Genomic DNA, 72,089 nt, shown 5'->3' with positions numbered 1-72,089 from the left:
TCTTTATTGTTCTTATTGCTTATTACTCAGTTTCTCTTTTTTCCCCGGCTGGAGGTTGGTCTGTCCAGGGAGCTATGCTGTTCTGGCCCAGGGTTGTCTGTGGAAGTACCGCATACCACTTAGCTCACCTTGTGGTCCATGTCTTCCCAAGCCGTCTGGGCATGGGTGTCTGGCGGCCCAGGGGCCCTCGTGGTTTCTCCATTTGATGTGAAGTGGAGATTCTCTGCACCAGCTAGAGGTGTGGAGGGGTCAAAGTTTTGCCTCTTCTTGGTGATTTTGCCTACAAGGTGTGTCTCCAGCATCTCTCCAAGATTTCACTATAGGAGACACAATTTCTGCTTCCTCCCTCTAGCTGCCATCTTGGAATCCTTTATGTTAGCTAGTTTTTAAAGTGAGTCTGCTTTTAAAATTATTCTTTACAGCCTCCCATGTTCTTTGGGCTCATTTTTCTATTCTATGCCAGCTTTTGAAGATGGTTGTCTACCATCTATCGATCATCAGACTTTTCTTATACTCCCTTAAGTTTATAGCTTTCCCTGTAAGAATCTCTTAGTCATCTCACAGATTTTAATATGTTGTGTTTTCAAGATCATAGAGCTAAAAATGGTTTCTATTTCCACTGGTTTCTTCTGTATCACATGTGTTATTTAGAAATATATTTCTAATCTTCAAACAGAGATTTTTCCAGTTGTCATTGTTATTAATTGGTATTTTAATTATATTTTGGCATGAGAAAGTACATCCCTATGATTTAATTCCTTGAAGTTTGTTTTATATCCCAGAAAGTGGTTTGTTTTTGAAACTATTCCATGTAAACTTGGAAAAAAATGTATATTCGGTAGATGTTAGGTTAGTGTTCTAGATAAGTCAGTTTAGTCAACTTAACTTGGTTATTCCATTTACTGCTGAGAGAGTATATTAAAATCTCCAACATGTGCATTGGTCTATTTTTCCTTTCAGTTATGCCAATTTTTGATCTTTATATTTTGAAGTTATGTTACTAGGTATAAGGAAGTTCAGAATTATTTGATTTTTTTATAAGTTGATGTTTTTCTCCTCATGAAATACCCATCTTAATCTTTGGTAATGCTTTAAGCCTTAATGTCTACATTTTGTTATTTAAGAAGCTCCACCAGGTTGAATGTCACTATTTTTGTAGTTTTTTTTTAAGTTCACTTATTTGCAATTTTCTGTCTTCTTATATTTATGTGTTTTGTAAATAGCATATGTCATTTAAAAAGTTACTGTCTGGTGTTCTTTGTACTTTAATTGAAATATTTAACTTATTTTAATGTAATTACTGATACAGTCAAGTTTGAATATAATATGCTATTTAACATATCTATTTACTGTTTTCTTTTCTCTCCATCCTTGTCTTCTTTTGTATTGAGTATCTTATATAATATTCTAGTCTCTCCCTTTTCCTTGCTTGATAATTATAAAATCTTTTACTATTTTTCTAGTGGTTACTCACTTTAGTTAATTAACTTATAAAAATTTAATATAAAGTGGTAATTTGACTACTTCTTGGTCAATGAAAGGAGCCCTAAATACCTAAATAACATTTAATTTTCCATGATATTATTATGATATATTCTATTACTTTATTTATTTTTATTGAGACATAATGTTTGTACAATTTATGGGTGCATTATGATCATTTGCTACATGTATATGGCATGTAATAACCAAATCTGGCTATTAAGCATTTTCATGTCTTCAAACATTAATCATTTTTATATGTTGATAGTTTTGTTCTCTTCTAGTCACTTTGAAATATATCATAGATTGTTTTAAGCAATAGTTACCCTACTGTGCTATGGAAAAACCCATGTAATTCCTCCTTCCTCTTATCTGTATTTGGGTAGCCTTTACTGAGCTTCCCTCTAGCTCCTTCCTTTGCCCTTTCCAGTTTCCAGTGATCACTGTCCCATCCTTTCTACTAGATAAGATCATCATATATTTTAATTATGTGTGTGTATATATATATATATATACTGTATAACATTGTGATTTTTTTTATATATCAATAATATCCTTTTTACATATTTTTGTTGTTACTTAACTTTTGTTGTAGAAATAAACAATGAGCTTACACGTTGTTTAATGTAACAAATGAGTCTTGGAGACCTTTCAAAAATGTGTTACTAATTTTTAAATTTTTCCATACAAAAAGATTACCACATAAGTTTCAGCCGTCAGCTGTGCATTTGATTTTGTTTTCATATGTTCTAGAAAATATAAATCTTTCTTTGTGACAGCAGGGCACACAGGATATGCCTTTAACTGGATATCTCCTTTTTTTTTATTATTGTGCTGGGTGGGGTACATTGTAGCATTTGTAAAAGTTCCTACAATGTATCAAATATATCCTACTTGAATTCACCCCCTCCATCATTCTCCTTCATCCCCTTCTTCTCCCATTCCAGGAATATTTGCTTTAAAAGTGGAAGTACAAAAAACTAAAAGTGGAAGTACTATGATCTCTTTGGCCTCTTCTTTCAAGACTGTGGTATGATTTGTCTCCTCCAAGATTCATGTTGAAATTGGTCAGTTGCCAGAACAGGTTGTCATAAAGCAGGCCTGTTCTTGTGCTCCTTGTACATCCTTCCTCATTCTTCTACTTTTCTGCCAGTCTCAGACATTTTAGTATAGTAACAGAAAATGGACTAACATGAGCTGAAATTATAAATCCATGATATCCTTTGAGTTTGTGATTGTTTTAAGAAAGAAATAATATTGAATAGCTCAATGCTCACATGAAGTTCACAGTTATTGTTTGTTCTTATTTGTTACAGTAATGTGAACTTTATGAGAAAGAAACACATTGATCTTAAAGTCACATGCTTGAGATAAATCATTAGTAGTTACAACATATTACTTCTTTCTTTCATCACCAAATGGAGGGGAAATTTGTGATAGTAATAGTAAGCAGACTTCAGATATATAATGGGAAATTTGACTAAAAATATCCCTTGTGGTGGGATGATAGATGTTTTATGTCTTTGGCTCTTCTTACTCCTTCATATAGTTTATTTTGAGAATACATATGGATCTTCATTTTTATATTTTAAAAGCTAATACAAGAATATAAAAGTGCACAGCTCCTAACTACATCTGAATGAAGATGGCTCAATTACCTGAGTAGTAAGGATTTTTTTTCCTCAGGGAAAATGTTTAGTTTTGTTTCTAGTCACAACCTGCTGGGGATTTTTGTCAGGTTGTGTTATGTTCATATGGGATACATAATGAAGATGCTGATGAAACAAAGTAGATATTAGTCTATAATTCTGTTATGCTTCCACAGAATGTTTTCACAGAAATGTCAAGATGTTTTTTGGTGATTTAATGACCAGATAATAATATCTAATATGTGTTGAGCACTTACAATATGCCAAATATTGTATTTATCTCAATATAAAGTTATCTCAATCAATTCCATAGTGTTCTTATGGGATGGATGCTGTCATCATTGCCATTTTCCATATGAGGAAGTTGAATCTTGAAAAGATTTGCCTAAGGCTGAGAGCAGTAATATTCAGTGGAAAATTGGGACTTTAATCCAGGTCTCTCTGCCACTACAGCTGAGGATCATAATATCTGTGCTGCATTGCACACATAGAATTAAACTGTTTTTGGCATTTTTGGCAGAATTCAATTGATTCTTATAAGTGGGAGTTACTGTAATTTTTACACACAAATTACATATGGCACATTCTTAGAGAAATATTTTAGGTTAAACTAAGCTTTCAATTGATTAACAATATTTAGACTATTAATAGCTTGTTCAGTAGTTTCCTTTGTCTTAACACCTTAAGTTTGGAGTGGTAGGTGTTCAATAAATCATTTTTCTATTCATCATTGTAGTAAATACATTTAATCTATTTGTTTCTTTATATTTAAGGTATGTTTCTTATAGGCAAAATACAGCCTGTTCTTGCATTTTTATACAATCTGAAAACCTTTGCCTTTTAATTGGACTGTTTAGACTTTGCATAATGTGTTATTGCTCTTGTTGGATTTGAGCCCATCATCTTGCTATTTCTTTTCTATTTGTGTACATCTATTTTCATTTCCTTCTCCCTCTTTTAATATTTCCTTTTGTATGAACTACTTTTTCATGACCCCATTTTATTTCATTCATTGGCTTATTATATATAACTGTTGTGGTATTGTACTGGTCACTTCAATGTTTAAAATATTTTAACTCATCACAGTCTACCCTTGTATTGATCATGTTTTTAAATTTTTTTCTATGCTTTGACTCCTGGAAACTTGTTGACTCTGGCAAAATTGCTCATCCAGGGTTAGTCAATTTAATCTGCAGATAGTAAACAACCTGTGTATGAGCGTGACTTTCACATGAGAGCTAACCAATTCAAAGCTCATACCCCCAAGCACCTACTTTATTAAGATTTGATGCTCCAGGACAACTGGAGTTCTGGCTTAAGCAGTGAGAGCCTACTTTACAAGTTCAAACCTATGGGTTCAAACTCTAGTTCCACCAAAAAAAAATGGCATTCCAACTACTATTCTCCTCCCTTAATCACCCCAGGACCAGGTACCAGACAGCTACAGACAGCCCCTCATCTCAAAGCCTGCTGAACTGATGCAAGCTTAATCCCAAATCTGCTTGCCCTTGCCCTTTTCCCACAGAAGCAACAATAAAGTGTCATGTTCACATTTTCCACTTGCTCCCTCTAGGTTCTGGTTGATCCCAGTACTACTCTGTGTGCCCTCCCTGTGTGGTGTACTGTGTCTTTTTTTCTGGGAATATAGGCAAAATCTTTCTTCATGACAGCTATTTCTGTATCTGCAGGTCTTACCATACCTGAGCAAGGCAACTCCCATGTATATTTTAAAACAACCTTCAAGTGATATTTATCACTTTGCATTTAGCAAAGAGACATTACAACTTTTAATATTCATTATTCCTCTTCTGGCTTTTGTACTGATTGCCATTATACATTTAAACTTACACATATGTAAGAAATTTCACAATCCCTTGTTATTCTTTACAGTTAATATTCTGTCATAGATTTAAAAATAAATCCAAAAAGTTTATGCAGAAGGAAAGACACACTCCATACACAGGAATAAAGATAGAAATGACAACATATTTAAAACAGTGCAAACCAGAACACAAAGAAGAACAGCTTTAAAGAATTGAAAGAGAAAATTGTCAAGAGGAAAATATCTTTCAAAAATATAGGCAAAATAAAGACTTTTTCCTCACACATAAAATCTAAAATAAACTCATCATTAACAGATCTCTTCTACAAGACAATTTAAAGAATGGTTCTGGGATTTTTCTCTTCATCCCTGGTTTTAAATAACTAGATTATGAAGTCCCTTGTTTATATCTTCTGCTTGCAGTTTGTTAAACTTCTTGATCTGTGGGTTTATTGTTTTCTTTAAACTTGGAAAAATTTGGCCATTTTTTTTCAATTTTTTTACCAGCCTTCTCTATCTTTCTTCTTCTTTGGGAATGACAACTTCAAGTGTATTATTCCATTTGGATTTTTCTGCAGCTCACTGATGCTATACTCATTCCCCTGCCCAGTTTCTTCTATAGTTAATTTCAATAGATTCTATTGTTATGCCTTCAGTTTTTTGTTTTAATGTGTACTAATAATTTTTAAGTAACCATTTTCCAAAAATATAATTATAAATATAATTATAGAAATAAAACATTTTAGGGAAACCTTTATTTCAAATATTAATTTTTATGAGGATAACATTAAAATTCTCAGTTTAGATTGATTTTGGTGATACCAAGGGTAAATTGCTAGTGCTTTTCAAGCTGTGAATGTGAGGTAATTACTAGTGAGAATCTACACACTAACAAGCTTTGCTCATTTATGTTAGACACTTATTAATTTCCTTTACTGAGCAGTACAGCAATTTTTTGCATCAATATTGTTAAAAGTGAGCAGATTAAAGTCTTTTAAAAACATTTTTTAAATCTCTTATTTTTTTTTAGAGCACATTTAGGTTCACAGAAAAACTGAGCAGAGAATACAAAGAGTTCTTCTGTACTCCTGGTCCGGACACGCACAACATCTCTCACTATCAACATCCCCCACTAGAGTGGTACATTTGTTAAAATGGACCAACTTTCATCGACAACATTGTCACACAAAGTCCATAGTTTACATTGGAATTCACTCTTGATGTTGCACATTCTATACATTTGGAAAATGTATCATGACATGTATCCACTGTTATCCTATCGTAGAGAAGTGTATCACTTTCCTAAAGTTCCTTTGCATTCTACCTGTCTACCTGCTTTTCTCCTCCCAGCTCCTGGCAATCATTGATCTTTTTGCTATATCCACAGTTTTTCCTTTCCTAGACTGTAACAGAGTTAGAATAATGTAGCTGGAACAGACTGACTTTAAAAATTTGTTGGCAGTACTGGAGTTTGAACTCAGGACCTTGAGATTGCTAGGCAAGTACTCTATCACTTGAGACACATACCCCAGCCCTTTTAGCTTTGATTAGTTTTCAGATAGGGTCTTTCATTTTTTCCTGGAGCAGTCTTGGAACATATGCACGCCTCCTACATAGCTGGGATCAAAGTATGAACCACTATGCTTGGCCCTCAAATTGGCTTTTTTCTACCTAGTAGTATGCATTCAAAGTTCCACTGTGTGTTGCCATGTCTAGGTAGCTCATGTCTTTTTTAGTACATTGTCTGGATTAACTATAGTTTATTTATCCATCACCTATTGAACAACATCTTGTTTAATTATTTCTGAGTCTTGGCAATTATAAATAAAGCTACTACAAACATCTGTGTACAGATTTTTGTGTAGACACAGTTTTCAACCTCTTTGGGTAGACACCAAAAAGCATGATTGCTAGATCATAGGGTAAGGGTAAACCTTTCTTAGTTTTGTAAGAAATTGCCAAATTATTTTCCAAAGTGGCTGTGCCTTTTTATATTCCCAAAGAAAGAGAGTTCCTGTTCCACATCCTTATTGACATTTTCTGTCCATGTTCTAGATTTTTATCATTCTAATGGGTGTGAAACTAGAGCTCACTGCTGCTTTGATTTGCATTTTCCTGATCACATATGATGTGGGCATGTTTTCATGTTCTCATTTGCCATCTGTATAACTTCTTTGGTGAGGTGTTAAACTCTCTGGCCTATTTAAAATCTGTTCTCTTTCTAGTTTTCTAAGGTGAAAACTTAGATGATTGATTCTAGATCTTTCTAATATGTTTCCAATTGTATAAGTCTCCCCATCATCACTACTTCAACTACATTCTACAATATTCTTTTTTTTTGCAGTGCTAGGATTTGGACTCAGGGCCTACACCTTGAGCCACTCCACCAGCCCTTCTTTTGTGATGGGTTTTTTTGAGATAGGGTCTCATGAACTATTTGTCTGTGCTGGCTTCAAATTGTGATCCTCCTGATCTCTGCCTCCTGGCCTCTTTCAGGATTTTCTTTTGGTCTTTGACTTTAACTCTTTTGCCATGGTATTACTAGCTGCAGATTTTGTGGGGTAATTCTCTTGCTTGGTGTCCTCTAATCTTCCTGGGTTTATGGGCTGGTATATAAATAACTAGCTTTGGAAAATTCTCAATCATTACTACTTTAATCTGTCTTCTATTCCTTTGTCTCTCTTCTCCTTACAGTATTCCCATTGTGAACATTTTTAGTAACTGTCCAACAGCTCTTGGATATTCTGTTCTTTTTCATGGCTAGATGCTCTTAGTAGAGTAGAATGAGTTACCGTTGCAGCCTTACTGATATAATGGGAAAATAAAAATAGGCATTTTCTTGTATGAAGTTAAAGATGTATACTGTAATCTCAAGGACAGTCATTTAGAGAATAGTAAAACAGCCTTACTCTTGCTCCATCCAAATCCCAAATGACAGCATTCCTTGGGACGTGACCTTACAGTCCTTCTTACTTTTTAATCTAAATTATTCCTCTAAAGAATATTTTAATATCAAATGTTGTTTTTCATATGTAGAATCTAGATTTTTAAAAAGACATGAAAGTAGAAAGGGGGCTAATTAGGGCAGAGGAAAGAGATTGGGGGAGGGGGAACAAGAGAGGGTAATGGGGTGCATGTGATCAAAGTACATTATATGAAAGTATGACAAAACAAAGAAACCCATCATTTTATACAATTAATATACACTAATAAAAATAAATATATAAATAGTAATAGGAAAATAAGGCCATTTGCGTCTCCAATGGCTAGACCACTCTATAATATCTATATGCTGACAATTCATCCCTCTTATTTTTATTTTTTAGCCCAATCTTACCTCCTGAGCCACAGTCACTCAACTACTGTCTATTATTCTTCTATTTGCTTGAATCTCTCACTGAACTCTCAGATATGGCATATACTCATGATCCCTTATTAAATCCTATTTGTAAAATCCTTTTTGCCAGTAAGATAACCTAGTCACTGGTTAAAGGCGTTAGGGTAAGGACATTTCAGGGACCTATTATTTTGCTTGTCATTGGTGCCTCTTTTCCTGGATCAGATATCTGTGACCATATCCCCTGCCCATATGATTCAGAAGAAAAAAAATGCTCATCAATAGCCATTTCCCTGATCTATCCTACAAACAACATGGGATTAAACACATTTACATAGCAATAGTTTTGTTGAAGTTTTCATAAGAAAAAGTTGCTAAGACCTAGACATCATAAGAGTATGATGGATCATCAAAACTAGTTTCTAAATGCGATTTACACGGCCGCGTTACAAACAAAACAAAATAAAAACCAGCCCCACACTGCAGCAATCAGAACACCGTCCAGCAGAGGGTGCAAGAGAAAGCATTCAGGCTCGCTTGTGTCTCCACCCCTCAGTTGAACAGGGATTCCTGGATAGTCTTTTGTGTAAGACATTAACTCCTCCATCGCATCATAAACTGGTTATCTCGAAAGTGTGTGATTTGATGGTGGGTGGGCAAAAACATCAACTTTTTATGTTCCGGTGCTATTGGAATTTTACAACAGCCATATATTTTTTTAATTAAAAAATTCAACAGAAGCTTAAACATATTTAAAAATAAGAAATATAATTTAGTTGAGGAAAATGATGCTGGATGATTAATTTCTGAATGTAATTTTCAATGGTCACAAGAGATTTGGCTTCCAGCATAAATTATTTCTTTGAGCCGATTATTCAGGCTACTCTTTATTTGCTCTGTTCTTGTTTCTTGTCCTAATATTCTGTTCTATGAATCATCTGTATCTTTATACATTCATTTCCTTCTGGCTTTGATTTGCCTTATTCTGTCTTGGAACATTTATTTCTACTCAGATCTGACTTAATCTTCCTTATTCCAAATTTCTCCACTTATGGGAGAAAATTTCCTACTAGGTCTATACCCAAAGTTTATGGATTTATCTACACTTGGTGCAGGCATCCACTCTGGTCTAATCATTTGGGGGTCATGGGCTCATGTGGTACGGGACAGTCCTTTTCATCTCCTTTATGAATGAATGCATTCCATTTATTTATGAAGGGCATGCTATTTTTATAGGTGTGATTAGGAGCGGTCACAACTGACATTACTGAAAATATCCCGGTTTCAATAACATCATGCATCATGCCACAGATCCTGAAAATGAGGATTGAGGTCCAGAAACTTTCATTTGAAAAACAACCTGTGTAGTTGGAGACACTTTGAAAAACACTATTCCCTGGAATTCCCTTTATAGCTGTAATGTTATACAAAAATTTACCAAGGTGTACACTATCTAGATCAAATGACAGAACATGTGAGTCACCAGCAGCTTCTTCTAGGTAGTGCTTTTGCAAAACCAGGAGAATTCTTCATACTCTTTCCTCTAGGAAGAGAGAACAGAGGACAATTCCATATTTCTCTGAGCTATGATGATCTTACTGTGTCCTGGGAGCATATATTTGGGCAAAAAGATGCACCTCGATGGAAGTTTGCATGAGGAGGGGGAGTCCTCCACCACAGACTGTAGATAAGGCTTAGATGTCTGAAAACTCAAGGAGGACACCAGTGACATACTGTTAATTGGGAAGAGCTGCAAGAGATGCATCATAGGCCAGCATGGCCAGAAATGTTGAACTTTTACATTTTTTTAATTTTATTTTTATTATCATATTGTTGTTGTACTGGGAGTCCATTTACAAAAGTTCTTACAACATACCATAGTTGAATTCAACCCTCCAGCATTCTCCTTTATTCCCCCTTCCCCCATTCTTGGATTAGTTTCAACAGGACTCATTTATCCCTTTTCACACATAATACATTATGAATACATAATATTCTCACCCTGTTCATCCTCCTACACCCTTTTTTATACCCTCCCCCCACCCAATGGTGCCAACTCCTAGACAGGACCTATTTTACCTTACTCTTCTCTGTTTTTGAAAAAAGACATTTTGTTTGTTAAAGATAGCTACACAGGGAGTTTCCTTGTGGCAGTTCCATGTGTAGATGTATTATAACCCAAAGTGGTTCATCCCCTCTATGTTTTTCTTTTCTACTTTAATCCCCTTCTTATGGTGATTTCAACACCATATAGTTTAAAAATTCTATATTCATTTTTGTATAGAAAGTACATCAACCATATCCAACTTCTTAACTTCTTTCTTTTACCCTCCCTCTTCCACTAGTGACCTCCCCTTAAACCTATATTTAATAATAGTTCTTATATTTATATTGGGCCTATATTTCACATATGAGAGAAAAACATCGAGCCTTTGCTTTCTGAATCTGGCTAACTTCACATAAGATGATGTTCTCCAGTCCTACCCATTTACCTGCAAATGGCAAATTTTCCTTTTTCTTTCTAACTGAATAAAATTCTACTGTATATTAATACCACATTTTCTTAATCCATTACCAGTTATGGAGCATCTTGACTGTTTCCATAGATTAGTTATTGTGAATAATGCTGAAATAAACATGGGTGTGCAGGTGTCTTTATTGTAACCTGACTTACATTCCTTCAGGTATATCCCTAGGAGTGGTATTGCTGGATCATATGGTAGTTCTATTTTTCAGGTTTTGGAGGAGCCTCCATACTGTTTTCCATAGTGGGTTGTACTAATTTACATCTCCACCAGCAGTGTATGAGGGTTCCCTTTCCCCATATCCTTGCCAACCTTTGTTATTTTTTTTGTGTTCTTGGTGATGGCCATTCTCACAGGAGTGAGGTGGAATCTTAACATGGTCTTGGTTTGCATTTCCTATAGAACACAGATTAAAAAATCTCCAGAAGACACAGAAACAACTAATGAACTCAAAGAAGATTTCAACAAATATGGAAATGAAAACAAGGAAATTATATTTAAAAAGAGAGATAAATGAAATAAAGAAGGCAGGCAATACAAAATGTGAAATAGAAGCTTAACAAAAGTATGGAAAGGCTCAAAAAAAGTGGGGTGAGGGGGTCAAACAGAAACCCTGAAAACAAAAACTCCTTAAGTCAAATAAAAATAAAGTTGGAAGCTACTCCAGCAGACTGGAACAAGTGGAAGACAGAATTTCAGGACTCAAAGACAAAATAGACATTAGAGAAAAAAGCTGACTACTTAGAGAAAAAACTGAAGAGTTGCAAAAGGAACTCTGCAACTCCATCAAAAGACCAAACCTGTAAATTATGGGCATTGATAAAGGAGAAGAAATGCACTCCAAACACATAGGAAATATATTCAACAAAATAATAGCAGAAACTTCCTAATTCTCAAGAAAGAGATCCCAGTACAGCTACAGGAAGCCTCTAAAACACCAAACAGACATAACCAAAATAGAACCTCTCCATGGCATATTATAGTTAAAACAATTAATACAGAGAACAAGGAAAGAATATTGAAGCTTGTAAGAAAGAAAAATCAATAAACATCTAAAGGTAAGCCCATTAAAATAACAGCAGATTTTTCTCAACAGAAATCTTAAAAGAAGGGCATGGGTAAGGATTTCAAGCACAGAAAGAAGACAATTTCAGTCATAAGATACTCTACCCAGCAAAGCTATCATTCAAAGCTGAAGGAGGAATAGAAATCTTCCATGATAAGCAGAAACTAAAACAATACATGACCACTTAACCAACACTCCAGAAAGATTCTCAAGATAGTCCTACACACAGAAGATGAAAATAAGCATAGACATGAAAGGATAGGAATTATTAAATCTAACAAGAGCAGACAAGTAATTAGAACTAGCAAAAAATTAATTGCACACACAGAAACCCTTACATACAAAAAAACTAAATGACAAGAATCACCATATACCTTTCAATATAACACTGAGTATCAATGGCCTCAACTTCCCCTCAAGAGATAACAATTAGCAAACTGGATTAAAGAGGAAGACCAGATAATTTGTTGTTTATAAGAAACCTATCTTATAGACAAAAGCAAATATTGACTTAGGGTGAAATATTGAAAAAATATTTACCAAGTTAATGGCCCTTCACAACAGGCAAGAGTAGCTATATTTATATCAGACAAAGGAGACTTTAAGCCCAAATTAGTCAGAAGAGACAAAGAAGGTCACTTCATATTAATAAAAGGACCAATACAAAAAGAAGAAATATAATTGTTACTTATATGTGTCCAATGTTAGCACACCCAACTTCATTAAACGTATGCTACTGAACTTAAAAACATAATCTGATTTTTAATGTCAATCTCTGAATATTCATCTCTTAACTTTATTTTAATTTTCCTTTGAAACAAACCCCAATTCACCCCTAGGCAATAATGTTGGTTTCTGTAAGAAATAAAAGGAAAGACACTAAAATTTTTTTAAATATTCATATGTGCATACAAGGCTTCAGTCATTCCTCCCCCCTGCCCCCACGCCCTCCCTTACCACCCACTCCACCCCCTCCTCTCCCCCCTACCACCTCAATACCCGGCAGAAACTATTTTGCCCTTATTTCTAATATTGTTGTAGAGAGAGTATAAGCCATAATAGGAAGGAACAAGGGTTTTTGCTGGTTGAGATAAAGATAGCTATACAGGGAGTTGACTCACATTGATTTCCTGTGCATGTGTGTTACCTTCTAGGTTAATTCTTCTTGATCTCACCTTTTCTCCAGTTCCTGGTCCCCTTTTCCTATTGGCCTCAGTTGCTTTAAAGGTATCTGCTTTAGTTTCTCTGCGTTAAGGGCAGAGAAACACCCCTCCCTTGTGTGCTCTCGCTTTTATCATGTGCTCAAAGTCCAATCCCATTGTTGTGTTTGCCCTTGATCTAATGTCCACATATGAGGGAGAACATACAATTTTTGGTCTTTTGGGCCAGGCTAACCTCACTCAGAATGATGTTCTCCAATTCCATCCATTTACCAGAGAATGATAACATTTCATTCTTCTTCATGGCTGCATAAAATTCTATTGTGTATAGATAACACATTTTCTTAATAAATTCGTCGGTGGTGGGGCATCTTGGCTGTTTCCATAACTTGGCTATTGTGGATAGTGCCGCAGTAAACATGGGTGTGCAGGTGCCTCTGGAGTAAACTGTGTCACAGTCTTTTGGGTATATCCCTAAGAGTGGTATTGCTGGATCAAATAGTAGATCAATGTCTAGCTTTTTAAGTAGCCCCCGAATTTTTTTCCAGAGTGGTTGTACTAGTTTACATTCCCACCAACAGTGTTATGAGGGTTCCTTTTTCCCCACATCCTCGCCAACACCTGTTGTTGTTGGTGTTGCTGATGATGGCTATTCTAACAAGGGTGAGGTGGAATCTTAGTGTGGTTTTAATTTCCATTTCCTTTATTGCTTAAGATCCTTGATCCATTTTGAGTTAATCTTGGTATAGGGTGATATACATGGATCTAGTTTCAGTTTTTTGCAGACTGCTAACCAGTTTTCCCAGCAGTTTTTGTTGAAGAGGCTGCTATTTCTCCATCGTATATTTTTAGCTCCTTTGTCAAAGACAAGTTGGTTATAGTTGTGTGGCTTCATATCTGGGTCCTCTATTCTGTTCCACTGGTCTTCATGTCTGTTTTTGTGCCAGTACCATGCTGTTTTTATTGTTATTGCTTTGTAATATAGTTTGAAGTCAGGTATTGTGATACCTTCTGCATTGCTCTTTTGACTGAGGAGTGCCTTGGCTATTCGTGGCCTCTTCTGTTTCCATATAAATTTAACAGTAGATTTTTCAATCTCTTTAATGAATGTCATTGGAATTTTGATGGGAATTGCATTAAACATGTAGATTACTTTTGGGAGTAGAGACATTTTTACTATGTTGATTCTACCAATCCATGAGCATGGGAGATCTCTCCACTTTCTATAGTCTTCCTCAATCTCTTTCTTCAGAAGTGTATAGTTTTCCTTGTAGAGGTCTTTCACATCTTTTGTTAGGTTTACACCTAGGTGTTTGATTTTTTTTGAGACTATTGTAAATGGAATTGTTTTCACACATTCTTTTTCCGTGTGCTCATTGTTAGCGTATAGAAATGCTAATGATTTTTATATGTTGATTTTATATCCTGCTACCTTGCTATAGCTATTGATGATGTCTATAAGCTTCTGAATAGAGTTTTTTGGGTCTTTAAGGTATAGGATCATGTCATCTGCAAATAGGGATATTTTGACAGTTTCTTTACCTATTTGTATTCCTTTTATTCCTTCTTCTTGCCTAATTGCTCTGGCTAAAATTCCAGTACTATGTTGAATAGGAGTGGAGATAGTGGGCATCCTTGTCTGGTTCCTGATTTTAGAGGGAATGGTTTTGGTTTTTCTCTGTTAAGTATAATGCTGGCTGTAGGTTTATCATATATAGCTTTTATAATGTTGAGGTACTTTCCTTCTATTCCTAGTTTTCTTAAAGCTTTTATCATGAAATGATGTTGGATCTTATCAAAGGCTTTTTCTGCATCTGTTGACAGGATCAAGTGGTTTTTGTCTTTAATTCTGTTAATGTAGTTTATTACATTTATTGATTTTCGTATGTTGAACCACTCCTGCATCCCTGGGATGAAGCCTACTTGGTCGTGGTGAATAATCTTTTTGATGTGTTGTTGAATTTGGTTTGCCATTATTTTATTGAGGATTTTTGCATCAATGTTCATTAAGGAGATTGGCCTATAGTTCTCCTTTTGGAGGTGTCTTTGCCTGGTTTTGGGATAAGTGTGATAGTGGCTTCATAAAATGTGTTTGGCAGTTTTCCTTCCCTTTCTATTTCATGGAACAGTTTAAGGAGGGGTGGTATCCTTTCTTCTTTAAAGGTCTGATAGAATTCAACAGAGAATCCATCAGGTCCTGGACTTTTCTTTTTGGGGAGTCTCTTGATTGCTGCTTCAATTTCATTTTGTGTTATAGATCTATTCAGGTGATTAATTTCCTCTTGGTTCAGTTTTGGATGATCATATGTATCTAGAAATCTGTCCATTTCTTTTAGATTTTCAAATTTATTTGAATATAGGTTCTCAAAGTAGTCTCTGATGATTTCCTGGACTTCCATGGTGTTTGTTGTTATCTCCCCTTTTGCATTCCTGATTCTACTAATTTGGGTTTTTTCTCTCCTCATTTTAGTCAGGTTTGCCAGGGGTCTATCGATCTCGTTTATTTTTTCAAAGAACCAACTTTTTGTTTCATGGATTCTTTGTATGGTTTCTTTGGTTTCTATTTCATTGATTTCAGCTCTTATTTTTATTATTTCTCTCCTTCTATTTGTTTTGGGAATTGCTTGTTCTTGTTTTTCTAGGAGTTTGAGATGTATCATTAGGTCATGGATTTGGGATCTTTCAGTCTTTTTAATATATGCACTCATAGCGATAAACTTTCCTCTCAGGACTGCCTTAGCTGTGTTCCATAGGTTCTGGTAGGTTGTGTTTCATTTTCATTAACTTCCAGGAACTTTTTAATTTCCTCTTTTATTTCATCAATGATCCATTCTTCATTAAGTAATGAGTTATTTGGTTTCCAGCTGTTTGCATGTTTTTTGTCTTTACTTTTGTTGTTGAGTTCTACTTTTACTGCATTGTGGTCAGATAGTATGCATGGTATTATTTCTATTTTCTTATATTTGCTGAGGCTTGCTTTGCGCCCTAGGATATGATCTACTTTGGAGAAGGTTACATGGGCTGCTGAGAAGAATGTATATTGTGTAGAAGTTGGATGAAATGTTCTGTAGACATCAACTAGGTCCATTTGATCTATTGCATATTTTAGTTATTGGATTTCTTTATTGATTTTTTGTTTGGATGACCTATCTATTGATGATAATGGGGTGTTAAAGTCTCCCACAAGCACTGTGTTGGCATTAATATATGATTTTAGGTCTTTCAGGGTTTGTTTGATGAAATTGGGTGTGTTGACATTGGGTGCATACAGGTTGATAATTATTATTTCCTTTTGGTCTATTTCCCCTTTTATTAGTATGGAATGTCATTCTTTATCTCATTTGATCAATGTAGATTTGAAGTCTACTTTGTCAGAGATAAGTATTGCTACTCCTGCCTATTTTTGGGGGCCATTGGCTTGGTAAATCTTCTTCCAGCCTTTCATCCTTAGCCTATGCTTATTTCTGTTGGTGAGGTGGGTCTCCTGTAAACAACAAATTGTTGGATCTTCCTTTTTAATCCATTCGTCAAGTGGTGCCTTTTGATGGGTGAACTAAGTCCATTAACATTAAGTGTTAGTACTGATAGGTATGTGGTGATTGCTGTCATTTAGTTGTCTTCGTTGTTTGAAGGTTTGATTGTGTGTACCTAAGTTGAGGTTACTCTCTACTTTCTTGCTTTTTCTTTTCCTGTGGTTTGTTACTGCCTGTCTTTTTATGGTTAAGTTGGGTTTTACTTTCTGTGTGCAGAATCCCTTGAAGAATCTTTTGTAGTGGTGTCTTTGTGGTCACATATTGTTTTAGTTTCTGCTTATCATGGAAGACTTTTATTGCTCCATCTATTTTGAATGATAGCTTTGCTGGGTAGAGTATCCTGGGGTTGAAGTTATTTTCATTCAGTGCCCAGAACATCTCACCCCATGCTCTTCTTGCTTTTAATGTTTCTGTTGAGAAGTCTGCTGTGATTTTGATGGGTTTACCTTTGTATGTTACTTGTTTTTTCTCTCTCACAGCCTTCAATATTCTTTCCTTCATTTCTGAAATTGTTGTTTTAATGATGATATGTCGTGGGATAGTCCTATTTTGATCTGGTCTGTTTGGTGTCCTGGAGGCTCCATGCACCTGTATGGGAATATCTTTCTCTAGATTTGGGAAATTTTCTGTTATTATTTTGTTAAATAGATTACACATTCCCTTTGCTTGCACCTCTTCTCCTTCTTCAATGCCCATGATTCTCAAGTTTGGTCTTTTGATGGAGTTGGTGAGTTCTTGCATTTTCTTTACACAGGTCTTGAGTTGTTTAATTAATAGTTCTTTGGTTTTTCCTTTAATTACCATTTCATCTTCAAGTTCTGAGATTCTGTCTTCTGTTTGTTCTATTCTGCTGGATTGGCCTTCCATTTTGTTTTGCAGTTCTATTTCATTCTTTTTTCTGAGGTTTTCCATATCCTAGCTGGTTTCCTCTTTAATGTTGTCTATTTTTGTCCTGAGTTCATTTATCTGTTTATTCATCATGTTCTCTCTTTGACTTTGGTGTTTATACAGTGCTTCTATGGTTTCCTTTATTTCTTCTTTTGCTGTTTCAAATTCTCTATTTTTGTTGTCTTGGAATTTCTTGAGTGTCTCCTGTACATTTTGGTTGACACTATCCAGTATCATATCTATAAAATTCTCATTGAGTACCTGTAGTATGTCTTCTTTTAAATTATTCTTGTGGCCTTCCTTGGATCCTTTGGCATAGTTTATCTTCATTTTGTTGGAGTCTGGATCTGAGTACCTGTTTTCTTCATTCCCCTCTGGTTCCTGTACTAATTTTTTGCTGTGGGGAAACTCGTTTCCCTGTTTTTCTGTCTTCCCGTCATTGTCTTTGGTGTTGTTACTGTACCTGTACTGTGTGCAATTAAGTATTTTCTAGCTTGTAATAATAACAATGGTAATATTTAGAATGGAAGGGTGAGCTGAGTTGGAAAGCAAGAAGTTAAAGAAATGGGAAAAACAAATACACAGACTGGAAGGAGAAAACAGAACAAGGTATCAGACAAGAAGGTTTCAAAGGTATAATCAGGGAGCTTTAGTGTACTAATCGACAGTAAGCTGAACAGAGACAGAGAGAGGATTGAAAATCAAAACTAAAAAAAAAAAATTCCAAGATGGCAGCTAGAGGTAGGAAGCAGAAAGCGAGCCTCCTATAGTGAAATCTTGGAGAGACGCTGGAGACACACTTTACAGGCATAATCACCGAGAAAAGGCATAACTTTGACTCCTCCACATCTCCAGCCGGCGCAGAGAATCTCCACTTCACGTTAAACGGAGAACCGAGGAGGCCCCCGGGCCTCCAGTGGCCGGCGCCCATACGGCTTGGGAAGACGCGGACCAGGTGAGCTTCGCGGTACCGTGGTTCCCCCACAGACAAGCCTGGGCCAGAGCAGCATAGCCCCCTGGACAGACTGACCTCCACCTGGGAAAAAAAGAGAAACTGAGTACTAAGCAATAAGAACCGTTAAGACACGCTGGAAAGAGGGTGGGGCGCCCTGAGCGCTGAAGATTGGGGGAAGGGAATCCTTCCCGGGACTGTAAATAAACGAGCCGGGCGGGCCGGAGAGCCTCTGGCGGGAGCGGGGCGCGCCCAGCAACCAGGAGCGGGGACGCTTGTGAGAGGAGGGAAGACCCACTTCCCACGTGAACTGTAAATAAACACGCAGGCCTGACAACGCGGGGCAGTGTCGCCTTTCCCAGTGCTTGGAAAGGGAAAAGCCTGTAGCAGAGGCCCCCCTCCCCCGCACAGGAGAACTCTGAGCAAACAAAGCCTGTGGGACCAGGTGAGTGCTAAGCTCACCCCAGAGATCTGCATAAATAACGCCTCCAGCTACAGGCTGAGAGCAGCAGGCAGGCAAGCCACAGTTGCAGATACCACTCTCAGAACTGCCTCCAGACACTTTTTTTTTCTTTTTCTCCCTACCTTTGATGAGAGAACAACCGAATTACACCTGCAAGCCGAAAAACTTACTGAAACTGTATTGCATTTGAACTGGGGACACTTGTTGGGGCTTTTTTTTTTTCTTCTGTGTGTGTGTGAGTGTAGTTTTGTTCTACTTTATGCATCCCCTTTGATGAGACAACTACAGAACAACATCTGAGGCACCAACTCCAGGACTGGAGATTGAGACGGACATCCAAATTATTAAGACTGAAATTGCATTGCATATAAACTTGGAAGTTTTTTGGTTTTTTGGGTTTTTTTGTTTTTTTTAATTTTCTATTTTCCATTTTATTTTAATTCATTTTATAAATAGATATTACTTTCATATACTTATTTTTTATTTTTTTTATCTTTGATTTTCAATCCTCTCTCTGTCATTCTATTGTCTGTTCAGCTTACTGTCGATTAGTACACTAACACTCCCTGTTTATACCTTTGAAACTCTCTTGTCTGATACCTTGTTCTGCTTTCTCCCTCTTGTCTGTATATTTGTTTTCCCCTTTTCTTTAACTTCTTCCTTTCCATCTCAGCTCACTCTTCCATTCTCAATATTACCATTGTTATTATTACAAGCTAGAAAATACTTAATTACACACAGTACAGGGACAGTAACAACACCAAGGACAATGACAGGAAGACAGAAAAAACAAGGAAACCAGTTTCCCCACAGCAAAAAATTAGTACAGGAACCAGAGGGGAATGAAGAAAACAGGTACTCAGATCCAGACTCCAACAAAATGAAGATAAACTATGCCAAAGGACCCAATGAAGCCTACAAGAATAATTTAAAAGAAGACATACTACAAGTACTCAATGAGAATTTTATAGAGATGATACTGGATAGTGTCAACCAAAATGTACAGGAGACACTCAAGAAATTCCAAGACAATAAAAATAGAGAATTTGAAAAAGCAAAAGAAGAAATAAAGGAAACCATAGAAGCACTGTATAAACACCAAAGTGAAAGAGAGAACACAATGAATAAATGGATAAATGAACTCAGGACAAAAATAGACAACAATAAAGAAGAAAACAGCCAGGATATGGAAAACCTCAGAAAAAAGAACGAAACAGAACTGCAAAACAAAACGGAAGGCCAATCCAGCAGAATAGAACAAACAGAAGACAGAATCTCAGAACTTGAAGATGAAATGGTAATTAAAGGAAAAACTGAAGAACTATTAATTAAACAACTCAAGACCTGTGAAAAGAAAATGCAAGAACTCACTGACTCCATCAAAAGACCAAACTTGAGAATCATGGGCATCGAAGAAGGAGAAGAGGTGCAAGCGAAGGGAATGCGTAATATATTCAACAAAATAATAACGGAAAATTTCCCAAATCTAGAGAAAGATATTCCCATACAAATGCAAGAGGCCTCCAGGACACCAAACAGACCAGATCAAAATAGAACTACTCCACGACATATCATCATTAAAACAACAAGTTCAGAAACTAAGGAAAGAATATTGAAGGCTGCAAGAGAGAAAAAACAAGTAACATACAAAGGTAAACCCATCAAAATCACAGCAGACTTCTCAACAGAAACATTAAAAGCAAGAAGAGCGTGGGGTGAGATCTTCCGGGCACTGAATGAAAATAACTTCAACCCCAGGATACTCTACCCAGCAAAGCTATCATTCAAAATAGATGGAGCAATAAAAGTCTTCCATGATAAGCAGAAACTAAAACAATATGTGACCACAAAGCCACCATTACAAAAGATTCTGCAAGGGATCCTGCACACAGAAAGTGACACCCAACTTAACCATGAAAAGGCAGGCAGCACCAAACCACAGGATAAGAAAAAGCAAGACAGTAGAGAGTAACATCAAGTTAGGTACACACAATCAAACCTTCAAACAACTAAGATAACTAAATGGCAGGAATCACCACATACCTATCAGTACTAACACTTAATGTTAATGGACTTAATTCACCCATCAAAAGACACCGTTTGACAAAATGGATTAAAAAAGAAGATCCAACAATTTGTTGCTTACAGGAGACTCATCTCACCGACAGAAATAAGCATATGCTTAGGATGAAAGGCTGGAAGAAGATTTACCAAGCCAATGGCCCCCGAAAACAAGCAGGAGTAGCAATACTTATCTCTGACAAAGTAGACTTCAAACCTACATTGATCAAACGAGATAAAGAAGGACATTCCATACTAATAAAAGGGGAAATAGACCAAAAGGAAATAACAATCATCAATCTGTACGCACCCAAGGTCAACGCACCAAATTTCATCAAACATACCCTGAAAGACCTAAAAGCATATATAAACGCCAACACAGTGGTTGTGGGAGACTTTAACACTCCATTATCATCAATAGATAGGTCATCCAAACAAAAACTCAATAAAGAAATCCAAGATCTAAAATATGCAATAGATCAAGTGGACCTAGTAGATGTCTACAGAACATTTCATCCAACCTCTACACAATATACATTCTTCTCAGCAGCCCATGGAACCTTCTCCAAAATAGATCATATCCTAGGGCACAAAGCAAGCCTCAGCAAATATAAGAAAATAGAAATAATACCATGCATACTATCTGACCACAATGCAGTAAAAGTAGAACTCAACAACAAAAGTAAAGACAAAAAACATGCAAACAGCTGGAAACTAAATAACTCATTACTTAATGAAGAATGGATCATCGATGCAATAAAAAAGGAAATTAAAAAGTTCCTAGAAGTCAATGAAAATGAAAACACAACCTACCGGAACCTATGGGACACAGCTAAGGCAGTCTTGAGAGGAAAGTTTATAGCCATGAGTGCATATATTAAAAAGATTGAAAGATCCCAAATCAATGACCTAATGATACATCTCAAACTCCTAGAAAAACAAGAACAACCAAATCCCAAAACAAATAGAAAGAGAGAAATAATAAAAATAAGAGCTGAAATCAACGAAATAGAAACCAAAAAAACCATACAAAGAATTAATGAAACAAAAAGTTGGTTCTTTGAAAAAATAAACAAGATCGATAGACCCCTGGCAAACCTGACTAAAATGAGGAGAGAAAAAACCCAAATTAGTAGAATTAGGAATGCAAAAGGGGAGATAACAACAAACACCATGGAAGTCCAGGAAATCATCAGAGACTACTTTGAGAACCTATATTCAAATAAATTTGAAAATCTAAAAGAAATGGACAGATTTCTAGATACATATGATCATCCAAAACTGAACCAAGAGGAAATTAATCACCTGAATAGACCTATAACACAAAATGAAATTGAAGCAGCAATCAAGAGTCTCCCCAAAAAGAAAAGTCCAGGACCTGATGGATTCTCTGCTGAATTCTATCAGACCTTTAAAGAAGAACTGATACCAACCCTCCTTAAACTGTTCCATGAAATAGAAAGGGAAGGAAAACTGCCAAACACATTTTATGAAGCCACTATTACACTTATCCCAAAACCAGGCAAAGACACCTCCAAAAAGGAGAACTATAGGCCAATCTCCTTAATGAACATTGATGCAAAAATCCTCAACAAAATAATGGCAAATCGAATTCAGCAACACATCAAAAAGATTATTCACCACGACCAGGTAGGCTAAATCCCAGGGATGCAGGAGTGGTTCAACATACGAAAATCAATAAACGTAATAAACCACATTAACAGAAGCAAAGACAAAAACCACTTGATCATCTCAATAGATGCAGAAAAAGCCTTTGATAAGATCCAACATCATTTCATGATAAAAGCTCTAAGAAAACTAGGAATAGAAGGAAAGTTCCTCAACATTATAAAAGCTATATATGACAAACCTACAGCCAGCATTATACTTAACGGAGAAAAATTAAAACCATTCCCTCTAAAATCAGGAACCAGACAAGGATGCCCACTATCTCCACTCCTATTCAACATAGTACTGGAATTCCTAGCCAGAGCAATCAGGCAGGAAGAAGGCATAAAAGGAATACAAATAGGTAAAGAAACTGTCAAAATATCCCTATTTGCAGACGACATGATCCTATACCTTAAAGACCCAAAAAACTCTACTCAGAAGCTTCTAGACATCATCAATAGCTATAGCAAGGTAGCAGGATATAAAATCAACATAGAAAAATCATTAGCATTTCTATACACTAACAATGAGCAAACAGAAAAAGAATGTATGAAAACAATTCCATTTACAATAGCCTCAAAAAAAAATCAAATACCTAGGTGTAAACCTAACAAAAGATGTGAAAGACCTCTACAAGGAAAACTATACACTTCTGAAGAAAGAGATTGAGGAAGACTATAGAAAGTGGAGAGATCTCCCATGCTCATGGATTGGTAGAATCAACATAGTAAAAATGTCTATACTCCCAAAAGTAATCTACATGTTTAATGCAATTCCCATCAAAATTCCAATGACATTCATCAAAGAGATTGAAAAATCTACTGTTAAATTTATATGGAAACACAAGGGGCCACGAATAGCCAAGGCAATACTCAGTCAAAAGAACAATGCAGGAGGTATCACAATACCTGATTTCAAACTATATTACAAAGCAATAACAATAAAAACAGCATGGTACTGGCACAAAAACAGACATGAAAACCAGTGGAACAGAATAGAGGATCCAGATATGAAGCCACACAACTATAAGCAACTTATCTTTGACAAAGGAGCTAAAAATATACGATGGAGAAATAGCAGCCTCTTCAACAAAAACTGCTGGGAAAACTGGTTAGCAGTCTGCAAAAAACTGAAACTAGATCCATGTATATCACCCTATACCAAGATTAACTCAAAATGGATCAAGGATCTTAATATCAGACCCCAAACTCTTAAGTTGATACAAGAAAGAGTAGGAAATACTCTGGAGTTAGTAGGTATAGGTAAGAACTTTCTCAATGAAACCCCAGCAGCACAGCAACTAAGAGATAGCATAGATAAATGGGACCTCATAAAACTAAAAAGCTTCTGTTCATCAAAAGAAATGGTCTCTAAACTGAAGAGAACACCCACAGAGTGGGAGAAAATATTTGCCAATTATACATCAGACAAAGGACTGATAACCAGAATATACAGGGAATTTAAAAAACTAAATTCTCCCAAAACTAATGAACCAATAAAGAAATGGGCATGTGAACTAAACAGAACTTTCTCAAAAGAAGAAATTCAAATGGCCAGAAAACACATGAAAAAATGCTCACCATCTCTAGCAATAAAGGAAATGCAAATTAAAACCACACTAAGATTCCACCTCACCCCTGTTAGAATAGCCATCATCAGCAACACCACCAACAACAGGTGTTGGCGAGGATGCGGGGAAAAAGGAACCCTCTTACACTGTTGGTGGGAATGTAGACTAGTACAACCACTCTGGAAAAAAATTTGGAGGCTACTTAAAAAGCTGGACATCGATCTACCATTTGATCCAGCAATACCACTCTTGGGGATTTACCCAAAAGACTGTTACTCCAGAGGCACCTGCACATCCATGTTTATTGCGGCACTATTCACAATAGCCAAGTTATGGAAACAGCCAAGATGCCCCAGCACTGACGAATGGATTAAGAAAATGTGGTATCTATACACAATGGAATTTTATGCAGCCATGAAGAAGAACGAAATGTTATCATTCGCTGGTAAATGGATGGAATTGGAGAACATCATTCTGAGTGAGGTTAGCCTGGCTCAAAAGACCAAAAATCGTATGTTCTCCCTCATATGTGGACATTAGATCAAGGGCAAACACAACAAGGGGATTGGACTATGAGCACATGATAAAAGCGAGAGCACACAAGGGAGGGGTGAGGATAGGTAAGACACCTAAAAAACTAGCTAGCATTTGTTGCCCTTAATGCAGAGAAACTAAAGCAGATACCTTAAAACAACTGAGGCCAATAGGAAAAGGGGACCAGGAACTAGAGAAAAGGTTAGATTAAAAAGAATTAACCTAGAAGGTAACACCCATGCACAGGAAATCAATGTGAGTCAATGCCCTGTATAGCTATCCTTATCTCAACCAGCAAAACCCCTTGTTCCTTCCTATTATTGCTTATACTCTCTCTACAACAAAATTAGAGATAAGGGCAAAATAGTTTCTGCTGGGTATTGAGGGGGGGAGCGGGAGGGAGTGGAGTGGGTGGTAAGGGAGGGGGTGGGGGCAGGGGGGAGAAATAAACCAAGCCTTGTATGCACATATGAATAATAAAAAAAATAAAATAAAATAAAGATAAGAATAAAAATGAAAAATTAGTAAATGAAAGAAAAATCTATTATAAAAATGTATTAAAATAAAATGAAAAAATAGAAAATTTTTAAAAACCTCCAGGTTCAAATGCAATGAAGTTTCAGTCTTAATAATTTGGGTCTGTCTCAGTCTCCAATCCTGGAGATGGTGCCTCAGATGTTGTTCTGTAGTTGTCTCATCAAAGGGGACTCATAAAGTAGAACAAAACTACACACACACACTCAAAAAAAAACCCCACCAAGTGTCCCAAGTTCAAATGCAATACAGTTTCAGTAAGTTTTTCAGCTTACAGGTATAATTCAGTTGTTCTCTCATCAAAGGTAGGGAGACAAAAAAAAAAAAAGAGTCTGGAGACAGTTCTGAGAGTGGTATCTGCAGCTGTGGCTTGCCTGCCCTCTGCTGTCAGCCTGCTGTTGCTGGAGGCGTTATTTATGCAGATCTCTGGGGTGAGTTTAGCACTCACCTGGCCCTACAGGCATTGTTTACTCAGAGTTTTCCTGTGAGCCTCTGCTACAAGCTTTCCCCTTTCCAAGCACTGGGAAAGATGACACTGCACCCGCATTGTCAGGCCTGCGTGTTTATTTACAGTTCATGTGGGAAGTGTATCTTCCCCCCTCTCCTGTGCAGTTTTCCTCCCACCGCCACTTTCACAAGCTTTCCTGCTCCTGATTAATGGGCAGTGCTGCTGCTCCTGCCAGCCGCCATGTTTGCCTTCCCTCCTCTCCTGTAGAGTTTTCCTCCCTCCGCCACTCTCACCAGCTTTCCCGCTCCTGGTTGCTGGACACATGCCCCCGCTCCCGCCAGAGCCTCTCCTACCTGCCCGGCTTGTTTATTTACAGTCCTGGGAAGGATTCCCTTCCCCCAGTCTTTGGCCCTCAGTGCACCCCACCCTCTTTCCCATGTGCCTTTATTGCTTTTATTGGTTATTACTCAGTTTCTCTTTTTTTTCCTGGGTGGAGGTCAGTCTGTCCAGGGGGCTATGCTGCTCTGGCCCAGGCTTGTCTGTGGGAGTACCGCGGTACCACGAAGCTCACCTGGTCCACGTCTTCCCAAGCCTTCTTGGCGCCGGTGACTGGCGGCCCGGGGGCCCTCCACGTGAAGTGGAGATTCTCTGAGCTGGCTGGAGGTGTGGAAGGGTCAAAGTTATGCCTCTTCTCAATGATTATGCCTGCAAAGTGTGTCTCCAGCGTCTCTCCAAGATTTCACTATAGGAGGCTTGCTTTCTGCTTCCTCCCTCTAGCTGCCATCTTGGAATCCCCCTCAATTTTTTAAAAATATATTTTTTCCAGTCTCTGAAGCCTCAGGCTCTGCATGAAAGATGTTGGTTGTTAGGCCATATCTATCTACTTTAGTATCCTCCAAGAAAGATAAGGTTAGATCAGGCTTGGTGGTTCATGCTTGTAATCCCAGCTACTCGGAAGGCTAAGGTAGGAGGATTACTACCTGGAGGCCAGTCTGGGCTACCTAACAAGACTCTGTCTCAAAAATAAAAAAGAAACAAGCAAGTTAAGGTTAGGCTTAGTATGTCAGACAACTCTATGTTCTTCACACCATTGTAATATCTCTTCTCTCTTTGTTACTCTTAAATTAGCAGTGAGAATTTTTCAGAGCTCTTATTCAGAAATCTAGATTTCCAAAATGATATTTAGTAGTGGAGATAATCAGCCATCACCTTTTCCATCATGCCCCAAACTCCCAAACTTTGTTGTATTTTCCTCTGCCTATATAACCATTCCTCTAACCTCAATACATAGGCAGAATTTTTTCTTTCTCACAGGGAGATAGAAATCAAGCATATTAATTTCTGCTATCTCTAAGGCCAAATACTCATTTCAACTCTATTAAGGAATTGGCATCAGCTTCTTTGAACTCATTGGAAGTTTCTAATCCAGATTCCAGAGGCTGACTCTCTCTCCTGCTTGGTTGCTCAATGGCCTTAAGGTCAACCGCCTTCTATACTTCATGGTTTGATCCAGGAGCAAGTCAACTACTTTTGTCCAGATTCTCTATCGGTGATTCTTGTAAATCCCACTTTGAGGGGGCTTTTCTTCCAAGTATATTTGAGAGTAAAGGGGATTTCTATTATCGTATTCACTCCTATACCCATTAAATGCTGTCATTGAGTGAACTGTGTATCCCTAAATGCATGTATTGAACCTCTGACTCTCCAATGTTAGAATGTGACTGTGTTTGGAGATAGGGCTTTTAAAGAGGTGAATATGCTTAACTGGATCATGTAGGTGGGACATAATCAGATGAGTGTTGTCTTTATAAGAAAGAAACAGCAGGGATTTTCACAAACAGAGAAAAGACCCTGTGGGGGCACAGCAAGAGGGTGGCCATTCACAAGACAAGAAGAGAGGCTTCAAAAAACCCCACGCCACCAGTACATTGACCTCACACTTCTACCTTCCTGAAAATAAGTTTCCAGAAAATAAATGTCTGTTGCTTAAGCACCCAGTTTGCAGTATTTTGTTATGGCAGTTCTAGGAAATGAATACAAAACACTATCACAGATGTCTGAAGCACAATACTTAGAGATTGTGTCCCTTTGGGATCAGGGTCATTCTCTGACTTTGATACCTTCTTCTCGTCCCCTGCTGTGGGAGGAATTAGAGTTGAGTTTCTGCCCTTCCCAAGACAGGAAGATGTGAGTTCTCAAGAGGAGACCTTTGGGAAGGCACAGGAGGGCTGACAGGATTCACTGTAATCTTGGAAATTATGCCTGACTCTAGGTTTGGTCTGGAATTAGGTTCTCTTCTAATTCTCTTGGAACTACAAGCATTCTTGAAGAAAACTGCTTGTGCCTAGGAATGGGGAATCCCTCAAGCTGCTCCCATACAGCAGTTCTCCAGCTTCTGTCACAGTTGAGGTTAGAGTAAATGCTCCTATTTGCCTTCCCTTGGCAGGATTGACAAGCCAGACTGGAGAAGAGAGACCAGATGTTACACCTCCTTATGTGACTTCTGCCTGTCCAAGCAAACCTGTATGTAATAGCCATAATATCCACTACTTGTGTATCAAGAAAGGAAGGCACTTGGAGATTCCCAGAAAGTCCCCCCAAAAAAGAAAGCCTGCAGATAGGAGAAAGAGACAAGGAGAGCATCCCAGATATGTCTGTGAGGCTTCTTGACAGCTATGCAGCCTCTGAGTCTCTGGGTTGCACAGGTCTGGCTTTCACTATCTCTTAGGGACTCAGAGTTCAGTTAATCTCCTGGCTGCCCACCCATGTGAGAGAAACCAGTCTGTTCTGACCCTCAGTCCCTGACTTCAAAGGCCATCTAGAAGAAAGTGTTCTCAATCTCCTGCCCACTCCAACATGAAAGCCAAATCGAAGCCTTGCTGGCAGTTGACCTTTATCTGGTTACTCCTGCAGCCATCCCTACTGCCAAGTTCTTTCCCTTCCCACACAGGAGCAGTACCTGCAGGCCCTGGCCTGCTGCCCTCCCTGGGCAGGTGACCTCTGCTAACTGAAGCATTTAATGCCTGCTCTAGCTAGGAGTTTTCGATGGCTTCTGAAAACCCCAAATGCCAAGTCTTCCATGATCTTACCTCAGTTATTTTCTGTGCTTCTACATTGGGGAGCACAGATGACATAGCAGTTTTTCTTGTGGCAATCATGAACCTCACAAAGCTATGCTGCATGGCAGTTTTCCCAAGACAACTTTATAGCAAATCTAGATAAACTTAAAGTCCACATGATTGCTCTCATGAGTATTACATACAGGTTTTCTTGCAGGAAAGGCAGGCAGAAGTCACACGAGGGAGGTGTAATGTCTGGTTCCTCTTCTCCAGTCTGGCTTGTCAATCCTGCCAGGGGAAGGCATATAGGAGAGTTTACTGTAACCACAGCTATGACAGAAGCTGGAGAACTGTTCTATGGGAGCAGCTTGAGGGATTCCCCATTCCTAGGCACAAGTAGTTTTGTTCAAGAACCTATAGGGGCACAATCCCTAAGTACTGCACTTTTTCAGACATCTGTGACAGTGCTTTGAATTCATTTGCTAGGACTGCCGTAACAAAATGTTGCAAACTGGGCTCTTAAACAACAGAAATTTATTTTCAGGAAGCTAGAAGAGCAAAATCAAGGTACCAGCAGGATGGAGTTTTCTGAAGTTTCTCTCCTGGGTTAGTGAGTGGTCCCCTCTTGCTGTGCTTCCACAGGGTCTTTTCTCTGTTCATACAAATCCCTGGTTTCCCTGTATGACCTCTCATCTACATACCTGTGCCTCCCAAAGGTGGTATCTACCACTAAATGGGTGGCCCTGGAGGCAAAAGGCTGGGGTGCTGGGACAACTTGAAGGAGTGGACTCAGGGAAAAGTCTCATTCTGTGACACTAAAATCCTGGTGACTCAGACAAGGCAAAGTTGCAGGAAGGGGTCATGAACAAACCCTTGAGAGGAATCTTTCTGCAGAAATTAGTCGTTGTTGTTTTAGGCCTTCCTACAGTGCTTTCTTCACGAAATAAGGCTGCTATGGAGGGCACATGGTAGAGGACGACCTATGAAATTAGGCATCTTGGAATCCATATCTGATGTCAAATTCGCATTCCATACTTCTCTAACCCAGCTGACAAGGTCTTTGACCCAATTACTGAGAAGACACTGATCAGGATCTCCCTCTGCTTTATATCATAGTGGCATTTTAACTAACTCCTGTTTCTTGTGTGTAAAATTGACATTGAACCCTATGGCTTCTATACCCAACTTCTTTATTCTATATATGTGGTAAAACGGTACCTTTCATGGTACTTTCAGGGCTGTCCAAGGCTAGTTCAGAGGGCAATTAGGAGTAGGGTCCGTGGGGCTCAGTCAGGAGGATGACTTGGGTTGGTCACACAGGAGGAGATGGAGGGACAAGAGCTGCCAGGTAGGATTCAGGAAGGTATGACAATGTCCTGGGGTGGCTCCTGGCTGCCAGAGGGAGCTCTAAGTGTTGGAAGACCTAGTTGCCCAGGCTCCATTTCCCCTGTAGGCTTGGGAGTGAGACAGGTTAGACCTCATAGAGAAGAAATGTAATTGTCTGGTCACATGTGTCCTTTCTCCACCTGGGTGGAGGTCTTAATGGAGTCCTGCCATACAGCCTATATAGGTCTTGTTGGCATTCTGTAATGTCTCGCTGATTTTGATGAGTACAGGATACTTTCTTTAAGGACATTGTTTTTATTTTGTTTTCTCCTGCTTCCCTAGAGGAGCAAAGTAAACACAACTTTGGAACAGCTACACTGGCCTCAAATCCACATTTTCCACTCCTTCTGTAGAATTAGGGGAGGGTGCAGGTGATGCCTCTGGGACAGGATGGGAATAGGACAGGACATGTCCTATAACCCCTGGCCTAGAGAAATAAATGGAATGGCAAGGCCTTAGCTAGAAGCCAAGGGAGAAGGTTATAGGTTCTAGGCTCAGGACAAGACTCAGGGAAGAACCAGGACAGTTCTGGAGTGTCAGATACAAGAGATAGGGATGAAAGAGCAGGTTGGACGGCAAGTACCCCTCTCTCTGGGAAGAAGAGGGGCCTAAGGTATCCCCGGCCTATTTGTGGCCCATATGAAGCTGCAAGAGTGGGAAGTGTTGAAAGGCTGATCAGTTGGATAAAGCTGTGGCTACATCTGGAAGGCAGGCCTGGGCATCAGTCTTTCTCAGTGGTTTCCCTGGTAACTGTCTCCTCCATTTCCCGCTTAATTCTGGCCTCATCTTCTAGGACAGACAGTGATTTAAGGAGACAAATTACACAATGATATGGAATACGCAAAAATATAAAAAGTCACAGCAACACACTTATGATACCAACCATGATGGTACTTGTTAACATGAATTTGTGATATATGTAGACAAATAAAATTGGATGGAAATGTGGTGAAAGATTGTCTTCAGAATTAGGGTCAGAAAGGTAATTTTCACTTACTTCTTAATAGTTTGGTGTATATCTAAAATTCTTGTTATTCTTAATCTGGGAAAAACATTCAAAGTTGCCTGGAAAAACTGTAGGAGAATGACTTGGGCTGGGTAGAGTTAGGGATTACACCTACATGTTATAGGGGCACCCAGGTCAGGGCACAAGAGCATCTTTCTGGACTTGAACAAGGGCTTCTTTGTTGGGAGGCATGACCTTGATGCTTTTAGCTTGAACTCTTTGGGACTTAAATCCATGGATTGCTGCTGTGTCTCACATATTCCAAGAATGAGACCCAAGAAGGTGGTTCCCAAATTGGCATGGGAATTTTTTCCCTGACATTGGTGTGTAAATCCTAGATCTCGGCCAAGCTTGTGGGGGTCTGTTGTCTTAGTGGGATTTGCTAGTGAATGCCAGGCAGAGAGGGACCCATTTTCGTGTGGGGGAGAGAGTCTCTCCTTTCTCTCTCTCTCTCTCCCAGCACATTATGATTCTAGGGTAGAGCCAAACTGGGGCTTTAACCCTGGGAATCCTCTACACTGCAAGCCCTGAGATGCACTGGAAATATAATATCCCACTGAATCAGATAGATGTGCACCTTGTTATCTTGGCAAACATACTTCAACTATAAAAACCCCTGGTCTTGGGCTGTCAGAGTGGCTTAAGTGGTAGAGTGCCTGTCCCATGAACACAAGGCCCTGAATGCAAGCTCCATTACTGCAAAATCAAAACAAAACAAAACCTGGTCTTCTTCAGTAAGATGAGGTCAACCATTTCTAACTCACAGGTTGTTCAGAGGATTAAAAGACATCAAGTAAGCCACATGTTTACATGTCTAAAACCAAGTAAAAGCATTATTAAATGTTTTCTCCTTCCTCTTTCCCCATTGTCCTAACAACTAACTCAGAGGCATCATATACTTGGAATAGTTCTTGTTTTTCACCTCTTAGGTCACAGAGGCTCAGACAGGCTCAGGGACTACACAGCAGGTAGGTGGCCCCGTTGGGCTTTCATCCCAATTGTGTGAGTATGTAGGGAGATTCCTTTATAGTCATGAATATGACAGATTTCACTTGGGTGTTTCATGTGTCAGGCTCTGGTTGCAAATTCACTTTCTCCTTGCTGTAGGGGAACCTGCCATTTCCACTGCCTGTCTGCTCTGTAGTGACTACTAACAACAAACTTAAGACCAAGAATTTTATTCTTTAATCTTGGAATTAGGCACTGTCAGGATGAAGACTTTTGCACCATTCCCTTGCATCTCCTAGGTTACTGATCTCCAATAACACTATTCATCTTTTCATCAAATATTCTGATATAATGTATGTAGGGCACAATTCTGGGCTGTGAGGATAAAGCAGTGAGTGCAACACCTGAGACTGGCATCTTTGCAGTTTTTGTCTTGTGAGGCGCAAGAAACAAAATGCACACAAATAAGCAAAAGCTATAGGACTTAAAACCAGGTTAAGTACTCTGGAGAAAAACTGAGCAGGAAAGGCACAAGGAAAGTGGAGTCAGCCTTGCTCTTTTACCTGTATACTGATCAGGAAATGCCCCACTCAGAAGGTGATAGCAAAACAAGACATGGCAGAAAAGTGAGACATCTTCAGGTGAAAGTAAGGTAAAGGCAAGGAACCAGTGGAAAGACCCTCTCTCTCTAACTTACCTTCCACACACCCATTCCAGGGACAAATATAAATATACCTCTATTTTGGTCCCCACACCACCACACTTAGTCTGTGTATCCCTCATAGAGAGGTCAGAACATGGCTGGAGTACTGGTCTGGTCCAGTGCCACGCTCTTTGAGGAGTGTGATTTTACTAGAGGCCATGTGGAGGCAAGTGTCAGAAGAGTAATGATATCTGAAAGGGACCAGATAACTCACCCACAGATGCTTTGTGACCCTAGCTTGATCATATCTGAAAAGATGTCGTGTGGATGTGACGTTAGGCATGTTTTGTGTAGAACAACAGATTGAAACACAACCAAAATGAAGAGGAGAGAGATTCTGCACCAACATGAATTGGTATCTTATGATCTATTTAATAAAATGAAATGGGGTGTCTGAGTAGACTGAGTTCCAAGAGGCTAGAGGAATGCAAACACAGACAGGATGTACCCTCTTCTGGGAACGTTATAAAGAAGATTCAGGTGGTTTGGTCTGAAATTTATGATTCTGTGATTCTAGTGGGACGCCTGAGGGCAAGTGATGGGAATAAATAAAGCTGGACCCTCCCACTGGAACCTTCTTAGGAATGAGCCCCAGGATGTTCCAGTTGCTTCTGCTGGGCATATTCATAGTGCTTTTCACGGATGCGGGTATGGCCTACAAAGAGACATGAGAGAATGTATGGGGGAAGGAGAAAGTAAGGTTTCTGTACTTGGCTTTTGGGGCTGCTGTAAAATAATTTAAGGAGGTTTTTCCTTCTTCACAGGAGACAAAGACAAGACACACAAATATAGGGTGTTATCAGTTTGCAGTTCTTGGATAAAGCATGCTACAATAAGAGGGGGCATTCTCAAATTCTTTACACACTATACCTCCACTGTCCTCACTTACTACTCCAGTGTCATCTTTCTGTTCCCAGACTTGGAGAGTGGAGCCCTTAATTCTTGGAGGGGTTGAAGCTATCTCAAATAGAGGGGGAAATGATCCCTGGCAGAGGATGGGGTTAGTGCCAATTTCCTCCTCATGAGGTTTGCACTACCCAGTCTTCTGAAGCAGAGTAAGTTTCCCTAGAGCTCTCCTTTATGGTTTTCCTGTCTTTCTTCAGGGTTTCGATTCTGCAATGAATGTAAGCACTATAATGGAAGCAAGTGTCTAGGTGGTATGAAAAGCTGCAAGAAGTTTAGTTTGTTTTCAGTCAACAGGAGTTGTTCCACAGATAACTATTACTTCAACGATCGCATTACGGGTAAGTGGTTAGAGAAAGACACAAAATATTCCTAATGGCATCCACAATTCCTGGAATTAAGTTACAGACCGAATCGGGGAAGAAGGTGGTGAAATATGTTCTCCACACCAAAATCTGTGCAAGTGTCTTTTGCCTGGTCATGGTGAGAGAGACATAGATGGATGCAGCCACAGCCTGGGCTCACTGGGGTTCTTTGTAGTATTCAGAAAACTGATGAGCCCAAGGGTTAGGTGTTTGAGACCAGCCTGGACTATATAGCAAGACTTTAAAAAAATTTTTTTTTAAATAAATGAGAAAGGAAAAGAAAGCTGATGAGGTTTTAGAGGGAAGCAAGGTGATAACATTTGCTTTTCTTATCTTTAGGGATATACCTCTTTCGTTATACAACACTGTCATGCAGACCTTGTGAAGCGGGAATGTTCCAGGTATTCCACGACCTCCTGAGAGAAACATTTTGTTGCACTGAAAATGATAGGTGTAATGATGGCAATATTAATTTAGATGTGTCACCAATACTTGTAGAAAATGCAAAAAAATAGGGAGAATAACAATAAAGTGATTAAGATTTAAAAAACATTTCTCCTTATAGTCTTGGCACTCTTTTTTTCTCCCAAACTTAGATCCTGCTTTCTATTCCAGCAGATCTGTCCATGAAAGTTCAGTTTTTCCATTGTCTATGCTTCAATTAATGGGAAAGGTGAAAGTATTAGGTCATAAAAACCTAAACTTTACCTTCTGGTTGAATTTCTCTATTTTTGCTACCAAACACCTGCTTGCAATCTTCACTTGCCCTTAAATTCCGATGTTAAAGACAAAATTTTAAAGCATCTTGTAAAGGGAGTAAAATATTTCTCTGGTGGAGCCTCCAGGGAAGCTCAGGAAAAGCAAACTAGATAAAAAGGAAGATTTAAAAAAAGCAAGAGATTTTGGGAGGAATATCTAGGAGGAGAGTGGAGGGGGTATTTGAAGAGAATGTAGGGAAAGCTCGTATTAAGCAGTACTTTGAGAAAGTCAATGTGAAATTAGAAAAAATTCTGTAATGGCTGGTGGAGTGGCTCAAGTGGTAGAGTGCCAGCCTAGCAAGCACAAGGCCCTGAGTTCAAGCCCCAGTACTGCCAAAAAAAGAATCTTCAATAGAAAACATTCTCTAACTTTTCTGCAAAGAATAGCCAGTGTACTTGACATGAAGGTCATAATGCCTGCTGCCATTTTTGGGAAGCTATTGGCCACAGCTATTCCTCACCCAGAGCCCTAGGCCACCATGCTTCTAATCATCACACTGTGCTCATAGCCAAAGCCAAGTGTATCAAAATGATCATTTGGCTGACTGCTGACCAATTACTCTGTTCTTGGCATGTAAGATACTCAGTCTTCAAAAATATTCAAATATTATCTTCCATTTAATGTACTTATTGATACAATCTGAATATGTTCCAGCTATTGGCACAGTTCTGAAACAGAAAATGTCAAGGGGTGACAAGAATTTCAGGTCTTCCCTGTAATTTTCTTAATACAATTAACAAGCCATGAATTTACAAACATTAATTTTTGAATTATTGTTCACTCACTTTAGATTGACATTTTTTACATGTTAAACTTCCTATTATCTCAGGTAGTTTCAGTAGTGTTCTTCTTGGTGTCCAGGATTATGATTGTTTATTAGTTTCTACCACATTGTATTTATATAAATAGAAAATTTAAATCTAAAAATAAATTTTAAGACATTTTCAAAATAAGTATGATAGAATTTTCTACAAATAATATAATGTTAGGACAAAGATTATCCATTAGCCTCCTGAGAAGTGGAAAATATGGTAGATTCCTTAATTTAGGATCGGTTAATTAGTTAATATGAACAGAATAAAGATACCAGAAGTAAATTCTAAAAATGAAATGATTCCTGGGGAAATTACTATGAAGTATGTCTAGAGTACCTAGAATGGCCCCAAACATGCCAAAATTACATTGAAACAGAAAATAAGAAGTTTTAAACTAAGGAGGAATTACAAAGTACATGGTGAAAAAGGTTACTGGTAGCAGGAAGAGTAACAGATAGACGCTTAGTGATTGATAATGATGAGACTAAACTGCCACACATTAATAGCAAAGCTTGAACTGAAGATTCATAAACCTTATGGCAAAGCCTCCAGAACTGTATCATATTCCCATTGGCCCTCTAGGTATTGTCTTTCTAAACCTTAGCTCTGTTTTAGACTTTTATGAGATTCTGACTCCCATGTTATACTATGTAATTAACACCCTCCCCACCATGATTTTTTGTTGGATTGCAATAAATCTCTGTTCTTAACATTTTACAAACAATGACAAACTAATGGGAAGTCAAGGGACTAGTAACAAAAGCCAGCTTCTAAGCAAGTGAACTACTTTTGGATTGAGGTCCAAAATACTCTCCTAAGCCAAAGAACTCTTATTTGGTGATGAACCTGCAGTGACAAAACGGATCATCATTGAAGGAAGACAAATTTACTGCTTGGAACTTGTTTCGGAATAACCCAGTCTCAGGTTAGGGGAACTGGCTTCAATATGCTTTAGACAGAAGAAAGGCAAAAAGAGTGCAACTTACTTGTAGAAGCATGGTCCTGGATGGCAGAAAAGCCTAAGATCCCCACAATTTGTGCCAAAAGGACCCATTCAAGCCAGAATGTACATGATTTGTCAAAGACATCAGGCACATTTCTGGTACTGATGATGCCAGAGTCTGAGTCATAAAGTTCAGCATACCACTCTAATTAATTTGTTTATTTATAGCATGCTGATAAAGTATATGAGAAAAACTAGCAGGATTACCCAGGAGCAATCATGGTATTTACAACTCAAGAAGACTGCAGTCATGTCAAGCTCAGTCACTACAAAACTGTAAACCTGGAGTGTTATTAGCATTAGGAAGAATATGCCTTCTTTTGTGTTAATACATGTACAAGGATGGAAATCAAGTTTCATCCAGGGTAAGATGATAGAATAGAAGCTACTTTGTGTGACTCTATGAAGGAGAAGAGTCAAGGTAACAAGAGACAGACTATTCCAAAGAAAGAGAGGAAGAGCATTAGTAATCACAAAAGAGGTAACAAGACAACTGTCAATTTATGAAGGAACAGAAAGATCACATGGAGAAGTTAGAAACAGTCCACAGCACAAACCCAAGCAATCTGGGAGGCAGAGAAAACTGAAGCTAAACCATAGGTGAGCCAGGTGGCCCTGGTGACAGACAAGCAGCCCTAGTTATGGGACAAGCTGACAGTTCTTGCAAATGTTAAATACAGTTGGAGTTTTGGTGTGATAGTGACTCCCCTTGTTTGACAGGCCAGCATTGGGGAAGAAATTCATTTTTTTCACTCTCTATATCTCAGGGAGTTATAACCAGGCACTATCTTGAGTTACTCTGTTGATCTGAAAATGAGAAACAATTCCGAGTCTGGAAACCTGTGGACAGTGTTTGGATGGGAACAGTCAGGACAGGCAGTTGTGAACAGGACCTACTAAGTCTAGGCAGTAGGGAGTTAGAAATGTGAAGGGCCTGGGAGTTAGTGGCTTTGCCCTTTGTAGCAAGGAATGAGCCCCATTCTCTGTGCATCCCTGAAGATACTGAAAGATCCAAGCCCAAACCCATGGCTAGAAGACTACTTATCCCTTGGAGTTACCTCCCTGTCGAATGTGGTTGCTGTTGTGTGGGACTGAGAGTTCTGAGTCCAGGTCCAGTGAATCACCATTTCCCCAACTTCCTTCCTTCCACTGGATGATTTACTGGTGGGTAGGATCTGAAAGCTCTGAGACTGCTAGGCAGAGTGCTGAGTTTCCTCAGCTCTCCCCCTCCAGTGCAGATCTCAGTGCTGTTTTCTCCATCCACTATTTTATGCACTTGGGGGAAACCCTTAGGTTTGGACTTTAGCTGCCCCTTAGTACACAAACTCTGGAATCTGGAGTGAGGGAGAAGCTGCTCTGTACACAGGCTACAAAGTTTGTTGGGGCCAGCAATGACTCCAGGGACACAAAGAAGGTAAGCTTCTCAAGTGAATGCAGCCCTGAAGCTGACAACTGACCCTTACAAGTCCAGACTTCAGTCCTCACACAGCACTAGTTTGACATAATAGTTGCTGTTATGGCAGTTTGCTTTCTCTTCTTTGAGTACTGCAAAAGATTGAGCCCTGAATAGAAGATCACTCAAAGAAGTGGACAGAATAAAATTGGAAGAGATATCCATCTCAACAGATGCACAAATCACAACCTAGAAACACAATAAATATGAAAAAGGCAAAAAGAATCATCCAAAAACTTACAACTCCCCAATGATACTAAAATGGGTGCAAGGTTAGATAAAAATTTCAAAACTACTTTTAAAAAATGATGAATGACTTCAAAGAGGATTCAAAGAGCCAAATGAAGTAAAGGAGTCAATTCAAGATCTAGATGAGAAAATCAGCAACATGGATGAGAAATTCAGCAAGGTTATTGAGATTCTGAAATAAAAAAGTCAAACAGAAATGCTGGAAATGAAAAACTTAATAAATCAAGAAACACAGTGGACAGCATCATGAATAGACTAGAGCAAGAAGAAGAAAGACTATTGGGGATTGAAGACAAAGTTGAGGAACTATCACATTCAGACAGCAATAAAGAAAAAAATAAACATAACCAAACAACAACAAAAAAAATAAACATAACCACAACTTTCAAGAATTCTTGAACACAATCAAGAAATCAAACCTAAGAATTCATGGAGATCTAAGAAACATCTAAATACAAACTAAGGGCACAGAAAATCTACTCAAGGAAATGTTAGCAAACAATTCACAAATACAGGAAAAGATATGGACGTGCAAGTTTAGGAGTCATTGAGAACCCAAAATAGACATGACTACAAAATTATCTATCACATACTAGTCAAAATACTAAGACTCCAGAACTAGAATATTAAAACTTGTGAAAGAAAACACCAACTTACTTATAAAGGCAACTCCATCAAAACTACATCAGACCTCTCAGCAGAAACTCTAGAAGCCAGGAAAGCTTAAGATGATATATTTTCAGCTCTGAAAGTAAATAACTGCCAACCAAGATTGCTATATCCAGCAAAGTTATCTATTTAAATTGATGAAGAAATAAAGAGCTTCCAAGATACGCACAAGCTAAAGCAATTTATGACCACTAAGTCAGCATTTCAGAAGACATTTAAAAGAATCCTACACAGAGATGAGGAAGACAGTCACAAACATGAGACATCAGGCAAGAATAAATTTCAGGAGAGGAATAGATAAAAGGAATAAGAAGAAGGAAAGAGCCAAACATATTCAACAAAGTAAACCAGCAAACTCCTAAGAGAGCAAGGGAGAAAGAAAAGAACAAACCTTACTTGAATTAACCAGGAAAAAACAACAACAACAACAAAATTACAGGAATCAGCAAACACCTGTCAATAATAAAATGTAAATGATCTTAACTCTGTAATTAAAAGACACCGATTGACAGGTTCGATTAAATCACAAGATTCAACTATTTGTTGTTTGAAAGAGACACATCTCACCAACTGAAAGTGAGAATATGAGAAATCATATACTAAGCAAGTAGAAACTGAAAGCAAGATATGAGATATACTCATATCTGAGAAAGTAGACTTCAAGCCAAAATAAGTCAGAAGAGATAAAGAAGTTCAATATATATATATATGGAACAACTCATCAAGAAGATATAATGATTATAAATTTATATGCAACAAACATTACTGTGTCCATTTTCATAAAACAAACATGATTGGACATAAAAGGACAGAGGTCTAGATGCAATAAAAGCAAGTAACTTCAATATGCCACTGTCATCAATAGATAGATCATCCAGAGAAAAACAAAACACATCTAAAAATTCAGAGTTAAATTGCACTTTAGAACAAATGAACTTACCAGACATTTATAGAATATTCCTTCTAACAGATACAGAATACTAATTCTTCCCAGCATCCCATGGAACTTCAAAATAAATTACATTTCAGGCCACAAAGCAAGTTTTAACAAATACAAAAAAAATTGGAATAGTTTCTTGTATTAGATCATAATGGAATAAAACTAGATGTCAATAACAAGAGAAATAAAATAAACTATACAAACACACAGAGATTGAACAACATACTTTTGAATGATCAGTAAATTGCTGAAGAAGTCAGAAAGGAAATAAAAATTCCTAGAATTAAATGAAAATGACAATACAGCACAACACACTAGAACCTATGGGATGTATCAAAAGTAGTTCTAAGAGGGAAGTTTATAGCAATGAATGCCTACATTAATAAAAACAGATCTCAAATAAATAACCTAATTATGCACCTTAAGCTCTTAGAAAAACAAGAACAAACCAGTCCCAAAATTAGTGAACAGAAAGAAGTAATAAAGATCAAAGCTGAAATAAGTGAAATGGAGACTAAAAATCAATATTAAAAAAATCAACAAAACCAAGAATTGGTTCTTTGAAAAGATAAACAAGAGTGAAAAACCCTTAGTCAAACTAAGCAAAGGAAAAGAAAGACAAGACCCACATCAATAAAATTAGACATGAAAAAGGAGGTATTATCACAGATAGCAATGAAATTCAGAGGATCATCAGGGACTATTTTCAAAACTTATATTCCAATAATTAGAAAATAGAAGAAATGGTTATATTTCTAGACACATATGATCTACCAAAATTGAACTGAGGATACAAACAACTTAAACAGATCTATAATGAGCAATGAGATTGAAGCAGTAATAAAGAGTCTCCAGAAGGGAAGGGGGCATGGCTCAAGTGGCAGACCATCTGCCTCACAATTGCAAGGCCCCAAGTTCAAACTCTAGTACCACCAGAGGAAAAGAAGAAGGGTGCTCCAACAAAGAAGATCCCAAGACTGGATGGATTCACTCCCGAGTTCTACCAGTTCTTTAAAGAAGACATAGCCAGGTGCCAGTGGCTCACATCTGTAATCCTAGCTATCAGAAGGCAGAGATCAGGAGGATTGTGGTTCAAAGCCAGCCCAGGCAAATAGATCATGAAACCCTACCTTGAAAAAAACCCATCACAAAAAAAGGGCTGGTGGAGTGGCTCAAGGTGTAGTACCTGATTTCAAACCCCAGTACCACACACAAAAAAAGACTTAATATCAATGCTTCTCAAACAATTACATAAGATAAAAAAGAAGGAATGCTACCAAACTCATTCTATGAAGCTAATATTACCCTGATGCCAAAACTATAAAAGGATGAAACAGAAAAGAAAACCTCTACAGCAATTTCCTTGATGAATATAGATGCATCAATCAAACGATTACAAACTGAATTCAACAACACATTGAAAAGATCATACACCATAATCGAGTTGGTTTCATTCCAGGCATACAAGGGAGGTTTGATATATGCAAATTAATAAATAGCATGTAAGAATAATCAATATAGCACAAAAACAGAATCAGGGACAAAAATCACATGATCATATCAATAGATATGGAAAAACGTCTTTGACATAATTCACATCCTTTCATGATAAAAACCATGAAGTAGAAACAAAAGGAGCATAACTCAGTGTAATAAAGGATATACACAACAACCATATAGTCAACACTGTACTGAATGGGAAAACCTTAAAACACTTCCTCTAAAATCAGACTGTGTCACTTTCTTCACTCTTATTCAGTATAGTGCTTTAATTCTTAGCCAGAACAATTAGGCAAAATAAGGAAATAAAAGGGATGCAAACAGGGACACAAGTCATATTATCCCTATGTGCAGATGATATGATCCTATACTTAAAAGACTCCAGTGACTCAACCAGACGACCTTTACATCTGATACTTTCAGCAAAGTAGCAAGGTAAAAAGTCAATATAAAAAAATTCAGTTCCTTTTCTGTATGCCAATAATGAACATGCAAAGAAAGGAATTCAGAAATCTATCCCACTCATAATAGCCTTTAAAAAACCTAGGTATAAACTTAACTAAGGAGGTAAAAGATGTCTACAATGAAAACTATACAACATGAAGAAAGAAGCTGAAGAAGACATCAGAAGATGGAAAGACCTCCCAGATCATGAATGAGCAGAATAAATATTGTGAAAATGTCTATATTACTGAAGTTGATTTATAGAAATCCCCATCAAAATCCCAATGACATTCTTCAGAGAAATAGAAAAACTAATCCTAAAAGTACAAAAGACCCAGAATAAGCAAAGGAATTATGAGCAAAAATAGCAATGCTGGAAGTATCATACCTGACTTCAAATTACTACATAGTCATAGTAATGAAAACAGCATGATACTAGCATGAAACAGACACATAGACCAATGGAACAAGATAAAAGACCCCACAATAAACCCACGCAGCTATAGATATCAGATTTTGAACAAAGATATCAAAAGAATATGTTGGGGAAAAGACAGTCTCTTCAACAACTGGTCCTGGAAACATTGGATATTCACACTTAGAAGAGTGAAACTAGAACCTAACCTATACAAAAATCAATTAAGATGGACTAAAGACCTTAATGTAAGACCCAAAACATTGAAATTATGAAAGTACCATATGATGCCCCATTCTTGGGCATAGTAATGTAAATCAGCTTACTTTAAAGATACAATAGCCAAGCCATGAAATCAGCCTAGGTGCCCATCAACAGATGAATGGATAAAGAAAACATGGTAGATACACACAGTTGAGTATTATTCAACTCTTCAGCCATAAAAAAGAATAAAATTATGTGATTTGCAGGAAAATGGATGGAACCTGAGATTATCATGTTAACTGACAAAGCCAGACTCAGAAAGACAAATACCACATTTTCTCTCATATGCAAAATCCAGACCAGAAATATCACAATGAAAGCCCTCACTTTGTGTATTAATATAAGCTAATTAAATGATTTTTTAAATGAAACTGTATTACATCTAATATATATGTTCATTTATTGATAAACTTTGAAAACCACATCTCAGAACTGTTACTCTGTTTTTTAATTTTGTACAAGTTGTGTTTGGATTGGTATTTTAGAAGTCTTGGTCTGTAATGGTCATGTGGAGATATTGTGTGATTTAGGGCTTACAAAATTTGATCTCATATGTTCTATAGGCGATGCTCTAAAAGCACTGTTGAAAATTTCAAACCTTCTCTGAGAGTATTAAACACGTATCTGTGGATTTCCTGATTTGGGGTGGTAAGGTACTGCAGATAGTGATGAAGAAAAACTGGAATAAACAAAAATTATTTATCTTCTTTGCAGTCACTTAGGTATATGTTTAGTTGAGATTTCAATGCAGGCTTGTTGGACCAGAATAACTTTCTGCCCACTTGGGGAAACAGTTCCTGGGAAGGACATTGTGAGTGGCAATTGGGAAGAGACTGCAGATACCTGCCTTAAGTTCTTGGGTTAACTTTAAGGCTTTGCTTAGAAGTATTCAGGCAGAACTGTGAACTTTACACTTGAGACATGTTGGAGGCAGCATAGTTTATTAACCTCTACATATCCTTTTATAAAAATACAGATCAACTAGGATTCCAAAAGGATATTTCCTTAGACAAAATCAAGGTACACTAGGGTAAGCCTAAGCCCTCAAAGGTTTCAGAAGCATAGAAATATGACATTAAATTTCCACTCACAAAAATAGAACTCCATTCTGTGGAAGAAAAGACTTATTAATATAAACAAAGTTCAGCAGCATACAAAAACAAAAGTTGTAAGATAAAATGTAGAAATTGGGGGGAACAAGGGGTAGTAAATCTTAGAAGTCACTATAAATGGTGCTGCAACAGAGATGGCATTTTATTTCTATTTCCCTTTGAAGCCCCAAAGAGGAAGCTAAGGAAGTTCTTTTGCCTTACCTGTATCCAACACAGAAATGTCCTGAAGTATTAGAAAAGTCATTTAATTTAAACATATATTAAATAAAATGTCTTCATATGAACCTCATATGAAAATGTTGTTAGGAAAGCTAACTGAATACCAGACTTATAGAAAATGAAAGAATATCAGAAAAATAGTTCCAAAAGACATAAAAATTTAATGTGACATTTCAAAATGAATTGAATGAAACCAGAAAAATAATAGAAACTATGAGAAATAAACAAAAATAAAAGTAAAAAAGTTCATCTTCCTTCTTATTTCCTTAGGAATTCAGTCTAAAAACCATATGAACTGAGCAATGCTGGCTCTCTGGGTAGAGGCTCAGTCCCAATACTCAGTATAGGTTACTGAAAGCCTAAGTGGAGTCAGTATAGCACCATATACTTTGGAGCAGATTGACAGAGCCCAAGTAACCTAAAAAGGGCACTTGTGCAGAGTACAGTAGTGGTGAAAGTGGACCAACTCCAAAGGGTCATCAGAGTCTGAGTGAATTGAGAAGTGGAATATGTCGCATGTTCCACTGTGATTGTTAGAGTCCAAGTATTGGGAGGCGAGCCTATGTGAAGAACATAGTCTGGGTGAGACTGTACATGTGTGTGCATGTACATACTTGTGAGTGGCTTCTAGATTTGGCCATTGACAGATCCAGAGCTATGACACTCCAATAGCAATGAGAACACCTAGCACTTATATTTTTGTTTATAAATATCCTTTCTCACCAAAAAGAACTAAAAAGATATTGTAAAATGAACCTGGAATATTTGGCTGTGGCCAAAATAAGAATATGTTCAAAACATGTTGGGAAATGCTGAAAGTACACAAACTCAAGTTTGAAATAATTCTCACTGGTCAAATTGGAACAACAAAATAAATGTGATAGTAACAAATATAATCCATCGAACAAAATAGTAATTATGAATTTATATAATCAAAAAAAACAATGAGAGACTGGAGGTATGGCTAAAGTGGTAGGGTGACTGCTTTGCAAATGTGAAGCCCTGAGTTCAAACCAGGGCTTCCACCAAAAAACCAAACCAAATCAAAAAAAAACAAAATTAGGAGAAGAGAAAGCATTTCTTTACAGTAGAATGCCAACTCCTAAAAACAGAAGGAATATTGGAATTGGAAAAATCACCGTCTGGTAATTATCATGATAAGAATTCAGCTAATTTAGTTTAGAAACACTAATGCATGCTAAAGTTAGTTGATAAAAGTAGAAAGGTAATGGAATACTCATGATGTGCTATAGTTTGGATCTTGAATGTCCCCCAAGCCCATGTGTTAAAGATTTAGTCATCAGCCTGGTGCTACCGGGAGAGAGTTGAACCTTTAGGAGGTGTGGCCTGTAATAATAGGAAGGGGGTATTGGGACCCTGGTCACTTCCTTTCTCTCTCTTTGCTTCACAGCCACCACTCAGTGAGCAGTCCTCCCTTACCATATGTTCCTGCCATGATGTACTGGGCTGCTAAAGCCCAAAGCAACAGATCAAGTGACCATAGACTGAAACCTCTGAAGACATGAGCTGAGTAATCCTTCCCTATTTTTAAGTTTATTATTTCAGGTATTTTGTCACAGCATTGGAAAGCTGACTAACATCCATAACCTTTGTTTTTGGGGGGGGGTTCACTTCAATATTTTTATTTTTTTAATTATTCATTTATTTCACATGTAATACATTGTTTGGGTCATTTATCCCCTCACCCCCCTTCCTCCACTTTCTGCCCCCCTCCCTCCCTCACTTCCAGGCAGAACCTATTCTGCCCTTATCTCTAATTTTGTTGAAGAAAACACACAAGCATAATAAGGAAGACAAAGCATTTTTGCTAGTTGAGACAAGGATAGCTATACAGAGAGATTCCTAGCATTAATTCCATATACAAATGTGTTACAACCCAGGTTGATTCATCTCTACTTGATCTTTACACTGATTCCTGATCCCCTTCTCATGTTAGTGTCTGTCGCTTTAAGGTTTCTGCATTATTTCCTCTGGAGTGGGGACATCAAACACTTTCATGTTTTGGGTTTTCTACCTAGTCCTGTATCTCCTGTATGTGCTCTCCCCTTGTCATGTGATCCAAGTCCAACCACATTGCTGCATTTTCCCTAGATCTAAAGACCACATATGAGGGAGAACATATGATTTTTGGTCTTTTGAACCTGGCTAACCTCGTGTAGAATGATGTTCTCCAGTTCCATCCATTTACTTGCAAATGATAAGATTTCATTCTTCTTCATGGCTGAGTAAAATTCCATTTGTGTACAAGTACCACATTTTCTTAACACGCATAATCTTAAATAAGCTCACCACAAAATAGTTATTAATTCCACAGGAAAAATGCTAACTTCACAAGGGAGAAATCATTTTGATTGCCAGCAATTAACATCACTAGTGATGAAATACAATCATATGACTTTTCATAGAATGCATTGAGAAAAGCATAGGATCATTTCTGTGATATTCCTGTCACAGATGCAGAACCTGAACATAAAACACAGCCTCAAGTTAAGAGAGAGTCACAAAATACTAGCTTATAATTATTAGAATATGAAGACCAAGAAAACGAAGCAATATGGGACTATCCCATGTTAGATTGGGCTGAGTTAAAGGAATTTGGAATCACCAAATTCCATATGGTGATTCTGTATTGAATTTTTTTGGGGGTGGTATTGGGGTTGAACTCAGGGCTTTGCACTTGCTAGGCAAGCTTTCTACAGCATAAGCCATGTCTTTAGCCTTTTTTGCTCTGATTATTTTGAAGATAGGGTCCTGCTTTTTGCCCAGGCTGACCTGGACTGTGATCTTCCTATTTTAGGCTTTCCATAGGAGCTGAAATGACAGGTGCATGCCACCATGTCCAGCTATTGGTTGAGATGGAGTCTTGTAATCAAACCATGATCCTTCTGACCTCAGCCTTCCAAGTAGCTAGGAATACAGGATAAGCCACTTGTGCCTGGCTCTGGGTTGAATTATTTCACTATAAAATGTTATTGGGGAATTGACAAAACTTAGTTGGGGTCTGTGGATTACAGGACATCCATGTATCGATACTAATTCTGTGATTGTGATGAGAAAATGTCCATGTTTTAAAGGAAACACACTAAAGTATTCAGGGCTTATGAAGTATATGTCATCAACTTTCTTTCAGATGGTCTAAGAAAATATACTCTTTGTAATAGTAAAAGCAATAAGGCTTCAATCAAACTAATATTAAATTACATGATTTAGCCTAGAGTTTTGGTTGCATTAAACACAGATTTGGAAAATAAAAGGTATATACAAAAGCTTAGACTTGAGATGACTAGAAAAAAAATTTGACAAGAGAAATGTTCAAAAAAGCCTTGTGGAAAAGACTTCAGAGATCGATATCATACTTCTGGTTTCTGATGTGGAGAACTATGGGAAAGGCTACATCAAATTCCCACTAGACATTACATGAAGAGGGTTATAACATACAGAGACTCCCAAGCCAGGACTCTCACTTGTGAAGAATAGCAAGGATCACCACCATGCCAACCACAAGAGTCAGGAGTCCATATACTTCTCATTGCATTCTGGCTACTGTTCACATCCATCATGCACTGGTTATCCATTTGGGTCAGTGAAACAGAGCACACTAACATGTAACAAGTTATGTGAAGTGAGTTTATTATTTACAAACAGGCAGCAAGGTACAGAGGGTTCAGATCCATTGTGAGCTCTATTTCTTTGGCTAAGGCTCAAGAAAGCTGTCCAGGGAAGATGAAGTCTTCACTGAGTGTGCCCTATTTTGCACTATAGCTCAGAGGCCCTGAAAGACAGCCTTGCCCTGGGTAATATAACTCAGGGGCCTGGAACACATTGAACAAAACTTTGAAGGACACCCTGCTATAAGAAGGAGAGTTCATATAACGTTAGGGAGGTGGAAAGGTGATAGTGGAGAAGGATGGCAAAGGAGGAAAGGAATAGACGAAGGTTAGGAAAAGAAGGGTAAGAATGGTAGTGCTGATGCACTACGAACATGCACCTTGACAGGAACACTTGTGGTTGCATTTGAGCTATGAATACCACAGAGGCTGGGAAACCCTTTCTTACGTTGTCTCACCAACATGTGTGAGAATATAATCTGTAAATGCCAAGAAAGTCAGAATGACTGAATTAGAAGTAGGCACTATCTACTGGTGGAAACAAGTTTGTGTACCTAGAGGAAAATCTTCAGTGTCCACCATCCATTTTGTTGCTATTTCTGCTTAATCATTGTAGTGATACATGTTTAACCCAAAATATTGGTGAATTTTCAGCTGAAGAATTTCTGGTCAAACTTAACTGAGGTATTAGGAGGAAAAATCTCTCTTTTTTTGGCAGTACTGTGGGTTGAACTCAGGGCATCGTGCTTACTGGGAAAGCACTCTACCACTTGAGCCATGCTCCCAACCCTTTTAGCTTTAATTTATTTTTCAGGTAGGATCCTGCAATTTTGACTAGACTGGTGCCGGACCACAATCTTCCTACCTCCACCTCCTGATTACAGGCATACACCACCACATCCAACCTGGAATAACTATCTTAGATTCTGAAGTTACAATAGTTGTAGTTGCAGCATTTATGAACATAAGTCCGATTGTTGAAGTTATATCTCAAGTTGTTGCAGAATTTCTGGCACACCATATATGATAACTGAAGAGAATGATCTGCAATGGGAAAGAACCACAGAAAAAGGCTAGTGATCTCCAAGGCAGGTCAGAACTGGCACAGTCATACATGCATAGTGATGGCTTCCCGGTGCATAATTTCTAAGAGCACCAATGTGGAAATTGCTGGCCAACTGAAGGATTTGGTTGTTTGCCTGAGGTCCCTGACAACTCAACTCTTTGTGTGCCTGCTTCATTCCCTTTCCTACCTGAAGATTAGCAAAGGGTGCTTTGATATCTTCCCAATAAAAATTTTATTATTATTGGGAATAATAATCCAGTATCCACTTTCTCCAATAGTTTTTGGTTGGCATGTATAGGAACCTGTGCTACTGGTGCTCATTCTGTACTTTGGTTTTTCCTCTGGTTTAGCCTCAGTAAAACTCCAAAGCACTCTCCTAAAAATTCCAATGTTTTCACAGCACCTCCCCTGACCCTCTCACTTACTTTGGTAGATATTTAGGCTCATGCATTTCTCATGTTTCTCGGCAAAGCACACACCAAAGCCTCTTCTACAGTGGTCTGCCTGTGTACGAAGGTGGCATGTTATGCACATCAGTGATGTTACTGCTGGAGAGACCACAGAGCTTGGTTTAAGGCCAAGAACTTGGGATGGAGCTGGAAATATCATACCTGAGGGGAGTGGGGCAGGCAGGGAATGAGTGGCTGGCTGGATGAAGAGGTAGGGTAGAGTATTTAGGTAGTGAACATTTCTATCCCTTAGCAACTCCTCATCATACAGAGAAGGAAAGAAAATGCCATTGTATGAAGAAAAGGATTCTGGTCCCAACTTCAGCCTTTTTAATCTGGATAATGGAGTAAAAATTTAGCCTCCATGTAGTTGATTTTCCTAGCTTGAAAATAGTGGTCTTACCACTGGCCTGGCCTGTTGGACGGGATTGTAGAAAGACACTATTATGCTAATGAGGGTGAGTGTTTTAAAACATTTAATTTGATCTAGTGCTATTATGCCAGAGGTTCTGATATTTGGCATCATTTTGTGTTGTATATTGTTGCTTAGATATTGATGGTTGATTTATTGTATTTTGAGTTTCAAATGGAATCTAAGAAAAGACCTCATGCATTATAGCAGTTAGTGACATCTTTGTGAGGCTCTATGAGGGTAAATTATTGAAATACAGGTTCAATTAAAAAAATTTTTCCCTGGTAATAAAGTGAGAAAGGAAATCAACACTTATTAAACATCTTATTTGGGCCCTGTTCTCTCAAGTTGTATCTGATTTAATCCTTATAAAATCCTTGCAAGCAGATTTTGTCTCCCTTTGTCAAATTGGAACTAAAGGTATGGAGAATTTAAGACAATGACTGAACTATTCTTTTTAAAAAATCCATAATTTTCTTTCCTATATACACTTGTTGCAATATAAAGTTCCTAAAATGGGTATCAGAACCATAGCCTAGGAAAAACAAACAACAAAATTATTCATTGTGGAGTAGCTCTCTCGGGAAAAATTTATGAATGGACAGGATGTAGATTTATGGACGGAAAGGATGTCATAGGGAAATCTTGCTAAGGCATGCTAGGGACAGAGGAGAGGAACAGGACAAAGGGGCAGGTGTGCACATCTGGAGGGGAATGGTAGAAGATTGAAAAGAACAGAGAAGCTGGCAGGGAAAGCAGAGGGAGCATTCTGGAGACTGGCTCTTCTCTCCTCTGTCACTATGTGATCACATCTCAGCCCTGCATGGCTGTAGTTGTGCATGTGAGATTCCCTGGGACTCCCTAGATCCCGTCTCTGGAGCTCACTCTTCAGGTTTGGGACTCACCCACAATGAGGCAGAAGAGGGAGAAGAGCAGCAAGAAGTGTTTGTTCATTCTGACCCAGAAGTCTCTTGTACAGGAGAAAAGAAACCATGGGCTGTAAGCACAGGTCTTTAGGCTCCAAGGAAGAAGGTTTCTCCCTTGCCATAGGCGAGCAATCATTCATGCCTCAGAGGAGCCAGTCACACAGGTTTCTTCTTGGAGTTCAAGTTCATTAGCTGTTCCCCCCAAAGCAGACAATAACAATAATTTTTATTGAGATAACTTCTGTTTTAAATATAATCTTCATTACAGTAATTACAGTTGACCCTAAGTATCCACAGGCTATAGGAATTACCACAGATACCAAAATCCATACATAACAATATATAAAAGGGTATAATGTTTGCATATAACCAATGCACATCTTCCTGTATACTTTAAATCATCTCTAGATTATTTATAGTACCTAATATAATAGAAATGCTATTAAATAGTTATACTGTGTTGCTTAGGGAATAATGACAAGAAACATGTCTGTACTAAGCAGTATAGAATCAACTACTTTTTGTGATATTTTCAATCTGATATTAGTGACTATGAAGATGGGATCTGTGGCTGTGGTGGAATGAATGTATTGTTGTTATTAATATAGTTACAATATTCTTCTCTTTATTGCCGTACTGGGACTTGAACTCAGAGCCTACACCTTCAATCACTCCACCAACCCCTTTTTGTGATGTATTTTTTCAAGATAGGGTCTCGTGAACTGTTTGCCTGGACTGGCTTCAAACCATGATCTTCCTGATCTCTGCCTCCTGAGTAGCTAGGATTATAGATGTGAGCCACCGATGCCCAGCTAATTATTCTTATCCTAACTTCACAGAGATTTAGTAGGGTCCAGAATATTATCCAGTTACATATTAAGTGACTGAGAATGCCAATACTCATAGAAAGACTATCTAATTCTAGAGTCCACATTTTTTACCACCAAAATTCTATGCCTCTCTGTAATTTATTTGTATATTCAACAAATAGTTACTGCTAGGTTTTATAAGCCAGGGACAGTTCCATGTGTGACAGCGGAGAAATGAATAAGGCAGACAGTCTCAGCTGGTCTCTCACTTTATGAGAGAGAAACAGGACAGTGAAAGAGACAAAAATAAAATAAAATGAAACAAAAAACTACATAGTCTGTGACCAAGTTGGGCCTTTAACCTATACTTTCTGGTTCTTAGCCTACAGTCCTTTTACCTTACCAGAAATCTGTCCTTCAAGTCTGTTTACTTTGTGGGGTTGTGAAATTCCCCCTGAGAATTGACCACAACTTGATTTTTAGTAAATTTATAGCTTGAGTCTGGCTAGTCGTGCTCATGATGTAGATGGTTGTCTCTATGAGTTAACTCAGTTAAGGTTCCCCCTGGGTAAAGCACTGGAAAATATGGCCAATCCCAGCATTCTGTCTCCTAAACTTAGCAGTCAGATGATGGTGCCTTGGCTAGAAATACTAGAAATATTCTATGCTGAACTGATTTAACAATGTGCTCTTTAGCTGTAGTAGAAATGCATTCATAGAAAGATAGCGAATCTGATTATTTTCAGACAATCCAACTAAGATTAGGTGAAATAATGTTTTAGGTCAAGTGCCATAAAGTTTGCAATGTTTCTTTTAGATGACTCATCAGAGCATGAAGGTCATCTTTGCCTAAGAAGAGAGCTAGAGTTTTAAAGCCTTAGACATTAGGGAATTGGTTTCCAAAGCTTATGGAATGGAAAGTAAGATTTGGTCTTTGAATCTTGTTTTCTATTCTGCCAGATTTTAGGAGAGGACATTAGAAACTGGAAGGCATCTTTCAGAGCATTTCCAGGTTTATCAAGAAGGCCAAGCCTTTGGAGCTTGGAACTAACCTTTGTTTTCTCTGCTTCATCCAAAGGGTAACTGAAATCAGTAAGGTAGCAGACATTTCACTTAACCTTCATTGGGTTTTCACAATGTCTGTTCTTCCTTCAAGGGTCTCTTTGACAGGTACTTTCTGAAAGAACCATTGAGTTTTGATCTTCAGTCTGCCAATTTACTTTCAGTTAAGATTGTGAAATTTTGCAACTCTACCCAAACTTTGGGGTCCCTTGACCCACACCTCATCCTCCCACAGTACTTCATGCATCAAATTTTCTCCCCCAGAACTAATTTATTTCTTAATTTATCATAAAGCAGAAGAGAATGGGACCTATGAATAAAGGTAGAGTGATAGAATAGAAAGAGCATTTTCCTGAGTGTCTGGAGACCTATGGTTGTTTACAGCGTAACACATTGTGTCTTTTGCAGGTCATTTATCTGTGACATCAGGTTTTGACTGTTTTATGGTTCTTTACAATCTTAGCATTCTGCAGTTCATGACACACAACATAAAGATGAGTACCAAGTTCCTTTATTGTAAAGTACCTAGCATATCCATGATGTCACTGAGGGCACATCTCCCAAATTAATGTACCCCTATTCCTGGAAGGCCCTCTACTCAGAATAGATGCTGTTTGCAGTGCTCCAGGGAGAACAGAGCAGAACATTGTGTCCTTATGCTCACGGTGTCTCTTGGCCTCTGATGTAGATGGCTGAAATCTTGATGATACCACAGATGAGCCGTCCTTGTAATTTGTGCTGCTGAATACTGCCCTTTGTTTGGAAGAATAGACTTTAGCATAGAATCAGAATTCAGTCTACCTTCTTGAGCTCCCACTGGTAGCATTGAATGTACAGAGCATGAGTGGACCCTATAAAAAAATCTGGTAGAGAAGTGCCTTCTGTGGGGCTCAGAGAAAAATGCCAGTGTATACCCACTCTCTCCATGTCCAATTGCTAGTGGGGAGAGCAATGAAGGAAAAGAGAACAACACCATTTTTTGAGTGCTTACGATATGCCACACATGAGGCCAGCTGCTTCCACATAGGTTCTCTCGAAGCTCTCACATCACAGTGGTAAAGTCTCTAAAATAGGATTGTGGTCTAGTCCAGCCTGGGCAAAAACCAAGAACAAAATAATCAGAGCAAAAAGGGTTAGAGGTATGGCTCATGAGATAGAGCATCTGCTAGCAAGTGTAAAATCCTGAGTTTAAATTCCAGGTTTCATTCACCACAGAGAGGTAGCTCTCATGGGGACCCTTAGTTAGTTCTTGAGAAAGCTGTTATACAATAGACCCTGCCCTTTTAGGCTTCCTGTCTTTCCATGGGGTCACTCTTGCATGGCTTCCCATCATGATGCTATTTGCTATAATCTGATACAAAGTAGCTCTTGCCAGTGTCAGCACCATGCTGTTTAGACTTTGAACCTCCACAACTGTGATTAAATAAACTTATCTTTATAAAATTCTCAGCATTAGGCATTTCATTATAGTACCTGAAAACAGACTAATACACAGGGTTCATTAACTTTGATAGAAAACTTTCTATTTTTCTTTTTCTTTAATTTCTAACTGGTAAAAACAATTTTTCCCTAGAGAACATTGGCAACAAACTACAAGAGTATAAGCAGTTCCTAAGGCTTGCTACCAATACAAATGAGTGAAAAATATCTGGATTTAAATGGTTTCATTTGCATCTTCAAACTTGCTAGGACAGAGGTCACCCTGGTTTTATTTGTGTGGAAAACATTTTTGTTAAATGAAACGTGAAGAAACAAAATGAAGAAGAGTAGCACTTCTGCCTGCATCTTAGAATGTGGAATTTTTTCAGCTCAATTTTAAAAAGTTGGTACATTCCTAAATATAGTGTTGCCATTTTATTAAACTCTTTTCTTTGGCTCCTGCTTATCAGCTAGTTAAATGACAGAAGCTTCGTGTTCTTGGGAAACTTTAGTAAATGCATTAAAACTGCTTTGAGGATTGTAGACCTGGAACAACCAATACTGCATTTTCTTCATCAAATGACAGAGTTCATATTTATTTCAAAATTTTGAAGTAGTCATTGAGTAACTGGCACTTTTGTCATTCTCCTCCATTATCTCACAATTGGATAAAATGAAAGGAATCTTTCAACAAAGCTGGTTCCCTTTTATGCTTTTGGTTTACTTGCACTGTGCTTGCTGAAGTCATCAAAGAACTCTTTCATTATGTCTCTGAAGCAAACTAAAAGCTAGCAACGTTTTGGCAATGGTAACAGAGTGGAAATAAAGAGTTTTTTTATTACAAAAAATTTGACTGAAAATCAAAGCTTCTTTTCTTTCTTCCCAGCTGAGTCTCCTATAGTGCTTGGTAACCAGCTGCTTTTGCTACTTTAGTGAAAAAAAAATCTCCTCTCATTGTAACCAATCACTGTTTTAGGAAATTTTTGTGAAAGTGCAACTGAAAAAAACAAAGCTAGAATGGCTTAACTGCTGATATGCAAGAAGAAGGAAAAGACCAACATCCTTCCAAACTTCTACAGGCTTTAGAATGTGCTTTACCAGGATTGAAATATGAAAGTTCTTTGTCAAATTATTTGAAAGGAGAAATCTGTAATCACCAGAAGTCCTTTCTCTCTTGATGACATTAGGGTCAAATCAATGGATCATAGTGTTTTATTTTCTGAGATAAGTTGAATTGAAAATGTTGTGGACATCCAGAAATTAACTTACTTAAAACATTTGCTACCATTGGAACTTTTCTAAATTCATTTTTATTTGGAAATTATTTCAAACCTACAGAAAAAGTTACAAAAATAAAAATAATACAAAGAATATAATTTATTTTTAACCCACATTTGCCTGTTGTCAACATTTGATCCCTATCATTTATCATTTATTTGATCTCTCTCTCTCTCTCTCTCTCTCTCTCTCTCTCTCTCTCTCTCTCTCACACACACACACACACACACACACACACACACACACCCCTCACCTTGCACTTTCTTAATTATTGAGGGCAAGCTAGATCATGACCACTTAAAATATTTTGAAAGAATATAGAAATATTCTTTCACACAACCACAGCACAATTATAAACTAAAAAATTTAACATCAATACAATACTTCCATCTGGTCTGTCACTCATATTTGTCATTTGACTTAATATCCTGTATAATGTTTTCCCCTTGAATATAGAAACCAGTCTATGGTCAGACATTGCATTTAGTTGTCATATCTTTTTACCTTCCTTTAATCTATATAATTTCTTCAGTCTTTTGTGGTCTTCTATGTCATGAACATATATTTTCTTTTCTCTTGATGAATTATCCAGGTTTGGAATAATAGCTGGATCAATTGGTAAATATCTTTCAATTTTTAAGAAAATACTGAACCATTCTCCAAAATAATTGCACCATTTTCAATTCCCATGAAAAGTGTGTGAGGATTTCAGTCCCCTCACATCCTCACCAAAAGGTATGATCAGCCTTTTTTTCCCCTCTGTGATACCAGGGTTTGAACTCAGGACTTCGTGTTTGAGCCACCTCCAACCCTTTTCTTGCTCTGGTGGTTTTGGAGATAGGGTCTTGCTTTTGTCTAGGCTGGCCTGGACTGTGATCTTCCTATTGTAAGCTTCCTACTGTTTCTAGGATGACAGGTGTGTGCCACCATGCCCACCTTTTTTCCATTGAGATGTGGCCTCGCAAACTTTTTTGCCAATGCTGGTTTGGAATCATGATCCTCCTTATCTCAGCTTCCTAAACAGCTTGGATTAGAGGCATGAGAGACTGGCACCTGGCATGGTCAATCTTTTTTAATTTTAGTCTTTCTAATGGGATCTGGGATTTTATCCTACTTCAAACTAGCAAGCCAACCTGTTATTGGATGCTGGAGAAAAGAAGGAAAAATCCTTCTGAATCAGAAAAAAATAACTTCATTATTCACAGAGAAAGCAGAAGGCAGAGCACCTGGTTGGTCTACACCAACTTTTCAAGATTCCTGGTCCTGTGGAGTGAGGTAGGTCTAGGTCAAAGCTGAAGAACACTGAGCTTGAAAAATCTGTCACTGTGTATTAAGTGGGAGCAAGCCAGCTCTCTGTCCTGGGGGAGACATTACTGTACTCTTCAAGGTTTCTCCATGCAAACCCAACCCTGAGAGATGACCTGGGTACGGAGTGGTCAGAGCCTTGTACTCTTGGCATACCCAAAAAGAGTATTCAGTGATGCTTAGTACCCATGGTAGGCTGTCCCTTCCAACAAAAATACAAGGAGCACAAGAGTAAAAAAAAATGACTTATGAGAAATATAAAGTGAAAAAGAAGACAAATTAAAATCTAAAATAAATAATGAGATTTGATGCTTTAAAAAGTGATCTTTTTTAAAATAAAAAAAGATTCAATATACAGATAATAGGAGATCCTGAAAAAAAAGGGAAAAATAGGAGCAAATATTAACTAAAAATCATAAGAAACTTTTCTGAACATTGAAGCAGCACATAAGTACCTGAGGAATTTTGACTTAGAATGTTCAAATCCAACTTGTAAATTTACTGAACTTTAAAGAAAAATCTTTTGAGCTCCTTCTTTTTCTATGAACAATATTATTACTGACTTTCTTCATGCCCTTTGAATTCTTCGTTTTTAAAAAATCGATTTCTGGAATTTCTTTGCTTATTAGGGAGATTAGCCCTAATAATATGAATTGCAAATATTTTTGTACTTGCTGTCTATTTGTTTTCTGGACTTAGGGATTAGTGGTTGGCTATCCCCCACTCCCAGATAGACACTTTTTAAAGTTATAGCTAAACATATAAATCTTTTTCATGGGTCTATATTTTAAGCCCTATAGAGAAGGGCATTCTCCCACCTTAGACTATAAAAACTCCCTTTTTTATTTTTTTATTTTATGACATTTCACTGTTTATTTATACTATCTATATGGCCCAAGGGCTCAGAATATTAAAACTAGTTTTCATCTAATTTGTTTGTAAACCTGAATAGGTAACATATTTCACTTTTAAATGTAAAAATACTTATTACTTACTGTCTTGGGATCCTAGATGGAATGAAGAAAGGATTTCACTTTCTCATCTTAATTATAGTTCAAAAAATTCAATCTGATAAACCTGCTTGCTCTGTGGAGAATGGACTAGAAATATGCATGAATGAATGTGGCAAGACTCATGCATTGAGTCTCCCCAAAGTATTTATTGGATGTTTCCTATGTTCAAAGTTTCCAGATTCTGGGTATGCCCTGGTAAATAAAATAAAGCCCGTGCTTTGTTCTAGTGAAGAAGTTAGAATGTGAACAAATAGATATGTACAGTCAGGTAGGGAGATTTCTACAAAAACATAGATGAGAAAAAGTGTGGAGACCAGAGGTTTCTATTCTCTAGAGATTGATGAGGAAATGCTGTTTGGTCTGAGGGGCTGACGTCTGAGCAGAGACCTGAGTGAGCAAGGGGAATGTGGCATGCGAGAACATTGAAGAGGTTGCCATTGTTCAGATGGTAGAAGGCTTTGTAGGCTCTAAGAGCTTTGAATATTCTTCTACATGTAATGACAAGTCATTAGAAGGTTTTGAGTGGGGATGTGGCATCTATGACTTATAAAGGGTTCTCTCACTGCTTCATGGAGGAATCATTGCAAAGGGGTAAGAGTTGAAACAAGGAGGCCAAAAATAAAGCTATTGCATGGCCCAGACAAGAGATGATGATGGGTTAGATTATGGTACTGTCAGTGGAGATGGAGAAAAATAAACTCAGGTAAGAAGTTAGTAAATAGAATGGATGAAATTTACGGTTAGGTTATTCTTTAAGGATGGGGTAAAGGGGCTCATAAAGAATAGCTCTCAGATTTATCAAGACCTGCAACACTAGAGGTAGAAGAAGGTTTGGTGAATCAGGAATATCACAATCTTGCTTTCATTTGAGGACTTGTGTAAAATCAGACTGAGCACACTGTTTGGAATATTGTGAGAGAATCAGATATGGTGATTTGATCCTGGGAACATGGACACACAGTCTGTCCTTGAAGTTTTATAATTATATGACTTAGATGAATTAGCTAAAGGACAGATCACAGGAGGAGAACAATCTGTACCTCCCACAGAAAGCTGCACATGACAAAATTTCAAGATGCTTGTTTTGATTCTTCTGGGCACAGTATTTCTGCTCTGTGCATATGGAGGTAAGTCTTAGAGATGGTGAGAGAGCTAGTGGTTGCTTAAGAGATGGACAGATACCAGGGAAGGGGATCTTTCCAAAATTGGCTGTGGGGCTAAGGCAAATGTCTGTGAGATTATGATGAGAGAGTTTTTTTTCTCTTCACAGGTGAGCTTCAGAGCCCTCGAAAAGGTATGACCACAAACGGCTTGGAAAGCAAGCAAACCTACCTTTTTTAGGAGTAAAATCCTGCTTTTTGAGGAAGAAACCTCCCCTCTATCCATAAAGAGGACTATAATCCATTCTTAATATAGGAGCCTCAAAATTCAGTGTTTTCCCATTAGTCCATTTCTTGGAGCAAGGAGGCTAAAATCCCCCTTTGCTTCCTTTTACCCATACTGGACAAAATCATCAGTCTAGATAGGGACTTATTACTTGAGGGTCCACAGGACCTCCCGAAATGATATACAACATTTGGATTGTGCTTGTACAGGTTACTTCTCACAAAACTATCAAAGTAATCCTAACACAGGAAAGTTAGGAACCATCAGGCAATAATAAACTTCTGCAGAGAAGCCCTTAGGCTTCTTTCTAGAGAAAGAAAACTTTCTCTAGTACAGGCCCTCTAAAAACCTCTTTCTTTATCTGGCAGACACTCAAATAATATGTTATAAGTGTAGAAAATATCATCTTGGGCTATGCTATGAAGTCATGAATTCCTGCAAACTCCAGCATAAACAGTCCTGTGCTACAGAGAATTTTTACATACTCACAAAAAAAGGTAACATGACCATGGGGTAGAGAGCAATGGGGAAACAACCACTTCCTTCCCTTGGAAGCAGTGGTGTTCTTTTGCCCTCAGAATCGTGGGTGAATGGGGTGGGTGAGGATGAGGGTCTTGTAGAAAGGATGGCAAAGATGTACTTTTCCCTAAGACAATACTGGCTGAAGGAAAGGCTGGTCAGTTTGGGAATAAAATTCATTGTCTTGGTCAGCAATTAGTGGACTCAGCATTGTACTGCTTTTGGGCTTAGAAAAAGGAGAGTAAGAATCTGAAGACAGGTTATTCCCAGAAATATGGTAGGAGGAAATAAAATCATTACAGTTGTATCCCCTCTCTCTCTCATCATCTCAGGAAGGAGTATGTATCATTACTCAAGACTGTCGTGTATGACCAACTGTGAGGACATCAACTTCTTGGGTTTTGAAAAGAGGACAGAGCTCATCTGTTGTAAACATAATAACTACTGCAACCTCCCAGAGGGACTTTAATTCCACATCTCTTCTGGATTTGGGGTTATTCTTTAACTCACTATCTTCTTTACCTCTTCCCCAAAAGCCTATATTTTTATTCTCCCCTCCTAATCAATGATAGGGAATAAGAAACCCAGTTGGGAATGAGAAGAGAAGCAGTCATAGGAGAAACAGGGTAGGAAGCTGTCTAGTGTCTCATTGACAATGGGACACTAGAGTGAATCTTTACAAATTCCTCTTGCTCACATCAGCAGGGAACTTTGCTTTCCTCATGATGATGCTGCCACAAGTAGGCTCACATTTGGTTACTTATTATCCTTTATATGAAAATGCAAATTCTTGGGCCAAAATAATCCCTAGCCTATACTGAGAATTCTGCGACCATACTCTGTCCTTATCTACATCCACTCCTCTAAGTTGGGATTCTCTTTGGATTAGCCCCAAAACTTCTTGGAACAGTACTTTGCCCATAGCTTTGGAGGTAAAGCAGAGCTACCCCAGCATCCCAATTTGCTGGCAACATGAGCCAGTCTTTCTCTGGTAGAGCTCTTGGAGGTAATCTCAAACCAGAAAAATCTGGACAGACATGGGGATGCGACATCAAGGAAAATTTTGGAGGTATTTCAGTTTGTGGAAACTATAATTTGAGATAGCTTAGTGTGAGTAGAATTGGCTTGAATTATCACATCCCTGGCTTGCCAGGGAGCCGTGGGCTCATGATTGCACTAGGTGATGGGTTTGGGAATAGAACCCTTGTTCAAGAATGGAGACTCAGCTTCATCTCATAGAAATGAGGAAAAATGCAAATACATATAATGATAGTTGAAGATAATAGAATGCATAGAGATAGCATGAAGATTGTGTAACAATGTATAAATGTTCTTCTTTCATGTTTTTACATAGTTATACAGGAAATTTTTCTTCACATATCTTTTTAAGAACAGTAATTTGGGAAACAATCTATTAATTTGGAATTGGCTGATTAATAATCCACACAAGCTTACATGTTAAACCAAAATAAATATCACATGTATTGAAGACTTAAATATAATAAAGAAATACTTCCTTTTTAATTTTGTTGTGATTTTTTTATTCCTTTATTCACATGTGCATACATTGTTTGGGTCATTTCTCCCCCCTTCCCTCCACCCCCACCCAATTTTGTTGTGATTAACATTGCTTCAACTTTTAGTATATGCTAGGCACATTCTGAGTACTATTTATATATGATCTCATATATTTTTTCACAATTACTCATAAAGTAGCTATTATTTAAGACAATTTGGTAGGCGAGAAGCCTGAAGACTAGACCATTTAAATAAGTTGGTAAGTATTACACAATTAAATTTTCCAGTTACAAGTGCTTCATAACAAATTATTGTGTTTATAGAACTGTGGGTCAGAATTCACAACGTGTTCATTGGTATGAACTTCAACTAAGAATACTCAAAGACTAGAGGTAATTCAGGAGCTAGAGACTAGAATCATTTGGAGGCATGTCCACTCACGTCTTTGCAGTTGATGCTAGAATAAGTTGTGATGTCTCATGGAACTATTAGAACATGCATGTATGGATTCTCCATGTTCCTTGGGCCTCTTCACAGCCTAAGGGTCCCAAACTTCTTAGGTTTGAAAGGCAAGTGTATTAACTGGTAGGTAGAAGTCACATCACATTTTAAGTGTTAGTCTTACATCATTTCTGCTACATTATGTTGGCTACAAGTGAGTCACAATCTTGACCAGATTCCACCTTTTGATTACAGAGTGCCAAAGCTGTAGAAGTTTGTGGTATGGGAGATGATACGCCATATGGGAGAAATACCATATGGGAGATATACTTCTATCACTAGTAGTTAATGGCAGAGCTAGAATTTGATCCAGTATCTGTATAATTCCAAGGCTCACTCTCACCTTAAGCTCACGATTATATTAACAATATTTATATGAGCTAATGGTAGAGGGAGCTTTTGATGACATCACTCACAAAACAGGGCAAGATAGATAGATCGGATCCCATACAAAAGTTAATATTTGGTAAATTAAAATCACCTCCAAAAAAGGAAATGAAGGGTGCCTTCTAAACTCGTTCTTCCTCCCCTCTTCCCCTCTTCTGCTTTTGTTTGCCATTTTGGTGCTTGCTTTTGGCCCAGCTTCTTACCATGTCTTCTCACAAGACTTTCAGAATCAAGCGATTCCTGGCCAAGAAACAAAAGCAAAATCATCCCATTCCCCAATGGATTCATATGAAAACTGGTAACAAAATCAGGTACAACTCTAAGAGGATACACTGGAGGAGAACCAAGCTGGGTCTGTAAAGAATTGTGAGAGATGGCACACATATTTATGTTCTTCCATGGTTGGTGATCATCTTGGCATCAAGCTGGCTTGTCATGCTGCCTGGACAGTTGGGTGTCTTAAATTGGAATTCTTTGATTGCCTTAAGGATGGTGTAGTAATAAGTATGTGAAACATTTTGAACTGAAAAAAAAAAGGTGATGAAGAGGAACCTCAAAAAACTAAAAACAGAGCTACCATGTGATCCTGCTACTCCACTTCTGGGCATATATCATATATGTAAGTCAACATACAATACAGACACCAGCACACCCATGTTTATAGCAGCACTATTCACAATAGCCAAGCTAGGAAATCAGTCTAGGTGCCCACCAACCAATGAATAGATAAAGAAAATGTGGCATATATACACACAATAGAGTATTATTCATCCACAAAGAAGAATAAAATCATGTTGTTTGCAGGAAAATGGATGAGACTGGAGATCATTATGGTGAGTGAAATAAGCTAAGCTCAAAAAACCAAATATCATGTTTTCACTGATATGCAGAATCCAAATGTAAAATGATGACAATGATTAATAATAATAATAATAATGGGACATTACTGTAAAAGGAAGAATATCTGGGACTGGAAATCAATGGAAAAGTAAGGGCCAAAAGGAAAGAGTTCTAGGGAGTAAAGAGGATTAAAGTACATTACATATATATCATTGTGATAAATAAAAACCACCAAATACTGTTGAAAGAAAGGAAAGGAGTTAAAAGAATAAAATAGAGGGGTGAATTTACTCAAAGTACACTATATGCACCTATGGACTTATCACAATGGAACCCCTTTGTACTACCAATACGTGTTAATAAAAAAGAAATAATTAATTATTAATCCAAAAGTGTAATCCAAAAGTCTGAGAAACACAAGAACAAGAAAATATTCTATAGTTGCATAAAATGTGTATTTCCTATCAGGAAACAGGTTCTGATAAGTAGGTACATTCATAAAGTGTCATTCATATTCTCCTATTTAGGTGAAAAAGTGTATGAAAATATATCTTTTTGTTATGTTTTTTTCATTACCAAAAAGGTATTAAATAAAATAAAAAGTTTTTTTAAAGGTCTTATAGACTACAAAGTGGTTGTCATCTCTATAAAATTGGATATCTTAATTAAGAATTTGCTACCCTGGAAAGTTACACATTGTCAGTTTCTTTATTAAGGAACCTGAAGAACCTTGACATTTCATTCTTCTCCATTTATGTACAGTGTCCTTAGTAGAGGAACTTCCCTTTCATGGAGGAGCAGAAACGTTCGTGGTTGTCTTTGGTATTCATTAATTCCACACTTGTATGTTTTTCTTATTTGTCTAATTTACCATATGGGAACTGTTGGGTTCTGTAAGCATAGCACAAAGTTAGTAGAAGGAAGGAAGTAACAAAAATAAGAACAGAAATAAATAAAATAGATGCTAGAAAAACAATAGAATAGAGCAACAAAATTAAGAGTTGGGTTTTTCAAAAGATGAACTTAGCAAACCTATAGCTAGACTAATAAAAGAAAGGACTCTAGAAACAAAATCAGACAATAAAGAGGAGACATTACACCTGACACACAGAAACACAAAGATTTGAAAGAGATTATTGTTATTAACTACTATGCAGCAATAAATGGATAGCCAAGAAGTAATGGACAAATTTCTAGAAATATATTACTTACCAGGACTGAATCATAAAGAAACAGAAGATCTGATCCAACTGATACAAGTAAGGATGTTGAACCACTAACGAAGTCTCCCATCTAAGTCTTCTTTCTTATTCAGACAGAGTTCTGCACTCTGATTTTCTAACAGTCTAATTCTTTGTTCATCTTTTTAAAATCCATTCTAAAATTTCATCTACTGTGATCTTTATCTGTTACATTTTATATCAAATATTGTACCTGTTTATTACTTTTGCTTCAAGTTGCATTTTAATTGTCTCTAAATATATTTTCATTCATTATTACTTTTTCTTTTGACAGTACTCTTGTTTGAACTCAGTGCCTCACTCTTGTAGGTAGGCATTCCACCACTTGAACCATACCTCCACCCATTATTTTGTTTTCAGTTATTTTGGGATAGATTCTCAAGTTTTTTCTGGGGCTTGCATCAGACTATGATCCTCCTGCTTATGCCTCTTGTGTAGCTGGGATCACAGGTATGCATCACCATTCCCAGCTTGTTTTTTTTTAAATTTTTATTTTATTCATATGTGCATTCAATGTTTGGGTCATTTCTCCCCTCTTCCCCCCATCCCCTCTCTTACCACCCCCTCCCTTACCCCCCCTTACCCCTCACTATCAGGCAGAAACTATTCTGCCCTTATCTCATCTCTAATTTTGTTGAAGAGAGAGTATAAGCAGTAATAGGAAGAACCAAGGGTTTTTGCTAGTTGAGATATGGATCGCTATACAGGGAGTTGACTCGCATTGATTTCCTGTACATGTGTGCTACCTTCTAAGTTAATTCTTCTTGATCTAACCTTTTCTCTAGTTCCTGGTCCCCTTCTCCTATTGGCCTCAGTTGCTTTAAAGGTATCTGCTTTAGTTTCTCTGCATTAAGGGCAACAAATGCTAGCTAATTTTTTAGGTGTCTTACCTATCCTCACCCCTCCCTTGTGTGCTCTCACTTTTATCATGTGCTCAAAGTCCAATCCCATTGTTGTGTTTGCCCTTGATCTAATGTCCACATATGAGGGAGAACATACGATTTTTGGTCTTTTGGGCCAGGCTAACCTCACTCAGAATGATGTTCTCCAATTCCATCCATTTACCAGCGAATGATAACATTTCGTTCTTCTTCATGGCTGCATAAAATTCCACTGTGTATAGATATCACATTTTCTTAATCCATTCGTCAGTGGTGGTGGCTGTTTCCATAACTTGGCTATTGTGAATAGTGCTGCAATAAACATGGGTGTGCAGGTGCCTCTGGAGTAACCTGTGTCACATTCCTTTGTGTATATCCCCAAGAGTGGTATTGCTGGATCATATGGTAGATCAATGTTTAGATTTTTAAGTAGCCTCCAAATTTTTTTCCAGAGTGGTTGTACTAGTTTGTATTCCCACCAACAGTGTAAGAGGGTTCCTTTTTCCCACATCCTCGCCAACACCTGTTGTTAGTGGTGTTGCTAACGATGGCTATTCTAACAGGGGTGAGGTGGAATCTTAGTGTGGTTTTAATTTGCATTTCCTTTATGGTTAGAGATGGTGAGCATTTTTTCATGTGGTTTTTTGCCATTTGAATTTCTTCTTTTGAGAAAGTTCTGTTTAGTCCACTTGCCCATTTCTTTATTGCTTCATTAATTTTGGGAGAGTTTAGTTTTTTAAGTTCCCTATGTGTTCTGGTTATCAGTCCTTTGTCTGATGTGTAGCTGGCAAATATTTTCTCCCACTCTGTGGGTGGTCCCAGCTTGTTTTTTGAGATGAAGTCTTACTAACTTTTTGCCCAGGCTGGCTTTGAACCCCTATCTTGTTTGGTCTCCCCCTAACAAGTAGCCATGCCTGGCTCCATTTTTTTCTATTACTTTATTTATTTTCAATGCCTAAAGCAGTTTCTTTTTGGGGGGCGGTACTAGGGTTTGAACTCAGGACCTCATGCTCACTAGTCAGGCACTGGATCTTTTCATTTTCTTAACTTTATATTTTGATTATTTCCACTGGAGGAAAGCAGTTGTGCAAGTTTTTATGTAAGATTAACTAAAAGACAATCTGAAAGCAAGCTTGGATGGGTTAATTTATGTTAAAACATGTAATCGTGCAATAATGACTATTTTTATTAGTGTTTTATTAATTGCCTAAAATAATTACTTTCTTCATGACATTTTCATATAGATACATTAGTATTTTAGTCATATTCACCCTCCCATCATCCTGTCGTGCCTCCCTCCTCCTCCCACTGATCCACTCATCTTCCCAAATAATCCCTTCTACTTTCTTGTCTTTAAAAAATCTACATTCCACATATTCGAATCTGTTCTAGCTTTTTTCATTCAACATGTTGATCTCCAGTTACATTCATTTTTTGCCAATGACAGAATTTCATTCTTTGTGACTGAATAATATCCCACTGTGTATATACCACATTTTCTTTATTCATTTATCTGTTGATGGGCACCTAGGCTGATTCCATACTTGGTTATTGTGAATAGTGATGCAATAAACATGGGTGTGCAGCTACCTCTATGGTTTACTGTCTTTGATTTCCTTGGAAATGTGCCCAGGAGTAGAATAGCTAGATCATATGGTAGTTCTAATTTTAGCTTTTTGAGGAACCTCCTCAGTGATTTTCATAGTGACTGCACTACTTTACCTTCCTACCAACAGTATATAAGGGTTCCTTTTCTCCTGCATCCTCACCAGTGCTTGTTATTGTTGGTTTTCTTACTGATAGCCATTCTGACTGGGGTAAGATGATAGCTCAATGTCTCAATGTAGGTTTTTACTGAACCCTCTTGCATTCCAGGCAAGAGAATTACTGCATAAGCCATGCCCCAAGCCTCAATGTCATTTTGATTTCCATTTCATTTATGGCTAAGGGTGTTGAGCATGTCTTCATGTATTTATTGGACATTTGTATTTCTTCTTTTGAGAACTGTCTGTTTAATTTATTTGCCCATTTGTTGATTAGATTATTTACTCTTTAGGTGTTTAATTTTTTTAGTCCTTTATATTTTTTGGATACTAACCCCTTGTCAGATGAATAGCTTAGAAAGATTTTTGCTCATTCTGCAGGTCTCTTCACTTTGGCAATTGTTTTCTTTATTGTGCAGAAACTTTCTAATTTGATGCAATCCCATTTGTCAATTCTTGCTCTTATTTCCTGAGTTACTGAATTCCTATTTAAAAACTAATTGCCTATGCATATATTTTGAAGTGCTTCCCTATATTTCTCTGTTAGTCTTACAGGTCTTGCATTAAGGTCTTTGGTTCATTTTTGAATTGATATTTAGACAGGGTGAAAGATAAGAATCTAGTTTCAGTCTTCTACATGTGGATATTCAGTTTCCTAAGCACAATTTGTTGAAGAGACTGTCTTTTCTCCACATTTATTTGGGCACATTTTGTCAAGAATCAGATGAGTGTAGCTGTGTGAATTTATTTCTGGGTACTCTATTCTATTCCATTGGCCTATATGCCTGTTTCTGTGCCAGTACCATGTTGTTTTTGTTACTATGGTTCTGTAGTATAATTTGCATTGCTCTTTTTGCTCAGGATTTTGTTAGATAATCAGGGTCTTTTATGCTCCTGTATAAATTATAGGATTATTTTCACTATTTCTGTGAAGAAGGTCATTAAAATATTGATGGAGATTGCATTGAATCTGTGGATCTCTTTTAGTATTTTAGCCATTTTCACAATATTAATTCTGTGTATGTATGAACATGGCAGGTCTCTCTATCTTCTAGTGTCTTTTTCAATTTCTTTTTTAGTGCTTTATAGTTTTCATCATGTAAACCTTGGTTAGGTTATTGCTAGCTATTTTTTAAGGCTCTTGCAAATGAGTTTGTTTTCCAGCATGTTCATTATTGGTATATAGAAAAGTTACTGATTTTTGTATCTTGCTTCATGGCTGAAAATGTTTATCAGATTCAAGAGTTTTTGGTGGAGTTTTCAGGGTCTTTTAAGCATAGGGTCATGTCATCTGTGATAGGGATACCTTGATTTCTTTATTATTTGTATTTTACTTCTTTCTGTTGCCTAATTGCTCTGGCTAAGAATTTGAGCACTATATTCAATAACAGTGGAGAGAGTGGACCCCCTTGTCCTTTAACTGATTTTAGAAGAAGTGCTTTTAGGGACATTCTTTATGGGATATAATGCTTCAGTTGTCCACTTCCAGTTGTTGACAGGATATATATATATATATTTGTAAATGCCAGTTTCTCCCTTTTCATATCAGTCATAAAAAGCAACCAACTGACTGAGAGACCATAGAGGTGTAATGGAAGATAGATAGTAATGGGGCAAAATAACAGCCTGCTCCTGCAACTAACTTGCGCCACCTCTAATTGACTACTTTCCCTAAGACAGGCTACCATTGCACATGCTCAGGTTCATGTCTCCATGATCCAGAAAACTCAACCCATGATGGGAAGCTCAGGCCTCAAGATTCTGACTAATCTATACTTGAAGAAACTGAGTCATGGAGAGATTAAATTGGTTGCCAGAATCATAGAAGGAGGAAATAACTGATGTAAGATTAGACTTAGACAAGAGAAAGGGAATGCCTTTGCTCAGGTTCTCACATCTTGTATCCCTTACCTGGAAAGGAGGCACTTTTATACAAGGCTGGTCCCCAGCATTCCCTCCTTGTCCTGACCTAACAGTTTAGTCCAAAGTTCTAAGCTTAAATGTAACTTCCTTATGAAGATCTTTTCTAAAAATCCCAGTTCATGGAGGCCACTAACGGGAGAGGAAAGGTAAAAGGAGGAAGTTAAGAAGGTGAATATGGTTGATGTACTTTCTATACAAGAATAAATATAGAATTTTTAAACCTGCTGAAATCAACATAAGAATGGGACTAAGATAGAAAGGAGAAAAGTAGAGGGGATGAACCAATTCAAATTATGATGCATATATATATATATATATATATATATATATATATATATGGAAATGTCACAATGAAACTTCCTGTATAGCTATCTTAAACAAAAATGTCTTTTAAAGAAAAAGAGAAAAAGAAGGCAAAATAAGTTTTGTCTCTGTGATTGTACCAGTGGGAGGGGGGAGGATATAAGTAAAGGGTGTAGGAGAGTGAATATGGTGTAAATATTATGTACTCATGTATGTAAATGGAAAAATAAGATCAGTTGAAATTATTCAGGAATGGGGGAGGGGGGATAAAGGAGAATGATAGAGGGGGTGAATTCAACTATAATATATTGTAATAACTTTTGAAAATGTCACAATATACCCCCAGTACAGCATTAATATAATAAAAAATAAATCAAAAAAAAAGCTTGGGGAAGGGGAGCAGGGTGGGGAAATGACCCAAACAATGTATGCACATGTGAATAAATAAACAAAAATAAATAAAAATAAAAAATAATTTTTAAAAGCTGATGGTAAAGAGATAGATTGGTCTACAATTAAATTGAAACTTTTTTTGAAAAATTGTGAAAAGACAAACTATAAACTGAAAAAATTTAAAATATATTTAAATAAAAAATTATTAATATTGAAGAACAGAACTCCTACAATTCAAAAATAAAAAGGCCAACACAACTAAAATATTTCTAAAAGATTGAAAGTAAAACAGGTCTTGACGGGGGGTGAGTTCCAGTGGGAGACGGGAGGTCATCAGTAGAGGGTAAAAGAGGGCAACTATGGTGGATATATTTTTTATTTATGTATGAAAATACAGAATTAAACCTTCAAATATTCTAATAGCATGAAGAGGACAAGGGAGAAGAATGGAGGGGGTGAATATAATTAAGATGTATTGTAAGCACATATAAAAATGTAACAATATATAACCCCTGTCCAACTACTATACGCTCACAAAAGAAAGACTGAATAAAAATTCGGTTTGCATTGTGTTTTGTTTTTTAACTGACTATATTTTCTTACACTTATTTCAAGTGTATTTTCCTTGTTGTTTGTAGCATAATAAATAATAAAAAACAGACAGACTATCTAAGTTTAATCTTACACCAGTTATTTACTCCTTCTGTGATTCTGGCAACCAATTTAATTTCTCCATGACTCAGTTTCTTCACCTATAGATTAGTCAGAAATCATGAGGCCTGAGCTTCCCATCATGGATTGAGTTTTCTGGATCATGGAGACATGAACCTGGGCATGTGCAATGGCAGCCTGCCTTAGGGAAAGTGGCCAATAAAGAGGTGGTGCAAGTTAGTTGCAGGAGCAGGTAGTTCTGCTCCATAACTATTTATCTTCCATTATACCTCTATGGTCTCTCAGTTGGTTGCTTTTTATGACTAACTGATATGAGAAGGGAGAAACTGGAATTTACAAATATATATTCTGTCAACAACTGGAAGTGGACAACTGAAGCATTATACCTCATAAAGAATGTCCCTGACTTCTGCTCAGCAAAAGAAGTGGTCTCTAAACTGAAGAGAACACTCACAGAGTGGGAGAAAATATTTGCCAGCTACACATCAGACAAAGGACTGATAACCAGAACACATAGGGAACTTAAAAAACTAAACTCTCCCAAAATTAATGAAGCAATAAAGAAATGGGCAAGTGAACTAAACAGAACTTTCTCAAAAGAAGAAATTCAAATGGCCAAAAAACACATGAAAAAATGCTCGCCATCTCTAGCAATAAAGGAAATGCAAATTAAAACCACACTAAGATTCCACCTCACCCCTGTTAGAATAGCCATCATCAGCAACACCACCAACAACAGGTGTTGGCGAGGATGCGGGAAAAAAGGAAACCTCTTACACTGTTGGTGGGAATGTAAACTAGTACAACCACTCTGGAAAAAAATTTGGAGGCTTCTTAAAAATCTAAACATTGATCTACCATATGATCCAGCAATACCACTCTTGGGGATATACCCAAAAGACTGTGACACAGGTTACTCCAGAGGCACCTGCACACCCATGTTTATTGCAGCACTATTCGCAATAGCCAAGTTATGGAAACAGCCAAGATGCTCCACTACTGATGAATGGATTAAGAAAATGCGGTATTTATACACAATGGAATTTTATGCAGCCATGAAGAAGAATGAAATGTTATCATTTGCAGGTAAATGAATGGAATTGGAGAACATCATTTTGAGTGAGGTTAGCCTGGCCCAAAAGACCAAAAATCCTATGTTCTCCCTCATATGTGGACATTAGATCAAGGGCAAACACAGCAAGGGGATTGGACTTTGATCACATGATAAAGTGAGAGCACACAAGGGAGGGGTGAGGATAGGTAAAACACCTAAAAAACTAGATAGCATTTGTTGCCCTCAACGCAGAGAATCTAAAGCAGATACTTTAAAGCAACAGAGGCCAATAGGAGAAGGGGACCAGGAACTAGAGAAAAGGTTAGATCGAGAAGAATTAACTTAGAAGGTAGCACACATGTACAGGAAATCAATGTGAGTCAACTCCCTGTATAGCTATCCATATCTCAACTAGCAAAAACCCTTGGTCCTTCTTATTACTGCTTACACTCTCTCTTCAACAAAATTAGAGATAAGGGCAAAATAGTTTCTGCCAGGTAGGGACGGGGGTGGGGGGGGAGAGGGATGGGACTGGGGGTAAGGGAGGTGGCGGGGGGTAGGGGGGAGAAATGACCCAAACATTGTATGCACATATGAATAAAATAAAAATTTTAAAAAAGAAAGAAAGAACCACTACCAACAAAAAAAAATTGTCCCTGAAAGATAACGATGAGTAAAGATGAGTAATTCTCCAATAGTAACAACATTTGGTCATCCATTTCATCTGGGCAGACCTATACTAGTTCATGCTGTTTGCTAACAGCATGACTGATGTTGTGAGGAGAGCAAATGGCAGAAATGACTTTGGGAATGTGAGGGAAGCAAATCTGCCCCAAAAGTGTGCCAAAAAAATTAGATAAAAGCCTTTATGCTTTTAATGCTCTAAAAAGATTAGATATCTTATGAGATACAGCATATGCACTAGAATCAGTGAATAATATATGGTTTTGCTTCTCCCATAGTCAAACACATAGGTCCAAGAACAGTGGGAATAAATTCCCTCATTCCTGCAACCTTGATTTTGTCTCATTTGTAAGTCCCAGTTGTTGATGAAGAAATGCTTCCACAGTTAGCATAACAATGTTTCATTTGATTTGAAAGTTTATGTTGAAAGTTGGTTTGGGCTCCTTAAAACATTGAAACAATAGGCATGAAGGTTATTTTACTGGCTGAGAAAACTAATCCTGATTACTAAATGGGAATTGGGTTGTGGTTGCACAATGAGGTAGGAAGGACTGTGTCTGGCATACAGAGGCTCTGAAATGTTACTTTTTGTAATTCTGTTTCCTTATTTATAGAATGGGTATAAATGTCTTCATTCATATGGAGGATAAATGCATCTTATTGGGCAATGTCATAAGGTAATCTTTAAGAGTCCAAATATATGTAGAAGGATAAGTATAGATGGTAAATGGCCAAACAGGTAGCTACAT

At 37.7% G+C, this 72,089-nt stretch overlaps 4 protein-coding genes across 4 annotated transcripts; 3 read left to right on the top strand and 1 right to left on the bottom strand.

Annotated features, from left to right (window-relative positions):
• Nucleotides 1–33,393: 33,393 nt before the first annotated feature.
• Nucleotides 33,394–34,580, top strand: LOC141418484 (prostate and testis expressed protein 13-like). The gene is made up of 3 exons (XM_074059187.1): nt 33,394–33,445; nt 33,901–34,041; nt 34,405–34,580. Exons 1-3 carry the CDS (start codon nt 33,394–33,396, stop codon nt 34,578–34,580), a joined length of 369 nt encoding a protein of 122 aa, XP_073915288.1.
• Nucleotides 34,581–48,455: 13,875 nt separating this feature from the next.
• On the bottom strand, nt 48,456–50,417 carry Pate3 (prostate and testis expressed 3). The gene is made up of 3 exons (XM_020187214.1): nt 50,369–50,417; nt 49,028–49,150; nt 48,456–48,580 (listed from the first exon to the last, which is right to left on the bottom strand). The coding sequence occupies exons 1-3, from the start codon at nt 50,415–50,417 to the stop codon at nt 48,456–48,458; spliced, it is 297 nt and encodes a 98-aa protein (XP_020042803.1).
• A 7,933-nt stretch (nt 50,418–58,350) lies between these two features.
• Pate2 (prostate and testis expressed 2) lies at nt 58,351–59,649 on the top strand. The gene is made up of 4 exons (XM_020187212.1): nt 58,351–58,402; nt 58,546–58,569; nt 59,030–59,158; nt 59,513–59,649. The coding sequence occupies exons 1-4, from the start codon at nt 58,351–58,353 to the stop codon at nt 59,647–59,649; spliced, it is 342 nt and encodes a 113-aa protein (XP_020042801.1).
• A 2,117-nt stretch (nt 59,650–61,766) lies between these two features.
• On the top strand, nt 61,767–62,016 carry LOC109701703 (large ribosomal subunit protein eL39-like). The gene has a single exon (XM_074056968.1). The coding sequence runs from the start codon at nt 61,791–61,793 to the stop codon at nt 61,944–61,946; it is 156 nt and encodes a 51-aa protein (XP_073913069.1). The 5' UTR covers nt 61,767–61,790; the 3' UTR covers nt 61,947–62,016.
• The last annotated feature ends 10,073 nt before the right edge of the window (nt 62,017–72,089 follow it).

Source organism: Castor canadensis, chromosome 2 (genome assembly GCF_047511655.1).
Source record: "Castor canadensis chromosome 2, mCasCan1.hap1v2, whole genome shotgun sequence".
NCBI lineage: Eukaryota > Metazoa > Chordata > Mammalia > Rodentia > Castoridae > Castor > Castor canadensis.
This window is presented reverse-complemented; position numbering and strand designations above follow the sequence as displayed.

Bases quoted from the DNA above. Each gene is read 5' to 3' on its own strand.
- LOC141418484 (XM_074059187.1), top strand. From the start codon at position 33,394: ATGTTCCAGTTGCTTCTGCTGGGCATATTCATAGTGCTTTTCACGGAT. The intron at 33,446-33,900 runs GTATGGCCTACA...GTCTTTCTTCAG, and splicing joins AGTGCTTTTCACGGATGCGG to GGTTTCGATTCTGCAATGAA. The intron at 34,042-34,404 runs GTAAGTGGTTAG...TCTTATCTTTAG, and splicing joins CTTCAACGATCGCATTACGG to GGATATACCTCTTTCGTTAT.
- Pate3 (XM_020187214.1), bottom strand. From the start codon at position 50,417: ATGAACAAACACTTCTTGCTGCTCTTCTCCCTCTTCTGCCTCATTGTG. The intron at 49,151-50,368 runs GTGAGTCCCAAA...TGGTCTCTCCAG, and splicing joins CCTCTTCTGCCTCATTGTGG to CAGTAACATCACTGATGTGC. The intron at 48,581-49,027 runs GTAAGTGAGAGG...TTCCCATTGCAG, and splicing joins GAGCCTAAATATCTACCAAA to ATCATTCTCTTCAGTTATCA.
- Pate2 (XM_020187212.1), top strand. From the start codon at position 58,351: ATGCTTGTTTTGATTCTTCTGGGCACAGTATTTCTGCTCTGTGCATAT. The intron at 58,570-59,029 runs GTATGACCACAA...TTTATCTGGCAG, and splicing joins GCTTCAGAGCCCTCGAAAAG to ACACTCAAATAATATGTTAT. The intron at 59,159-59,512 runs GTAACATGACCA...TCATCATCTCAG, and splicing joins TTACATACTCACAAAAAAAG to GAAGGAGTATGTATCATTAC.
- LOC109701703 (XM_074056968.1), top strand. From the start codon at position 61,791: ATGTCTTCTCACAAGACTTTCAGAATCAAGCGATTCCTGGCCAAGAAA.